This window comes from Coregonus clupeaformis, chromosome 9 (genome assembly GCF_020615455.1).
Source record: "Coregonus clupeaformis isolate EN_2021a chromosome 9, ASM2061545v1, whole genome shotgun sequence".
Lineage (NCBI taxonomy): Eukaryota > Metazoa > Chordata > Actinopteri > Salmoniformes > Salmonidae > Coregonus > Coregonus clupeaformis.
In genome coordinates, this window is record NC_059200.1 from 54427255 (window position 1) to 54499343 (window position 72089).

The 72089-nt window shown below is 42.7% G+C and overlaps 1 protein-coding gene, 1 long non-coding RNA gene and 1 pseudogene across 2 annotated transcripts; 1 reads left to right on the plus strand and 2 right to left on the minus strand.

The window, feature by feature from the left end:
- Positions 1-25801: 25801 nt before the first annotated feature.
- Positions 25802-29355, minus strand: LOC121574255 (annotated as a pseudogene).
- Positions 29356-30696: 1341 nt separating this feature from the next.
- Positions 30697-31770, minus strand: LOC121574464. Its single transcript, XR_006002208.1, has 3 exons — positions 31463-31770; positions 31195-31370; positions 30697-30996 (listed from the first exon to the last, which is right to left on the minus strand). It is a non-coding gene; the product is annotated as an uncharacterized LOC121574464 (long non-coding RNA).
- A 777-nt stretch (positions 31771-32547) lies between these two features.
- Positions 32548-55710, plus strand: LOC121574100 (beta-glucuronidase). The gene is made up of 12 exons (XM_041886700.1): positions 32548-32837; positions 35084-35269; positions 35483-35664; positions 36213-36355; positions 36590-36777; positions 38407-38559; positions 38864-39042; positions 39398-39544; positions 52415-52499; positions 53071-53247; positions 53599-53734; positions 54974-55710. The coding sequence occupies exons 1-12, from the start codon at positions 32625-32627 to the stop codon at positions 55135-55137; spliced, it is 1953 nt and encodes a 650-aa protein (XP_041742634.1). The 5' UTR covers positions 32548-32624; the 3' UTR covers positions 55138-55710.
- The last annotated feature ends 16379 nt before the right edge of the window (positions 55711-72089 follow it).

Sequence of the window (72089 nt, forward strand, 5' to 3'; positions counted from 1 at the left end):
GTCTGGATGGCTAAGGACCACACAATTCAGGAGCTTCTCCTTAAGGCCGGCGAAAGCGGAATCGCAGTCAAGGGTCCAATCCGCAGGTTTGAGCTTTCTGTAGACTCCCGCATTCTGACTGTACTTCCCGGCCTTTCCTCTCCGTTTCTGGCCAGCTGTGAGAGCAAACAGGGGTTTTGCGATGGAGGAGCAATTTGGTATGTAGTGTTGGTAATAAAATACCATCCCCAGGAACGACTTCACTCTGCGAACTGAAGGAGTGCAGCCATCATCTTCCATCAAGTCCCTCTTTGACATTTTGGTGATGACCTCGACCTTCTCTGGGTCAACAGCAACACCGTCACTGTCAACGATGTGTCCGAGAAACTTCACAGATCTCCGCAACAGATGGCATTTTTTGGACTCAACTTTAGATTGTGCTCCCGTAGCCTCTGGAAAACAACCTCTAATCTGCTGAGGGCCTGCTGTTCATTGGGGGCAAATATCAAGAGATCATCTAGGTAGCACAAGAGACTGCTGAAGTTAAGATCGCCAAAGATACTCATCATCATCCTCATGAAGGACGCTGGACTGTTGCAAAGCCCCTGTGGCATTCTGTTATACTCGTGCAGGCCTAATGGTGTTGTGAAGGCGGTATACTTTTTGTCCTCCTCATGCATGGGCAAGTTATAAAATCCAGACGTGAGGTCCATGGTGCTGAAGACAGCATTACCGCCAAGGGCAGCCAAGCAGTCCGATTGATGGGGCAAAGGATGAGCATCCTTGATAGTTCTTGCATTCAGCCATCGAAAGTCTGTGCATATCCGGAGGTCGCCATTTTTCTTCCAAACCATCACGAGTGGAGAAGCATATTCACTCATTGATTTCCGTATGATTTCCTGTTCCTCCATCTCGGTGAGAACTTGGCGCAGCTTTTGATAGTGGGCTGGCGGCACTCTGCGATATGGAAGACGGAAGGGACGGTCGTCAGTGAGGCGGATCCTATGGGCAAAGCCCTTGGCTTCTCCACAGTCAAGATTATGCTTTGAAAATATATCCTGATATTTCTCCAGCAATGTCACAAGTTGGAGCTTGGTGGAGGGGCTCGCTTCACAATGATCAATATCGACATTTCCTAGACCAGACTTCTGCAGTCTGTCTTTCAGGTCACCGTTGTCGTCCTGTTTCACATGAGTCACTCCAACAGAGCCAGCATCACTCTGACAGGAACCCTGGAACAGTGTGAGATCTTCAGCTGCAACACAAGTAGAGACGTCCGCAAGCTTGCTGTTCCTTTTCAGTGTGAGTGGTTTGTCTGAGATATTAGTGACTTTCATGGGAGTCCAGCCATCTCCCCATAGCGGTGTTACCACTCTCCCCACCATAATGCCCCGAGGCACACACCTGGAGGTTGTAGGCTCCACCATAACTGTACTCCCAGGTGACTTGGGTATATTACTTTGGCAGTCTTCCCCACAGCAGGTACTCTTGTTTGGGAAGGAGAGTCACCGCCTGAGTTAGCTTCACTGTCCCTACTTTTCCTGGGACATCTTCACCCCCTCCATCTTGTGAGACTGGTCATCATTTCTAGAAACTGTTCGCCATCTGGAGACCCTTTTGTGTTGCTCGAGATAAGTGTCCAATAACTGTTCTCGTTTTTCAGCTGATGCAGTACACGTTTCAACATGTTGGTGCCTACTATTATGTCGTCTTTCTGACCAGTGATCACCAGAACTGGGACCATGCACTTCACCCCATACAGACTTAGTTCCATGTCATACATGCACTTGGGGCGCACTTGTACTCCTCCACAGCCAACAAGGATGATATGCTGTGAGAGTTCTTGATGTGGGGTCAAGACGCTATCCGATAGTAGTCTCTGCTCTGCCTCTTCACTTATCGTGCAGGCCATTGAGCCTGTATCGAGGAGCCCTTGCAACTGAGCACAGCCATTAACTGTCACCGGTGCGTGAAATAACTCACTGAACGTCTCAACTCTGTGAATATTCTGAACAATTACCGTGCAATTATCAGACATTGCTTTACAGACATTGACATACATCTCCTTCAATTCTTCACTTTCTTCAAGGGTTGAATCTTCAACGCTCACACATCCCCTTTCCGTATGTGAGCTATCTAGTTTAAACTGGCTCCACCTTGCTCAGAGTTAGGTGATGTGTGCGTTAACTGTGGCTGAGCGTTAATTCTTGGCCGGCGTTGTTGGCATTCTCTCTTCCAGTGGCCGGGCTTGTAACAGCCCATACAGAGGTTCGCCTGTCTACAGTGTGCAGTAGTTGAATGTTCGGCAGACTGACAGACTTTACATCTACTCTGAACAATGGCTGCTGGCCCCCTGCTTGGTGGCACGACTGCTGTTGTGTGTGCCGTCTGCTCTAGCACACGGTCCAGCAAGCCAATGAGAGACTGCATGCAGATGCTCTCTGTCTGAGGAGAGGATGGAAGCCCCATTGCCTTTGGGTAACCAGTAAGGTCTGTTGGGTTTTCAGCAGCGACTGTCTCTGTGGTTAATGCCTGAGCATGTGCACCAATGTTCTTTGGCCGATAAGATTTGGCTTGACACATTGTTCTAGCCTCTCTCTGATGTTCAACGAGGTGTTCATGAATCTCATTTGCTGTCCACTTTTCAGCTGTTTTGCACTTTAGGACACTTGCAAGAGCGGGGTCGGGACAGTGTTTCACCAGCATCATTGTGACTTCGTGAGAGGGGTCCTCAATGTTTCGCCCCTGCCTTCTCAGACACTCATCTGCGACATCCACAGCCTTGTTCAAGCGTATCCAATAGTCCATGGGACTTTCTCCAGCCAGAGGAAGTGTGTTATAGAAATCTGCTAAAGGCATAGAGGAGTAGGTTAACTCACTGAAATGTTGTTTCAGAATATCAAAGACGAGCTTGGAGTTCTCAGCTGGCTGCAGCGATGGCATACTGCGCAGGGTAACTTTAACAATGTCTCTAGCCTTTCCCATTAGTCTTGACATTATCTCCTGGGAGTGCTCTTGCGGGTGTACACCCCTCTTATTCAGGTAAACGCTCATAATCTCTTCCCACTCATGCACTGTGTGTTTGTCTGTTCCATCACCCCTGAAGTACGGCGGCTCTTTGACATCTGTCTTCATGACTAACTTTACTCCTGTCATGTTCAAATCAGACTGTCCATATCCTAAGTTCAGGCTAGGCGTAGGAGTGGTTTGGTTATCTGCACTACCAACAGATCTCTGTAATTGGCTAGCAATGTTCTCTCCTATTTCATGAGCTAACTGTGTGATGAGACTCCCTAGGTCTGCAGAACTCACATGTGAACTAGACACTGGCTGACGTGGAGAGTGTTCATCTGTTTGGGTGTGAGTGTATGAAAATGCAGGACAGCCCACTGAACTAACGCTGCTTGCAATGTCTGGAGCATCTCCTAAGCTACGCATGTGTGGTGCGGGGGAATATTCATCAGTGCGTAAGCGTGTGGACGAGAGTACAGGTCTGCCTAGTATACCAGCACCCCTAACCGGCGTGCTCTCCACCATACTCATAAACCTGCCCCTCCCCAGGCTTACCCCTGCAGCATCTCCAACACTAAATGGTGTCTGCGCATCCTTGCCATCAGCCATTTTTTTATTTTTTTTTAAATAGAAAGTTGTAATAGACTATGGTAATGATATGTGAATCACCAAAACATGTGAATATGAAAAAAATTGTACAATGATAGAAGTAGCTGAGGTAAGCAATTAAGAGCTACAATTTACACATTAATGTTTGCCCTTCTACTTGTCAACGTTCCGAAGAGGTTCCTACTTGTCACAGCAACCACCGGCGATCACCCTGGCGATGATCTGAAGCGAAGATATCCGGGTCACGGCACCAATGTAGCCGGCGCGGTCTGCTCGTTGCCGACTACTGCGTTGTGTTCCGGTGCACTGAAGACAACACACTGGCGTACTTGAAGGCACTTTATTGTGTACAACTCTCTCAATCTGTTCAACATCAAAGAGAGAAAATGTTCAAAACTCTACCCTCGACCAGAATCCGCCTAACATAAAAAGAACAACGTGAGCTTCATACAAGAGGATAGAATGATGATTGCTAACTTACAGCTAAACAGAACACGAGGTTAGCTAAGTTAGCAATTTCTCAACTCTCAAAAATGGCTAAATTCACGACACAGCTTGATTAAATGTACGTACACTCATCATATAATATACATACAAGTTACTATGTGCACTGAAACGTTTTAGTTTTAACAGGTATATCAAGTTTATGTCACGCCGAAGTGAATACATACCTCTCCCAGCCGAGTACAATGCAGACTGAGAAAAGCATGACCTCCCTCCGCATATAACCAAACCAACTCTAGAGGGCGCACTTACACAACTAACTCTCCCAATATCTGTAGACTACACGAAATGCTGAACAATACAATATTTTGGTGAAATCAACTCACAAAATAAAATAAAAAATAGAAAATGAACGGTTGCAAAAATCTGTAATTCTTTGACCTGTTACACATACACGCAATGTACAAGCATGAATGATATGCACGCGTAACTAGGCTTACTGCTATCCTAAAATATAGAACACTCCTAAGATATTGCCTAACCTAGATGTTTCATGTGCATGACAGCGAGAATTAAGATTATATAAATAATGAATAGGCAAATGTAAGAAAGCATGTCTTATCCTGTGAGGGGGCAATCTGGGATAAACTAAGACAATTATCCCACCATTCATAAAATGTGAAAACACAACACAAGTTCCAACTGTCCAGCAGCAGAAACCATACATCAAAGGCAGACACTCAGAAGAAAATCACATCCATGGGAATAATCTTTAACTTCCCCAGTTTACTCAAAACCCATCCAGAACAAACTGAAATACACTCAGCACTAATTTATTTCCTCCGTTCATGTAGACTAGAGTATAGAATTTAGAACGTCCACGGTCTCTAACACACTCCAGCCCGGTAGGTGGCGGTAAACCGCCATTAAAATCCAAAGAAGAAGAAGTTGGTTGGGCATTCGACATGGGAATATAATTGGGTTGAAGTTATATGAAGAACATTGTGAAAACAAGTCAAGAGAAAGCCTGATTATTCATGTAACACACTAACATTGTTATACTAGCATACAATACAATAGCATGAATAGAATAATTGTCGCTAGGTCACTAGAATAATTAGCCTACTACTGGTAGAACTAACAGGCTATTTGCATTTCGAAAAGACGCTAATTGAGCATACATTATATGGTGAAAATAATCAATTTAAAGCCAGTGGGTACTATACAACGCTGTACCATGAAATACAACGTTGCAACCAAAAAAAGCTATGAAAAAAAACTTTTCCGAGACTGAAATAGAGGTGCTAATGTCAGAGATTGAGTACAATCAAAAGGTTTTATTTGGCTCGCTCAGTTGTGGCTTGACCAGTAAAAATAAAAACATAGCCACAAAGAGAGGACCATTAAGACAATTAGTTGCTTTAGCAATGGAAGATATACTTCAAATGAGTAGGCAACACTCACCAATAAGCCATCCATCCTCAACAGCTCCCTCCTGTAAGCATAGGCGTAAAGCCCAACATTGCTGTTCTGCAGAATGAACGACTTGTGCGTTAACACCTGGCCACCTTGCCACCACATTCAGCAGCGTCTTTTGCACATCACATAATCACCTGCACATTAATAAGAGTGGAAGCCTTTTCTATTCACAGAGTTGAACTCGTTTTGGGATGGGGCTTTTATGTCGATGTGGGTGCCGTCTATTGCGCTGTTCGTATTTGGGAACCAATTGATAGCAAAGAAACCCCTCTTGACTTTAACCTGTTGTGTGATGGTGTATGGAAATTGTATGTTACAGTTCATTTTGCTGATCATTCCATCCAAAACATTGGCTCATCGAGGGCTGTGAGATGCCGATCCGCAAGCTCCCGCTGAAAAGTGCCAGTTGCCAAAAACCCCTGGGTGGATCGGGGCATTGCATGCATAGGCCTATATAAAGAAAGATAAACTTCTTTCTTTTTTTAGCCCCAGAGAGATATAAATATTTTTATTTATGTCAGATGGCTACTGCGTTTGCTGTACAGATATAGACATACAGAAGGAGGTTAAATCTTATATTTTATATCCGAATATTTTGTATGAACGTGCGCAGGCCTACAGGAGACTTTTGAAGTAGCCTAATCAGATTAAAACATAGTGACTGGTTGTGTTTATTCCACATATAAAAGGTAATACATTTTTTAAGTAAAATTATAAATATTTAGGCTATATTGAAGTGTTAGGTCAGGGTTCTTCAATTCCGGTCCTGGAGGGCCGAAACACCTCTGTTTTTCATCCTCTCCTTCTAATCAGGGGCTAATTCAGACCTGGGACACCAGGTGACTGCAATTAACTACCAGGTAGAAATAAAAAACAGAAGTGTTTCGGCCCTCCAGGACCGGAATTGAAGAACCCTGTGTTAGGTTCTAGGTGCGCAAAGAATAGCTGCTCCGATTGGCGAGAAGGCAGAGCATGTGTTAAGCTTTCCTAAATAACTGGGCCTGCCGGACATTATTTTAGGATGACTTGGGAGAATGATGATCTGCAACAGACAGCGCATTCAGTATCAGAAGTAAAAATACAGCCTTATAAACTGTCGAGAGTAGACCCACAACTGATCCAAATCGAATGAAACATTCAAATCACAGGGCTTTTGCGTCATTATTCAAATTACATTTTCACTGCAGCCTAGAGTAGAATTTTGTACTCGGTTGAAAACAATAATGCAATTATTCATTGCATTGTGGTGTTGTAGGCTAGTCTAGGTAGGATAATTATATTGTCCCTCAACAAGATCAATAGGGGAGCTTTTTGAGCTGTGTGTCACGTCTTCACTGTTCTTTCATGCGCAATGATGCACCTGGCCTCTCCACTGCCCTTCAGCTATTCCTACTTGTGGATTCATATTACAATTGATGCAGCTTTGAATGCGTTTGTGTGTGGTATGATTGCTAGTTAGCCTATTGCAGATCTGAACAAATGATCCACCTACCACTATTGTCACTATGAATGGTGGATAGAGGGCAGGATAGACGTTAGACTCGTAGACTATATTGACCTGTGGTATAGTAAAAGTTAGCCCACGGAAAAGCAGAAGAGGAAATTTGTCTAAGAAATTATATAGTAAAACCAAGGGCCGCAACTTATTATTTATCCAGTAGGCTAAACACACCAAACAGCCTACCCGAGCTCTGAGGTGTCCACGTGGTCCGAAAGCACACCGTAGCCTCATTTTGTATCACATTCCAATGATAAAACTGGGGGGGGGGACAAAAATGTAATTTCAGAATGTCGGGGGGACATGTACACCCTTGGTAAAACCTGCATATAGCGAATGTAAACCAGGGGGAAAAAACGCACTACCCTCCCCTGTGCCCAATAAAAAAAGTACACAACCCTCCCCAGAGCAAAAATAAAAGTTTGACAAGCCTCCCCTATTTTGAACCACCTCTCACCCAGTAAATTGCAATCTGTCCCTTAGAAAAAGGTTATTCGGCTGTCCCCATAGGAGAGCCTTGAAGAACCCTTTTTGATTCCAGGTAGAACCCTTTTGGTTCCAGATATACTGTAATTATTTTGGGTTCCATCTAAAAACCCTTTCCATACATGGAACCCAAAATAGTTATACCTGGAACCCAAAAGGGTTCTACCTGGAACCAAAAAGGGTTCTCCTATGGGGACAGCCGAATAACACTTTTGGAACCCTTTTTTCTAAGAGTGTAGTTGAACAAGTCATTGCATGTAGGCTATTTTTATTTATTTTTTAACTTGAATTGAGACTTGACTTGACTTGCTCTTAGAATGCACGTCTTGGACTTGACTCGAAACTCAACCCGTTCTACTTAGGAATCAACTTAGGACTCAGACCTTGTGACTTGAGACTTGCTTGTGACTCGAATAATAGTGACTTGATCCCACCTCTGCCAATCTGTACTTTCTGCAAAAAAAATTCCACCTGTCTCTAAAAACGCACTCTCTTCAAAATGCAGTGTGCCAAATCTTTCAACAGAGCAAGATCAGTCTATCATTTGATTTTATCGTATCTGAAGATTATGCCTTTGTTAAATGTTTTGGAGGAACAAAGAATGTTGTTTTATGATCTTAGTTCAAATGTAGTGTTGGGAGGGTGATGCCCCAGGGGAGACTGGTGATTGGCCAGAAGAGGGGAGTCACTCCTCTTTTTGCATTGTTTATAAATAGGGGGTAAACGATGAGACGGCAGAACGGCCATAGCAATCTGGGGAGCCGTTCTCCGGACATCGCGAGTCTGTATCCATGCTGTAAACTCGTGATTTTAATAAAAGCCTCTAACACGATGCAGCATAGCGGACTTTTTGTTGACAGCAATGATGACCACCATTCATCATATACGACATAATGGCGCCCAACGTGGGGCTGGTTTTGCGTCTCTTCCTTGTTTCAGTCAACCGCCGGCCTAACTCTCTCTGAAGCATGGCCGAAAAAAAGGGTGAGTGTTCTTACCGCTTCGGAGTTTGTTAGATTGGATATGACTTGTGTACACTGAAGGGATGTTCCATTATGACCTGGCCTCGGTGGTGTTGTTGCTGGTCGACTGGAGTCTGCTAAAATTTATTCCATCAAAAACGGCAGTTAATTGGAATGTAGAGCATTAAACGGTAGGATTTAAGTATTGAACGTGTATAATTCATTGGTAACGGGTGACAATGGATTAGTAGAGAATAAATGTTGGAATACGTATGCATTTTTAGGGCACCGGGGGATCTGGAAAAGCCCTCGAATCGAGGCGATTCTTTAGGAATGGGCCATAAAATCCTTGCAACGCGTTATGTGGTGTATGGTTAATTCTGGGAATTATTAAGCTGGACGAATTATATGCATGTTATATACTCATCGTATGGTTGACGAACTATAATGCTTGGGGTAACCTCTCTATGATTATCCAGAACTTACGGCAACACAAAGTTAGACGGAGATATTGATAATCATGGACAATGATTGGGCCGCGGTGCGGGGTGTTCATTTGTATAGCTAGTAGGCCGCAGTTGGCTAGAGGCTGAAGCTAAGGCTGGATTGTTTTGGGCCACGTGGTACATCGTTGCTCAGGCTAATTTTTGTAAGGCTAAAGTGTGAATCATGCTACGTCATGGTGGCTGAGGTGGATGCTAGTGCTAATGGTGTTTTGTGTCACAGTGTACCTTAGGCTAAGCTAAATGCTAATGCTACCTGCTAATTGTGTTGCGTGCTACATGCTAACGGATATCCTTAGAGATTCCATTGCGATGGATTAAAGTCTTTTAAACTTGTTTATGTGTTTGTAAGTCGAGTTGTATGTTTTGTGAGCGCTGTTGTCACGACCGTCTGAAGGAGGAGACCAATGCGCAGCGTTGCGAGTGAACATGATGATTTTATTAACTTAAAGCAACCACGAAGAAAACAACAAATGACGATCCGTGAAGTTCTATACTGAATACTACTAACAGCAACAAAGAAACAATAACCCACAACACAAAGGAGAAAACACACAGAATATATATGGCTCCCAATCAGAGATAACGAGCCGACAGCTGACACTCGTTACCTCCGATTGGGAGTCATCGACCAATCACCACCTGACACAAACAAAATGAAACTCACCCATCCCCAACACCACCAAATGAAATACACCCAAACACATGAAAATGAACAACCCTGGCTCAATATAAACGTCCATAGAGCCAGAGTGTCACAGTACCCCCCCCTAAAGGTGCGAACTCCGGGCGCACCAACATCAGGACTAGGGGAGGGTCTGGGTGGGCGTCTGTCCATGGTGGCGGCTCTGGCCCCGGTCGTGATCCCCACCCCACCACAGTCACAACCTGCTTCGGTAGCCTCCCAATGACCACCCTCCACCTAACCCCACCTGGACTAAGGGGCAACCCCGGACTAAGGGGCAGCATCGGCCTAAGGGGCAGCACCGGGATAAGGGGCAGCACCGGGCTAAGGGACAGCACCGGACTACGGGGCAGCACCGGACTACGGGGCAGTACCGGACTAAAGGGCAGTACAGGACTCAGGGGCAGCACCGGACTCAGGGGCAGCACCGGACTCAGGGGCAGCACCGGACTCAGGGGCAGCACCGGACTCAGGGGCAGCACCGGACTCAGGGGCAGCACCGGGCTAAAGGGCAGCACCGGACTAAGGGGCAGCACCGGGCTAAGGGGCAGTACCTGACTAGATGGCGGATCCTGGCTGGCTGGCTCTGGCGGATCCTGGCGGGACGGCTCTGGCTGATCCTGGCGGGACGGCTCTGGCGGATCCTGGCGGGACGGCTCTGGCGGATCCTGGCTAGACGGCTCTGGCGGATCCTGGCTTGACGGATCTGGCGGATCCTGGCGGGCTGACGGATCTGGCTGCTCATGGCTGGCTGACGGATCTGGCTGCTCATGGCTGGCTGACGGATCTGGCTGCTCATGGCTGGCTGACGGATCTGGCTGCTCATGGCTGGCTGACGGATCTGGCTGCTCATGGCTGGCTGACGGGTCTGGCTGCTCATGGCTGGCTGACGGATCTGGCTGCTCATGGCTGGCTGACGGATCTGGCTGCTCATGGCTGGCTGACGGATCTGGCTGCTCATGGCTGGCTGACGGATCTGGCTGCTCATGGCTGGCTGACGGATCTGGCTGCTCATGGCTGGCTGACGGATCTGGCTGCTCATGGCTGGCTGACGGGTCTGGCTGATCCCGTCTGGCGGAAGGCTCTGGCTGATCCCGTCTGGCGGAAGGCTCTGGCTGCTCCTGTCTGACGGAAGGCTCTGGCTGCTCCTGTCTGGCGGAAGGCTCTGGCTGATCCTGTCTGGCGGAAGGCTCTGGCTGATCCTGTCTGGCGGAAGGCTCTGGCTGATCCTGTCTGGCCGGAAGGCTCTGGCTGATCCTGTCTGGCGGAGAGCTCTAGCGGCTCCGGTCTGGCGGGACGGCTCTGAAGGCTCATGGCAGACGGGCGGCTTTGTAGGCTCAGTACAGACGGGCAGTTCAGACGGCGTTGGGCAGACGGACAGTTCAGACGGCGTTGGGCAGACGGGCAGTTCAGACGGCGTTGGGCAGACGGGCAGTTCAGGCGCCGTTGGGCAGACGGGCAGTTCAGACGGAGCGGGCAGTTCAGACGGCGTTGGGCAGACGGGCAGTTCAGGCCGGCTGGCGACGCACATCGTGGACCTGGTGCGTGGAGTAGGAACAGGCCGGACCGTACCGGGAACACCCACCACTGGCCTTAACTGGGGATCAAGAACGGACCGGACCAGACTGGGAACACACTTCAGTCTCTCATGCCGTGCCACAACAACTTCCCTCCCTCTACTCGCCAATGGCTCCCGTAATCCGATAGCCCTCTCTCCTTTTCTCCCTGTGGCAGCCTCCTGCTGCCCAGGCGCCCAAGCCATGTGCCCCCCCCCAAAAATGTTTTGGGAGTAACCACGGGCTTCCAGCCTCGACTCCGCGCTTCCTCTTCATACCACCTCCTCTCGGCTGCAGCTGCCTCCAGCTCTTCACGAGGGCGGTGATATTCCTCCTCAGACCACCTCCTCTCGGCTGCAGCTGCCTCCAGCTCTTCACGAGGGCGATGATGTTCCTCCGGTTGTGCCCAAGGACCCTTTCCAGCCCGAATCTCCTCCCATGTCCAAAAGTCCTTAGGAGGCATCCATAACTCCTGTGTCCAGACCCCTTGCTCCTGGACGCGCTGCTTGGTCCTTTTTTGGTGGGTTATTCTGTCACGACCGTCTGAAGGAGGAGACCAATGCGCAGCGTTGCGAGTGAACATGATGATTTTATTAACTTAAAGCAACCACGAAGAAAACAACAAATGACGATCCGTGAAGTTCTATACTGAATACTACTAACAGCAACAAAGAAACAATAACCCACAACACAAAGGAGAAAACACACAGAATATATATGGCTCCCAATCAGAGATAACGAGCCGACAGCTGACACTCGTTACCTCCGATTGGGAGTCATCGACCAATCACCACCTGACACAAACAAAATGAAACTCACCCATCCCCAACACCACCAAATGAAATACACCCAAACACATGAAAATGAACAACCCTGGCTCAATATAAACGTCCATAGAGCCAGAGTGTCACAGCTGTTAAATGTTGTTTGACTAGAAGGGGGAAATGGGAAGTTACAGCTGGCTGTTATTCTTTCTGTTTGGGGAGAGAGAGTAGAGAATCATTCTTTTACGGGGAAAAGGTATTTTTGAATGGTTGTGCGCAGGCGTTTAATTTTGCGACACTACACTACAGGAAGGGGAGTTTATGGCACGAGATTAGGGAACGTTTTGTTTTACGGCACTAAAAAACGACACCACGAGGGGATGCTAAAACTCAAGCATGAGGTTAAAATGATATTTGCGCATGCGTGGGATTTCTGCAAAACAACACATTGGTTAAACTGCAGGGGGAGACAGAGGAACACAGACGACGGAACAAATACGCATAAAGAGACTTTAACACGAATCTTATAAGTTTCAACGGCGGTGGGTTAAGATGAAACTTGTTTTGGGACCTATTGAATTTATAAATTAAATATATGATAATGGATTATAATGGATTGAATTAAATAATTAAATAACGGATTAAAATAATGTTTTTGAGCGATCTATTTAGTTCTGAGTTTAGTCTTAGAGTGAATAATGTAGAACGAATGAATATTGAATGGTTGGAAATACTCAGTGATGGCATTGACTACTAAAAGCTGTTCTTGTGTCTTTGTCCCTTGTCATGAGAGACAGGAGAGAGGGGGAGCGAGGAGATACAGGAAGTGATCACGTGACGCGGCAGAGGATCAAGTCATAAAAAGGTTACTGTTACAAGATATGTGATGTTATGACGATTTTACATAGACTTGGCAAATACTATTTCATTAAAAATTGCATTTTGGATGCTCTGTGTATCACTGGGGTTTAATTACAGTTGGGTTGGGAATCAAGGACTGACATTATTCTTTAAATTTAAGATAATTAGGTGCTTATAGTGCAAGAGCTAATAGAGCAAGGGGTTATGGGAATTGGAGTATTGAAGGGTTGTAAGGTTAGAAGGCTTTGTTTATGGGTATTTTAGTCTGAAGAGGACTAACTTGCATTTACTTGCAGTTGATGGGTTGTGGTAAGATAGCTAACACTAATTGATATTGGTGACATAGGAATTGGGGTTAATTATTCAGGATTGTTAATGGATTTGTTTAGGTTATATTAAGAATTACAGGGGGGAAGCCTATATAACTTATACAGTCTAGAATAACATAGTTCACAATAAAGGAATATAAAAGGGTGTTACAATGGGGAAAAAGATATCAGGACTATGAAAGTCATTACACGGGTTGAAATAGGGGTAATCCTTTAATTAAAGTGTTGCTAGGTTATCCGGCAAGTGAAACAAAAGTTGCCCTTCATTCTCAAACAGAAATTGATAAAATATGTCAGCGATAAGATAGGTTTAAAAAGTAGAGCTTAGGGATGTTTATTCTCAGCTTACAATGATCATCCAGGAGTGATTATTGCATCAGAAATATAGACAAATAATAGATAGGGTACCCGCAGAAACAACGATGAAGATGAATCCAGAAGACGGAAGAAAATGAGATGTCTGGAACGTGAAGGAGAAGAGGATGATGAAGATGAGAGTGATTGATGAGAGGTCATGGGTGGAGGTGACTCTGTGATCAGAGGGAAGTGGCAAGAGAGGAAAGAAGAAATGGATACTAGAGATTTGATCTCTGATGAAAGTTGAAGGTACAAGAGCAAAGAAGAAATGGAGAAGTGGAAGAAGTAACACGACTGGATGAAGACCTCAAGAATTGAAGGAGAAGAATAATACAGTGAGGCCAAAGGAAAGGCCACTGGTAAGAAGATGATATTTCAAGAACAGAACTTAGAAGAGAACCTTTGGAAGAATACTGATAGGTCCACAACGAGAAGAACCGGACGAAGAAAACTCAATCAAATACAACTTATAACTGGTGGTGGAGAAGAAGAAAAGAAGTGTTGGTTATGAAGAATCAGAGTGAACCAAATCAACAATCACTGTTACAGCTTCAACTGGACAATGTCAAGTGCAATTGTACCAGCCAAGGGGGTACCAGGTTATCCATATCCACTGTCAGTTTCTGGACAGACACAGAATTGGAGAAGAAGAAACAGAGGAAGATCAAGGAGCAAGTGAAGATCACCTGTGCTTCAGGTGAACACTAAATATTCTAGAGTGTCTAGAATATCCGGAAGGGGGGTATCAGCTGAGAGCATCGATTAGAGAAGAAGAGAAAATAGCCAACAATTGAAGTAAAAACAACCGACCATTAGAAGTGATAGTGAATAGGAAAAAAACTTATTTGGGTTTAGGCCTAAAGAGGTTAAACATCTCACTATGTAAAATTAATTAGGGTAGGATAGGATTTGATGTAGTAAAACAGTTTAATTACTCTTAGGGAATCAATTGAGCTCTGCTATAAAAGTCAAAGAGGAAGTAAAAGAGACATACTAATATTAGGACAATATACCTATGGCATTGTTGGGAAAGAGATGCATGGTGTAAATTGAAGCGTACAATAAGATGTACACTAGACGACTGACTGTCTGGTAGAATATTTTAAGAAGTAGGGTTTTTTGGGAATCATTTGCTTAAAAGATAATATCATAGGAAGGATGATAATGTATTAGATTGCCTATTAGACAATCTGTCTGGGAAAATAAACTTAATAGGGTGACTGTTATTCTGGGTTACATCCTGACACAAAGAGATTGGAGGTTAGGCTAAAGGTGTTTAGTCGGTTTTGCCAAGTCTGTGTGTAATGAGTCAGAAGCAGGTGGGGAACTTTCCCAATCACATATTCCAAAAATTTGGTGGTAGGGGATTTTGTGAAAATCAGGGGAAAAGGTTTTAAATGTTATGAGAGAAAAGATTAGATTAAAATAAGTTAGGAGTAGATTAGGGTTGGAAGAACTCTGAGACAGTAAGCTAAGTTTCAAAGTTAGTAGTAAGACAGAGAGAGAACAGTGAGGAAGGACATTTTAAAGTTTAGTGGGAAGATATGGTAGGAGTTTAAATCGGTTAGGAGCAGATGCATTGAGAAAGTATGTGTTGCTGAATGATTTGAGGGTGATTGAGTATCTATATTTACAGTTTCCAGCAGGGAGATCAAGGTCATTATAGGTGTATTTTGTGTAATCAAAAGTTTGAAAGTCAGGGATTTAGAGATAGGACTGAGATTTGGGGAAAACGTGACACTAGTGGTGATGGATGGAAGTACAAGGAAAGAGTTCAAAGTCTTAGGGGAAAACTGGGGGAAAACTAGGAGTAAATAAGGACATTAACACTTCAGTCTATTAGAACAACAGGGAGAAGCAATTTAACTCTTTCAACATTGATAGGTATTAAAGTCATAAATATATTGCATTTGATTATAAGGGAACCAATACAGCACCAATTTTAGGGGGAAAACACTTATTAGGGTTTAGGATGGGACGTTTCTCCCATATGTAGAGATAATTATGGAGAATAAGTGTTGTTATCAGGACCAGGAGTAAAAGGAGGTATAGTTTAGAAGAGGGTTAGGAGTGACTGTTCACTTATGTTGCGTAATATTATAGAGAAAGGTTAGGGAGAATATATGTGTACTTATCTAGTGCAAGCATTAGAAGTTGTTCCGGTTAAGAATTATGGGTTAAAGGGCTATGTAATTCGTAAAGTGATGCCTATAATGGAAGATTTGAAATCTGTTCAAGCTTCCGCAGTCACCGAAGGAGTTCAGGAAGAGTAGATTACAGTCACTCCAACAGTAGATAAGACACAGAGGATAATGGGAATGGGAACTTTTGCACTAGAAGTAATTAGGGTTGATACAGCAGCTAAATCAACTACTTTAAGGGTAACTTTGGAAGGGATTAATGATACGATGTAGGGAGTATGACATCGACAACAACTTTTCTGAAATTAATGACTCAGGAGTTTATGTTACGGATGGAGAGGGCTGTCAATGATAGTATGAATAGGATTAAAATAGGAGAGCAGATAGAAACAATATAGATTAATCTGAAATGGAGAATATAGATTCATCATGGAAGCTGCAGGATGGGGTCTTTTGATTTTGATGACAGAGGGGGGGGGTATCTGGTCAGTGCTGCTCGTTCCTCTGTTGTGAAAATTAGAGATAGATTAACTCATTCTGTAAGAATCAGTGAGGAATCTTGAGGGTTGATGTCTGTTGGGGATGCCAGCCCAAGATGTGTTGGACGGTTGCGCAGCCTCTAGCGGGTCTGGGTCAGGGTTATGCTTTGTCATAACTGTGGTATCGGCAACAGTCATTGACAGATAAAATAATGTAGGTGTCAGAACAGTAGGGTTTAAGTGTTCTTGGGTAAATGAATTACCCTATGGGAATTGTTAGATGGAAAGTAAAGTCAGGTAACAGTGGAAACCTGAAGTATTCAGGTGAAACATTGAGGGCTAAAAGTTATTTTTGTTCTAATAAAACATATGAGGTAAAGGGTATGTTTATGGGAATATCATATTGGGATGTTATATGATAACTTTGGATAAGCATGAACATAAGGTTAGAGATGACAAATATAATGTAATTTTTTATATACCAGGTAGTAGAAAAGCAGGATTTTGATGGTTAAATGATTAGCTTTTGACTGACAATGTGTCTATGGGAATTTTAGAGATATTTGGTGGGTTTGTGATGATAGAGTATATTCTTACCCTATGGGGGGATAGGATATTGTTACAGGTCAACGTTTAAGCTTCCATATGAGGTTTCTACTATTATAAGAGGGATAGCACCGGACACAGTTAAATCTAGGGTTAAAAGGATGACATGGCTACATGTCATAGTCTTCAAGCCTACCATTGGAGAATAAGTCTAAGGGAGAAGGGGGGACTTCTTCCATGGTATGGTGTAACATTTGGGAAGATCATATTGATAAATATTAGTTATACTTTGAGTCCAGATAGTTCAGATAATATCACTGGGGTTATAGATGCATTATAAGGGATGTGTTTGGGAGATCTGAGAGGATGCAAGATCAATTAGGCCAGTAGGGGCAGTGATGGGTCAGATTTTAGTTTCAGCTTTGATAACACTGTGTGATGTTTGTACTGACTTTTGAGAAAGTTATGAGATTGAGATAGGTTGGAGAAGTGGTGCCTGGAGACAACACTCAGATGCCGGTGTTGACTGTTCCTGATCTGGATAAAGATGGACAAGTGGAACTGATGGATAAATATCATTTTTTTATGAGTTGATTATTTTTCAAATTATTATTATTATTTTTTTTTCAATAGTAGGGTGATGTTGGTATGATTTATGAATCAAGGGGGGGATAGGTTAATGTGATTCATACATCATTTATAGGTCATTTTTATATTCTTAAATTGATGTTGAGGTTTAATTTGAAAATGTTGTTTTGCAAAAGATACTGTTTGGTCGTTTATTTTTTTGTCATTCCAGAAGCATTTGGGAGAACATGTGGAGATTGGAATACTCAAACAAAGACAATATGAAGGGAGAATATGACTGGAGGAGATGAAACAAGGAGGGTGTGGCTGATTCCATCATCAACAAGTTCATTGGAAGAGGACACTACAGGGAGATGAAGTGTAGTGGACTACATTCCAGTGTTGGCAATGAAATATAGACATGTGTAATACATAATTGTGTCATATTCTTAGGTATTGATTTTAGTAGAATGATGTTTGATGTTATTGAATGCAGATGAGGATCTTAGATGCTTTTGTTTATTTCGATGGGGTTTAGGGACAGAAGGTCTAGGAAGGGAGAGATTCATTGTACGATTCGATGGGTTGACCAGCCGTACAATGGATATGTATTTAATTACATCATAGTTTCAAATGCATTTACATGGTTAATGAGGTTATCTGGAGTACCGACGGTGGTTGCCTGGGGCAGAGGGACCGTGAGAGAATTTTACTGTCTTGATTGATATGGATGGATGGCTGCTGGACAGTTTTTCGCTCTTACACTCCATAGAGATTTCTTCATATGTCATAGTAATGTATTCACACTTCATAAACAGGTATTTCAGAGAAAGGTATTTACACTCTAGAGGAGAATGTGTTTGGTTTAATGTTAAAGATACTCAATGAGATAAATGGTTAATAGTCATAATCTTATTCTGTTTGTTTTCGAGACGTTTATTTCGTCTCGAAAGGGGGGAATATCGTATCTGAAGATTATGCCTTTGTTAAATGTTTTGGAGGAACAAAGAATGTTGTTTTATGATCTTAGTTCAAATGTAGTGTTGGGAGGGTGATGCCCCAGGGGAGACTGGTGATTGGCCAGAAGAGGGGAGTCACTCCTCTTTTTGCATTGTTTATAAATAGGGGGTAAACGATGAGACGGCAGAACGGCCATAGCAATCTGGGGAGCCGTTCTCCGGACATCGCGAGTCTGTATCCATGCTGTAAACTCGTGATTTTAATAAAAGCCTCTAACACGATGCAGCATAACGGACTTTTTGTTGACAGCAATGATGACCACCATTCATCATATACGACAATTTCCCATTATCTTAGTCTTTTATAGTATTTCAACAATGGTTCCACTTTCTCACGTGCCTCTAATTTAACAATTGCATGTACTTTATATGGATTATTATCGTAACAAATGCCCTGTTATGGTGAAATTATATGCCTGTCAAGAAATGTTGCATTTTCAACATATATTTTCCCCATTCTACACTTGACAAGCAGTTCCCTTATTCCACCACTTCGCACAGTGCGTACACATGGTCATGGCTGTGCATACATTTACGCACACTCTCAAGCAAACGCTCATATTAATAAATCTCACACTTTGTGTAGAAATTATCCCACGCATGGTTTACGCATAGATTTGTGCCTATGCATGAGTGATAAATGAGGCCCCAGGTGTGCAAAGCTCTTACAGACTTACCCAAAAAGACTCACAGCTGTAATTGCCGCCAAAGGTGCTTCTACAAAGTATTGACTCGGTGGTGTGAATACTTATGTAAATTGGATATTTCTGTATTTCATTTTCAATAAATGTGCAAAAAATTCCCAAAACATGTTTTTACTTTGTCATTATGGGGTATTGTGTGTAGATGGGTGAGAGACTAAATCAGTCCTGCTTTAAATTACCTGCAGCTTATAAAGGCTTCATAAAGCATTCATAAACACTAAATAAATGTGTTACAAATAGGGCTGTTGCAGTGACAGTATTACCGCCACACCGGGTAAAATTCCACATGACCCTTGAGTCACAGTAATCTCCTTTTATGCACTCTGGACATGCCTTTGTAGTACCCAACTTGCTAACTACCATCAGGTCCTAATGGCCTGGTTGGTACTAAGGGCTCTATTGTCCCTCTAACCACTCTGACTTCAATGCTATCGAAAATCACATCAAACACTTATCATCAAAACAGTAGGCCTATCATACTTTCAAATCTCACCTCGCTGTGATTAACAATTTGAAGAAAGAACTTCAACAGCAGGTCGAAACAGTGTAAAACACGGTTGTTGTGGATGTTGTTTCAAAGCCTAACACAACGAAATGAACAGCGCTTTCTACGGTGATGATTCATTCAAAACACTTATGAGCCCAAGCCTGAAAAAAAAACGGAATTAAAATAATGATTGTGCCATTATACAATACATAGCCTAGCGCATATTACACATGGTAGAAAAACATGAAACAAAACTGATTTAAGATTTCTTTGGGACATAATTGATCTAGCCTATATAAATAAAAAAAATCAGTAATCGCCTTTGAGTGTGGACTGTATTATTATGCATACTGGGGTTACCTTATGCTAAGCTCCAAAACGTCTATCCATGAGTCTGGAAGAGAACGTATGGCTCTAGGCGATGCTGTTGGTTCATTGGTTGTGCAGGGCTGCTTACAGTTAGCCTACAATTAGTGAATTTGTATTTGTATAAAATAATGGCATGGGACTTATAAGGGGGAAGGTGTTACAGGCTTTGTAAACGAAATGAACAAGCCTACAGCCTATGGAATGGAGCATAGCCAGATAACATAGGCCTACAGTTGGCCAACTCATATTCTGTTCTTCTGAAATACATTTTCTTCATATCATAATGTTTCTTTAGACCTGACAAAAATAAATAATGGATTTATTGTGATGGTGTATATTAAATTGATTTATTAGACTTTTTAAATGCAGATGTTCCAATGGTGCACATCAGCGGCTTGTATGTGAGGAGGCCTGGAGATGCTAAACCTGTTTATGTTAATTATGGTCAATTACCGTGAGACCGGCAGACTTTTGCATGACAATAACCGGCTGACAAAATGTAATGACCGCCACAGCCCTTGTTACAAATCATCTATAACCGTATGTGATGCTTTATGAAGGGTTCATAAATGTGGCATAACTGTGTGATATTGTCACACCCTGATCTGTTTCAACTGTCTTTGTGCTTGTCTCCACCCCCCTCCAGGTGTTGCCCATCTTCCCCATTATCCCCTGTGTATTTCTACCTGTGTTCTCTGTTTGTCTGTTTCCAGTTTGTCTTGTCTTGTCAGGTCTTACCAGTGTTCTTTCCTGTCTTCCTGTGTCTCAAGTTCTGTTTCCTAGTTTTTCCCGGTTCTGACGATTCTGCCTGCCCTGACCCCGAGCCTGCCTGCCGTCCTGTACCTGCCTGACTATGATCTGATCACGAACCTCTGCCTGCCCTCGACCTGCCCAATGCCTGCCCTGTGTTTATAATAAATAATCTGAGAACTGTACTATCTGCCTCCTGTTTCTGCATCTGGGTGATATCCTGATATGTGATACAGTGAGGGAAAAAAGTATTTGATCCCCTGCTGATTTTGTACGTTAGCCCACTGACAAAGATATGATCAGTCTATAATTTTAATGGTAGGTTTATTTGAACAGTGAGAGACAGAATAATAACAAAAACAAATCCAGAAAGACGCATGTCAAAAATGTTATAAATTGATTTGCATTTTAATGAGGGAAATAAGTATTTGACCCCTCTGCAAAACATGACTTAGTACTTGGTGGAAAAACCCTTGTTGGCAATCACAGAGGTCAGACTTTTCTTGTAGTTGGCCACCAGGTTTGCACACATCTCAGGAGGGATTTTGTCCCACTCCTCTTTGCAGATCTTCTCCATGTCATTAAGGTTTCGAGGCTGACGTTTGGCAACTCGAACCTTCAGCTCCCTCCACAGATTTTCTATGGGATTAAGGTCTGGATACTGGCTAGGCCACTCCAGGACCGTAATGTGCTTCTTCTTGAGCCACTCCTTTGTTGCCTTGGCCGTGTGTTTTGGGTCATTGTCATGCTGGAATAACCATCCACGACCCATTTTCAATGCCCTGGCTGAGGGAAGGAGGTTCTCACCCAAGATTTGACGGTACATGGCCCCGTCCATCGTCCCTTTGATGCGGTGAAGTTGAAAAGCAGAAAAACACCCCTAAAGCATAATGTTTCCACCTCCATGTTTGATGGTGGGGATGGTATTCTTGGGGTCATAGGCAGCATTCCTCCTCCTCCAAACACGGCGAGTTGAGTTGATGCCAAAGAGCTCGATTTTGGTCTCATCTGACCACAACACTTTCACCCAGTTCTCCTCTGAATCATTCAGATGTTAATTGGCAAACTTCAGACGGGCCTGTATATGTGCTTTCTTGAGCAGGGGGACATTGCGGGCGCTGCAGGATTTCAGTCCTTCCTTCCTCCCGTGTAGTTCTGGGCTGATTCCTCACCATTCGCATGATCATTGCAACTCCACGAGGTGAGATCTTGCATGGAGCCCCAGGCCGAGGGAGATTGACAGTTATTTTGTGTTTCTTCCATTTGCGAATAATCGCACCAACTGTTGTCACCTTCTCACCAAGCTGCTTGGCGATGGTCTTGTAGCCCATTCCAGCCTTGTGTAGGTCTACAGTCTTGTCCCTGACATCCTTGGAGAGCTCTTTGGTCTTGACCATGGTGGAGAGTTTGGAATCTGATTGATTGATTGCTTCTGTGGACTGGTGTCTTTTATACAGGTAACAAGCTGAGATTAGGAGCACTCCCTTTAAGAGTGTGCTCCTAATCTCAGCTCGTTACCTGTATAAAAGACACCTGGGAGCCAGAAATCTTTCTGATTGAGAGGGGGTCAAATACTTATTTCCCTTGTGGTCCTCTGTAGTTCAATTGGTAGAGCATGGCGCTTGTAACGCCAGGGTAGTGGGTTTGATCCCCGGGACCACCCATACGTAAAAATGTATGCACACATGACTGTAAGTCGCTTTGGATAAAAGCTAAATGGCATATTATTTATTTATTAAAATGCAAATCAATTTATAACAGTTCTATTTTGGTTTCATCTGACCATATGACATTCTCCCAATCCTCTTCTGGATCATCCAAATGCACTCTAGCAAACTTCAGACGGGCCTGGACATGTACTGGCTTAAGCAGGGGGACACGTCTGGCACTGTAGGATTTGAGTCCCTGGCGGCGTAGTGTGTTACTGATGGTAGGCTTTGTTACTTTGGTCCCAGCTCTCTGCAGGTCATTCACTAGGTCCCCCCCGTGTGGTTCTGGGATTTTTGCTCACCGTTCTTGTGATCATTTTGACCCCACGGGGTGAGATCTTGCGTGGAGCCCCAGATCGAGGGAGATTATCAGTGATCTTGTATGTCTTCCATTTCCTAATAATTGCTCCCACAGTTGATTTCTTCAAACAAAGCTGCTTACCTATTGCAGATTCAGTCTTCCCAGCCTGGTGCAGGTCTACAATTTTGTTTCTGGTGTCCTTTGACAGCTCTTTGGTCTTGGCCATAGTGGAGTTTGGAGTGTGACTGTTTGAGGTTGTGGACAGGTGTCTTTTATACTGATAACAAGTTCAAACAGGTGCCATTAATACAGATAACGAGTGGAGGACAGAGGAGCCTCTTAAAGACGAAGTTACAGGTCTGTGAGAGCCAGAAATATTGCTTGTTTGTAGGTGACCAAATACTTATTTTCCACCATAATTTGCAAATAAATTCATTAAAAATCCTACAATGTGATTTTCTGGATTTTTTTCTTCTCAATTTGTCTGTCATAGTTGACGTGTACCTATGATGAAAATTACAGGCCTCTCTCATCTTTTTAAGTGGGAGAACTTCCACAATTGGTGGCTGACTAAATACTTTTTCCCCCCACTGTATTTGAGTATATATTTTCATGTGACAACACTGAAGAAATGACACTTTGCTACAATGTAAAGAAGTGAGTGTACAGCTTGTATAACAGTGTACATTTGCTGTCCCCTCTAAATAACTCAACACACAGCCATTAATGTCTAAACCGCTGGCAACAAAAGTGAGTACACCCCTAAGTGAAAATGTAAAAATGTGGCCCAATTAGCCATTTTCCCTCCCCGGTGTCATGTGACTCGTTAGTGTTACAAGGTCTCAGGTGTGAATGGGAAGCAGGTGTGTTAAATTTGGTGTCATCGCTCTCACACTCCCTCATACTGGACACTGGAAGTTCAACATGGCACCTCATGGCAAAGAACTCTCTGAGGATGTGAAAAAAATAATTGTTGCTCTACATAAAGATGGCCTGGGCTATAAGAAGATTGCCAAGACTCTGAAACTGAGCTGCAGCACGGTGGCCAAGACCATACAGCGGTTTAACAGGACAGGTTCCACTCAGAACAGGCCTCGCCATGGTCGACCAAAGAAGTTGAGAGCACGTGCTCAGCGTCATATCCAGAGGTTGTCTTTGGGAAATAGACGTATGAGTTCTGCCAGCACTGCTGCAGAGGTTGAAGGGGTGGGGGGTCAGCCTGTCAGTGCTCAGACCATACGCTGCACACTGCATCAAATTGGACCTCATGGCTGTCGTCCCAGAAGGAAGCCTCTTCTAAAGATGATGCACAAGAAAGCCCGCAAACAGTTTGCTGAAGACAAGCAGACTAAAGACATGGATTACTGGAACCATGTCCTGTGGTCTGATGAGACCAAAATAAACGTATTTGGTTCAGATGGTGTCAAGCGTGTGTGGCGTCAACCAGGTGAGGAGTACAAAGACAAGTGTGTCTTGCCTACAGTCAAGCATGGTGGTGGGAGTGTCATGGTCTGGGGCTGCATGAGTGCTGCCGGCACTGGGGAGCTACAGTTCATTGAGGGAACCATGAATGCCAACATGTACTGTGACATACTGAAGCAGAGCATGATCCCCTCCCTTCGGAGACTGGGCCGCAGGGCAGTATTCCAACATGATAACAACCCCAAACACACCTCCAAGACGACCACTGCCTTGCTAAAGAAGCTGAGGGTAAAGGTGATGGACTGGCCAAGCATGTCTCCAGACCTAAACCCTATTGAGCATCTGTGGGGCATCCTCAAATGGAAGGTGGAGGAGTGCAAGGTCGCTAACATCCACCAGCTCCGTGATGTCGTCATGGAGTAGTGGAAGAGGACTCCAGTGGCAACCTGTGAAGCTCTGGTGAACTCCATGCCCAAGAGGGTTAAGGCAGTGCTGGAAAATGATGGTGGCCACACAAAATATTGACACTTTGGGCCCAATTTGGACATTTTCACTTAGGGGTGTACTCACTTTTGTTGCCAGCGGTGATTAAACCATCTGTGATTTGGTGGGCTATTTATGATAGGGACACATGCAATGTTTGTGATTGAATGTACTTTCATGTTTGTATTGTTACTTTATGCGGCAGCTGTGTGTGTCCAAGACAAATTTCCCTTGGGGACAATAAAGTAAATCTTGAATTACCTTTGGAAACACAATGATAGGCCTACATATTATTCTGATACATCTTGACAAACATTAAGATTTACACCTGACGAAATGTTGTTAAAATGTATCTATGTCCTGATCTATGGTTTTAAATATATTTTTTTACATAATGTTGTCATGTTTATATGTGCAGCTGCCCGGGGACTGCAGATGTAAATTAGCTGTCAGCTAAATCTGGTGCAACGCCTCACTTCTCATATTCTGAGACTCATGTTGTGTTGTACATTGTCCCTGTCAAATAACCTTAATACATATTGCCTATTCAGCTCAAGCTAAACAATCCTGAACCACAGATTTGACATGCAGTACAAGCAATGATAAATTGACTCTCAAATTCAAACATAAATGTTTAGCCTGGCCTGATGGTTTCCCATGTGAACAGGACAATAATGAAAAACAAAATTAAATTATGAGAGGGCATTTTAAATGTGAGATATTCATCTAACAAAGTACAGCCCAAACTGAATGGCATTTGGAGAATACATGAGAAGGTACTGTACTTCTTGAGATGGAGGGGTGTCATGATGATGACTAAACCAGTTGGACATTACAAGCATCTATGCTATGCATGGCAACATGACAATAATGAAAGCTAGAAAGAAATAATGAAAGAGGCCTTTTTACTGTGCGATATTTCTTGCAATTCCATGACTGCTCAAAACTTGTTTTCTCTTGTCCCTCTGCACCAGACATATATAGTGAGCAAAATGTTTCTAACATCGAATCACAGTATCAAAATCCATATAGAAACGGCACCTAAGTATCGTGATATCGTATTGTGAGGTCCCTGACAATGGTATGACTTTTTCCCCCAAAAAATCTGGTTTGTCACAAACTTTATTCACACATACAAATTTTTTAGAAACAACTTCTCTAAAAGATGGCCATTGTTGTGTGTGTGTATGTTTCGTTCCACAAATAGGAAAACATTCCCTAAACATAAAAGGATTTTAAAGAAAAACATACAGTGAGAACAGTCTCCTTCGAACACTTTAAACAGCCAGACGTCTAGCGCTCAATGAGGGATATCATCTATGTGTGAAGTCTTCCTCTCGCCGAGGAGGCCGAAAGCCTTCACTAGATTCTGCCTCTGAATCCTCACCATGTTCTCCTCTACAGAGTCCTTCACTATGAACTGGCCGAGGCGCTGAAAGCAGTCCACACACTGGTCCTCTGTTGCTGGGTTCCAGGCTGGGTCCATGAGGAAGACAAGCGAGGTGGCTGTGAGGTTTAGCCCCACCCCTCTGGCTTTGAGTGACAGCAGCATGATCAATGAGCTGCCGGGTGCATTGCTCGGGAACTCCTGGATCACCTGAGCTTGCCTCTTCTGGCTCAGTGCTGTCCAGAAGCACAAACCTGAAACCCTCCTCCCTGAGTGGGTCCTCCAGTAGAGTGAGGAAGCGTGCGAACAGAGACAACCAGACTCTTGATGCCGTTGTCCTCACTGCGCGGTCTGAGCAGGCTAGACAGAGCCTCCACCTTGGAGCTGCTCATCCAGCTCTGAGAGGTTGCTCTCTTCTTCCTGAGGAAACTCCACCGACTCACTGGCCTTGATCTGGCCTCTGCACAGAGGGCACCGCGCCTGCTCCGTACATATGACCTCTGTGACGCAGAGTCTGCAGTAGACGTGTGCACAGTGTGTGATGACGGGCAGACAGACAGTCCAAACACATAGCACAGCCGCATCAGAGCCACTGCCCAGTGCCAGCCTCAGCCTCTCTATCAGTCATTCTCTCAACTCTCCAGGAGTCACAGCAACCACACCTGCGTGTGTAGAGTTCTTGCCCAGTAGGTCAGGGTGGCATAAGAACTGTCTCAGCCTGACCAGGATAGCCAGAATATCTGCGTAGTTCCTGAGGACGGTCCCCTCTGTAACGTACCTGCTGATGGTGGCGCGTCCCTCTGTGCGTGCCAGCTCGTATTCCTCCCTTTCTGTGTAAGCTCCTCCTCTTCTGAGGCTCCTCTCCGGCAGAGAGACCAGAGGCCGCCCACACACACGGCTGGTCTTCGTACGACGCAGCGCGATACACTTCACCAAAGCCTGCAGGTTCTGAAGGCCGGTCCTGTCCCCCTGTTTGACAGGCCTCTGTATGACTCTGTTCCACCACTCTCTCACATTGAACAGCTTCAGACGCAGAAACGCCACCAGAATCCACAGATCCCTCTGCAATTGAAAAAACAAAACACTAAGTCAGTGTTAATGGAAGGGGATGCAAATAGCCTGGCTAGCCTATATTAATCATGGTATCATGTGATGACAGGTGCTGACCAAAGTCTAATTAATGGTAGGCTAGGCCTTATGTTGCTAGTAGGCCTATGTGTAGCTATCTGTAACATCATTATTCATTCAGCCCTCCCTACTGGGAAATCATAATTTTCATGAAAAAAATGTTTTTGGTATATGTGGGCGCAATTACTATAACTGCATGTGCTTACCTCTGAGGGAAGGAGGTTCTCACCCAAGATTTGACAGTACATGGCCCTGTCTATCATCCCTTTGATGCGGTGAAGTTGTCCTGTCCCCTTAGCAGAAAAACACCCCAAAGCATAATGTTTCCACCTCCATGTTTGACGGTGGGGATGGTGTTCTTGGGGTCATAGGCAGCATTCCTCCTCCTCCAAACACGGCGAGTTGAGTTGATGCCAAAGAGCTTGATTTTGGTCTCATCGTTGTTATTTCATAGTTTTGATTTCTTCAGTATTATTCTACAATGTAAAAAATAGTAAAAATAAAGAAAAACCCTTGAATGAGTAGGTATGTCCAAATTCTTTACTGGTTGTGTATCTGCATGCAGTTCCTGAGAGAGAAGTGGCGGACGGTGGTGTGGGGGGCAGTGTTGCTGGCTGTTCTCCATTCTCTGCGAGGCGCCACCAGATGCAGGTCTAAAAGAGCGTCTGACTTGTCTTACGGAGTTGGAGTCTGCTGCTCCTTTTGGGTGAGGTGGACTGGCCACCCAGAGCAACATCCTTTAACTTCCTGGCGAAGGTGGGGATTGTCTCTTTTTACAGGTGTACATTGTCGTATAGACAGTCCATGCTGAGGGTGGGATGGTGGGTCAGGTGCACGTTAGGCCATAGCACACAGTCCCGAGAGAGGCTGGCATTTACCGTCTGGATGGTGGCAGGGTGGAAATCTCTCCTCTGGAGCGTGGTAGATAATCAAACAATATTTGCAAGGAGGAAGATGGTGGAGGCCCTCTCTATCACTCCCCTTAGAGATGTTGCCAACATCTCCTGCAGGTCATTGGTCCCCGTGTGAATGATGAAAATGTATGCACTCACTAACTGTAAGTCGCTCTGGATAAGAGCGTCTGCTAAATGACTAAAATGTAAATATAAATGATATGGCTGGGGGAGCCAAGCTGGGCCACAGTCAAGAGCCCTCTGTTGTGGGGCACCATTGCCACCTTACTATTTGGAAAAAGTTTATTCTCTAATATAAACGTTCCATTGGAGTCCATCATTAATATAATGTCTGGTTTCTCGTCAGGTCTGTGGAGGATGGCAGTAGTGATAGGAGTTATATGGGGATGGAGGGGGTTAGCTGGGTTGGTGCATTGGTTGGTTGGGTTGGTTGGTGGTTTCTGATTCAGCTGTTGGCTTTGTCCTGGGTTTTTGTGGGACTCTTTGTAGAGTGGATGGTGTTGGCTGAGAAATCCCTGCCTTAGCTCATGTAGCTCCTCCTGCAGGTCCTGCATGTGGCTGGTGTTGACTGTGCTGGACAGTTCCTCTCTAAGTCTGCGCACTTCCATCCTGAGAGCCTGGTTGTCCTCCTCAACATTTTTCATTGCACATTGCAGCACCTGGATCTCCTCCCTATGCTGACGCACCAGGCTGATCTCCTCCTCTATAAGATGCTGTGGTACTGCAGGTGTCACATGTGCGAGTGGCATGTTCAGGGCTGTGTCTGCTGCAGGCAAAGGAGAGAGAGGGACACTGGGGACTATATACTGGTGCACAGAGGGAGTGGAGGCTGTTGTAGATAGTGACAGTGGAGAGGTTTTAAGTTCAGCAAGAAGAGGTTTCATTTGGTAGTGGACAAATTGATCCAGACTGGCCTCCGAACCTTTACATTTTTACATCGAACATTTTAGTCATTTAGCAGACGCTCTTATCCAGAGCGACTTACAGTAGTGAGTGCATACATTTTAATAATGTTTTCATACTGGTCTCCCGTGGGAATCAAACTCACATCCCTGGCCGCCATGCTCTACCAACAGAACTACACAGGACTAAACCTTGAACCATCACAGTGCCGTTAATATAAATAGTAATCTTACATTTTGGGGTGGAATCAATGTACAGTTGCCTCATTGTTCTGTTTTCTGACATTTTAAGTTCATTGTTGGTCTTGTGGAGAGCTGTGTGCCAAGCATTAGGATCATCCATGTAGAACAGAAGGTTTCCTTTTATTTAGTTGTTCACTTTTAGGATGAAGTCTGCCCTTAGAGTCTCTGGGGATTCTCTTAGCAATTTAGTTTAGAATTCATTTTTTTCTGACTCACCTGGAAAATGTTCAGGATACGTGATGGCAAGGTCTCTGAAACAATGCTTAGAGTATGCCTCCATTTTCATCTCCATAGAATGATGTGCATGTGCCTCTTAATGAAAGCACTTATTTAAATAATGCCCCTACAGATAAATGCACTTTTTAAACAATGCACTTTTTTGAATAATACAAATAAAGATATTAAATATGTTTTTCAATGAAACCACACATTACATACAGTGCATTCGGAAACTATTCAGACCCCTTGACTATTTCCACATTTTGTTATGTTACAGCCTTATTTTAAAATTGATTAAATTGTTTTTTTCTTCATCAATCTACACACAATACCCCATAATGACAAAACAAAAATAGGTTTTTAGAAACTTTGGCAAATGTATTAAAAACAAAACTGAAATATCACATTTACATAAGTATTCAGACCCTTTACTCAGTACTTTGTTGAAGCACCTTTGGCAGCAATTACAGCCTCTCGTCTTCTTGGGTATGACGCTACAAGCTTGGCACACCTGTATTTGGGGAGTTTCTCCCATTCTTCTCTGTACATCGTCTCAAGCTCTGTCAGGTTAGATGGGGAGCGTCGCTCCACAGCTATTTTCAGGTCTCTCCAGAGATGTTAGATTAGGTTCAAGTCCGGGCTCTGGCTGGGCCACTCAAGTACAGTGGGGAAAAAAAGTATTTAGTCAGCCACCAATTGTGCAAGTTCTCCCACTTAAAAAGATGAGAGAGGCCTGTAATTTTCATCATAGGTACACGTCAACTATGACAGACAAAATTAGGAGAAAAAATCCAGAAAATCACATTGTAGGATTTTTTATGAATTTATTTGCAAATTATGGTGGAAAATAAGTATTTGGTCAATAACAAAAGTTTCTCAATACTTTGTTATATACCCTTTGTTGGCAATGACACAGGTCAAACGTTTTCTGTAAGTCTTCACAAGGTTTTCACACACTGTTGCTGGTATTTTGGCCCATTCCTCCATGCAGATCTCCTCTAGAGCAGTGATGTTTTGGGGCTGTCGCTGGGCAACACAGACTTTCAACTCCCTCCAAAGATCTTCTATGGGGTTGAGTTCTGGAGACTGGCTAGGCCACTCCAGGACCTTGAAATGCTTCTTACGAAGCCACTCCTTCGTTGCCCGGGCGGTGTGTTTGGGATCATTGTCATGCTGAAAGACCCAGCCACGTTTCATCTTCAATGCCCTTACTGATGGAAGGAGGTTTTCACTCAAAATCTCACGATACATGGCCCCATTCATTCTTTCCTTTACACAGATCAGTCGTCCTGGTCCCTTTGCAGAAAAACAGCCCCAAAGCATGATGTTTCCACCCCCATGCTTCACAGTAGGTATGGTGTTCTTTGGATGCAACTCAGCATTCTTTGTCCTCCAAACACGGCGAGTTGAGTTTTTACCAAAAAGTTATATTTTGGTTTCAAGTAATGAAGTGGGTTACCTTCTGTATTTGTACAAATTATGAGCCTTGTGAAAGCTGTTGCCGCTGACAGGTGAAGTTTGCTGGCCAGATACTTGCCAGCATGTTGCTGACATTTCCATTCATAGGAATGCTCACAGCGAGGCCATGTCTGCATGATGCTGATGAGGGCCCCCTTGCTGGTCTTCTCTATGCTGCATGTTCAGCTGCAAACTGGAGAAACTGCAGCAGGCAATCTTATGAAGTGGTGTTGACTGGGAGGGCCTGTGACAGGGTGATACAATAGAAAGCCAAGTGGTGAATTGCATTTTGTTCTAAAGAAAGGCCAAAGCTTTTTTCTAATGCACTTCACAACCAAATTGACTCTACTAGTTGTATCTGCTTGGCTGGGGAATTGGCCTACTAATTTATCAAGCCGGGTATTTTTTAATACAACTTTTCACATTTCACATAACACATTACCTGTCGTTGTTGATGAAGCAGTCTGTTTTTATCAGGGCAGTAACTCGGATCACCATCAGAGTCCTCATGATTGCGTGTCCTTTTCATAGAAGTCGAGACTGGCAACAACGAAGGAGGTGTCACAAGGGTACTTGTGTCGCATGACACACATTTATTCTGATGTCTTGCCTGACAAGCTGTGAAAATAGCAAGTGAACAGTGAATTAAATCATTTTTGGACGTCGCTAAACCATTGCGATCACATTGCTGGACATGTTATGATACCCACCTTTGCGCCTTCTGGTAGGTCCTGGCCATTCTATGCTTTACAGATGTAGACTTTACTTGCTCCAGATTGGATTCAGGCTGGTGACGCCGTTACACTAAAATACAGTGGTCCTCTCAATCTTAGTTAGCTGGCTAAAGTTAGACTGCATCTAAAGTCAATCTGGTGACATCACAATCATAAAAAAAATGTTTCCTACTAATTACCTGCCTTCTTTTTAAATGTTAACATGTTTCCAAGCCACATCCTAAATAAAGGTAAAATAAAATAATAAAAAAACACTATGTAACCAACTCTGAAATGTTTTGCTAGGGCCCTGGGTTGATTTGAGTTTGTTGCTTCTAGTTAGTACACTGTTGTAGACAGACAAAAGTTAGCTAGTACCACCATAGCTGCATCCAATATTTATTTGTGTCCTAAACATGGGTTGCACTCCGGAGGCTAATGTGACTTTGTCTAAATTACACTAACTTATAGTGTCATAGAAATACGATGACATTGCTAAAGTAGGCTAATAATTAGTAGGAAACAACTTTGCCATATTATGATGTCATCAAATTTACTTTAGAGAGATGGCAATGGTGCCATTACTGTTACCAGCAAAGTTCATCAAAAATAGCTAGCAATGCTAATGTTAGCTAGCTAAAATACAGTGGTCCTCTCAATCTTAGTTAGCTGGCTAAAGTTAGACTGCATCTAAAGTCAATCTGGTGACATCACAATCATAAAAAAATGTTTTCCTACTAATTATCTGCCTTCTTTTTAAATGTTAACATGTTTCCAAGCCAAATCCTAGTTGTATTGAGGTAGGCTAAAGTCAGCCAGCTAGCTAGCTAGCTAACATTAGCTATGCTAGCGATGAAAGTGATATGAGGAGCATCAGTCGTCGCCTGTGTGAGGCTCCGCCTAGTGGCCAGAGCTAAGCATAGCATTATTGTTGATGCATAGGAATGTTACAAAAACATTTTTCTTCTTCACAAATATTTGTGCATTAATGCTTAGAAAAATATAATGGTAAAGAAATAGTTTGAGAATGTTTGCATGTTTTGGGAACATTTGAATCAATCAAAGACTATAATCACGTGACTTATGGCTGGTCGCGTGACGGTCTCTTCCGCAAGCATAAAGCTGTTTGTTGTTAGCAAATGTGGGAACTCCAAAAAAAATGGAGGGGTTTAGACGGCTAGTAAACTATTTTTTATCGCTATCTGCAGTATGGAATGTCGGTCATTTCAAGGACAGTGGAATGCTCTTTCCTCGAGAGTCGTCGTCGCGAGAGATCAAAGAGCTGAATGGGCTATGGAACTTCAGAGCCGACCTCTCGCGCAACAGGAACTTGGGCTTTGAACAAGCATGGTACAAAAGTCGCCTTGCAGAGGTATGTAAACATCCAATTATGTAACATGGATATTGTCATTAATCGTACCCAAAAGCATGTGGTCTACGGGTCCTACTTGTACAGAATAGTTATGTTCTGCTATAAATTCCCTTCAATGAGTGGTCTGTTTGGGAAACTTGAAATTCTAAATGAACGGTCATCCATCTCGGAATGCTAGAGCTCCGACTTTCGGACGTGAATGTCACGATTTGACCTCTTATTATTCCGAGTGCCCAGTTGTTTTGAACGCGGCAATAACATGCGCAGTTTGAGTTACTCCAGAAAGTGACGTTGCTGGCTAGCTCAGGGCTGCTGCCTCTAATTGAGTAACACAAGTTGAAGGGTGACCGGGGTACTGCAGGCTGCCATTAGCACCTAAATTCTCATTCTGATTTTTAGCAACAATTGGTACCATTAGCAACGGTCAACCCGCTCCACTACAGCCCCGTCGATGTGAATGGGTGCGTTTGGCCCTCCTTTTCCTGTAGTCCACGATCAGTTCCTTTGTCATGCTCACATTATTGGAGAGGTTGTTGTCCTGGCACCACACTGCCAGGTCTCTGACCTCCTCCCTATAGGCTGTCTCATCATTGTCGGTGATCAGGCCTACCACTGTTGGGTCATCAGCAAACTTAATGATGGTGTTGGAGTCATGCTTGGCCACGCAGTCATTGGTGAAAAGGGAGTACAGGAGGGGACTAAGCACGCACCCCTGAGGGGCCCCTGTGTTGAGGATCAGCGTGGCAGATGTGGTGTTGCCTACCCTTACCACCTGGGGGGGGCGTCAGGAAGTCCAGGATCCAGTTGCAGAGGGAGGTGTTTAGTCCCAGGGTCCTTAGCTTAGTGAGGCGCTTTGTAGGCACTATGGTGTTGAACGCTGAGCTGTAGTCAATGAACAGCATTCTCACATAGGAGTTCCTTTTGTCAAGGTGGGAAAGGGCAGTGTGGAGTGCGATTGAGATTCCGTCATCTGTGGATCTGTAGGGGCGGTTTGCGAATTGGAGTGGGTCTAGGGTTTCTGGGATGATAGTGTTGATGTGAGCCATGACCAGCCTTTCAAAGCACATGGCTACAGACGTGAGTCATTATCCACCAGGGGTGGTAGTCATTTAGGCAGGTTACCTTCGCTTTCTTGGGCACAGGGACTATGGTGGTCTGCTTGAAACATTTGCATAAATGCACCGGGCCTATTTGCATTTATGAATATATTAACATAAAGGGGTGGAACAGGGCTGCAACCACCAAACACTTACTGTCTAGGCCTACCTGCAATCACCTGCACTATCTTGTCACGTTCTGTTGCATATTTCATCAAGTGTGTGTCAATAGCAGTATACCTTCAGATAGAATATCTACACGCTTGGCTTTAGATTACACCTATTTAAGCATACTTTACATTATTTGTGATATCAGACATAATATCACTATAATCTGAATGTTCATTTTTGGAAGTTGCCTTCATTTCAGCGCATCTAATTTGTAAACATTTCAACTGTATTAAATTATTACTTTTTTAATTCCACAAAAAATGTACACCCATCTTCTTGTGATGCAAGTGTCAAGACATTGCATTAAATCACCGATGGATCTTTAATTAGCGTTCTCTTAGATTCAACAGAGAGCCAAAGTATTCCATTGAGCCCATTTCAGCCATTACAGGGGTAGGTTTGACAGGTCTTTACAAAAATGTCCACAGTCGTAATGTTAAAACGAGAAAGAATGACAGGCACCAGCAAGAGTATGAAAGAGTCGCAGGAGTAAAATGGAAGCAATCAATCCAGAGAGATTTAAGTGACAAGTGAATTTTGCACCCCTCAAACACAGGAAATAGAAGGCTGAAAAAGACAGATCCTCAGGTGGGTGGGGCATGCATGTTGCTAGTACCATGATTGTCGTCCCCAAAAATTATTTACACGAAGATTGACCATAAATATAACAATTTTTCCATCCACTATAATGGGGATCCTGTTTTCCGCTAACAATTCCTGTAGTTTCGCGGTCTGCCTTCCGTGGCTTCAATGAGAGGGGGCAGTTGTTCACCCCTGAAATTGCTTCCGAAAATGGCTACTATGGAATAATTCACATATCGCCGCTTAATTTATAGCTAGTGTTTTAGCCAATGCTTTGTGTAAACTGTCAAAAATTCAGCAACATGATTGTAAAGAGGGCCTGTGTCAAATAGTTTGTTCTCAATTCCTCCCTCTTCACTTTTTCCTCTCGCTCTTTACCTGTATCTGTTTATGTAGAGTGGTCCAGTGATTGACATGCCAGTGCCCGCCAGCTACAATGACATCACCCAGGACCCACGGCTGAGGGATTTCATTGGCTGGGTGTGGTACGAGAGAGAAGTGTTGGTACCCTCAGGATGGGTGTCTGATGTGGGAACAAGAGTTGTGCTGAGAGTTGGGAGTGCACACTACTACTCAGTGGTCGTGAGTATCTCACAAATCTTCTACCACTTTTTTTTCAGCTGAAGTTGCCATTCTGTTTTGCTCATGTGATAGCTGTAACTCCACAACCTCTTCTCACATGAGTTCATCTGCAATGTACATGCACATCCCTCATTGAAAAAGGTATGATGTTGTGTAAAGACTGTCACTCTTGCTACATAGGAATAAGTCTTCTCTCTTTTCCTTCCCTGCCAGTGGGTGAATGGGGTCAAAGTGATGGAGCACGAGGGCGGCCATCTTCCCTTTGAGGCTGAGATAGTTGAGGTCCTCCGTAACAACCCAGGTGGGGCCTGCAGGATCACCATAGCTGTCAACAACACCCTGACTCTCCAAACCTTGCCCCCAGGGACCATCCAACATATAGACGACCCCACCAGGTGATGTGATGAAGAGATTTTACTTCCTTTCAATGGGAGATATATTCAAATGTTTTTAGCATTATCTTAGCGTTTCCCAAACTCGGTCCTGGGGACCCCAAGGGGTGCACATTTAGTTTTTTGCCCTAGCACTACATAGCTGAATCAAATAATCTCAAGTTTGATGATGAGTTGATTATTTGTATCAGCTGTGTAATGCTAGGTCAACAAACAAAATGCCCATCCACATTGTTCTGCCCAAAAGCCACACCCTCTAGCTTTTCCCCCCACAATCAATGCATGTAGAGATTGATAGAGCAGCGGAATTAAATTCAGGATGAGTCGTCAGGCTAGTCCCCAGGACCGAGCCTGGGAAACGTTGCGTTATAATTTTTAAGTTGGGACTAATCTCACATTGCCAGACACACATTTTAAGATTTTCTACAGACCAAACCTAAAATGACAGGTCGAGGCTAACTAGCTTTTGATTCCTTTTCTGATAGGAAATCATGTTTTGGATTACAAGTCGAGGAAAATCTGTGTTGTGTGTCTCTATATATTGTCTACAGGTATCCTGCTGACTATGTTGTGCAAAACACCAACTTTGACTTCTTCAACTATGCTGGTTTGCACCGTCCTGTAGTGTTGTACACCACTCCTAAGGCATATGTGGATGACATCACAGTGGTGACAGCCTTTGCTGACAACATTGGTGAGTGCAAAAGAAAACAACGGATTTTCTCATTTACTTGATCAAGTAATTATTTTGGTCTGTTCATCCATACCCTTCTCACTCTATCCTGCCGACCAAAACCATACTGTACTGACTCGGATATTTCCTTTTCACATTGTCCTTTTCTGCGCGATTCCATCAACTATGGAATAGTGTGAAAATGGCACTAGTGTACTAAGGTGTTGGTCTCTTCTGCTCTGTTATGTGTTCTAGGTCTGCTCTCCTACCAGGTGTCGGTGCTGGGCAGTCCCAACCCCACGGTGACGGTGACTCTCTCGGACAAAGATGGCCGTTGTGTGGCCTCTTCCACTGGACCCTCTGGGGTCCTCAAAGTGACGGACGTCAACCTGTGGTGGCCGTATCTAATGCATGAGAATCCAGGTTATCTGTATTCTATGGGGGTAAGTTGGGCTTCATTCATAGTTGCATTTAATTAGAGGGTCCACTGTTCCTTTATAGTCTGTTTTGTCAAACCTTTTATCAATGCAAACTACATTAAATTATTATACACAGAAAAAAAAGCATTTGCACATGTTAATAAAATACTACCCGTTTTTACTCATGTATCACCCTATCCATGTGATGACTGAGTCACAGCTCACATGAACATAGCCTCAGTTTAACAACTCATCACACCACCCACACATCCACTTCCTGTGTTTTTGTAGCAATGGAGTTCATACTGTAAAAAGCCTTTTGTAACCTTTTCAGAAAGATAGAAATGTATTTTGTACAGCAGATATGATTATCTGGCTGTCATTGTAAATAATTTGTTCTTAATTGACCTGATTGGTTAAATAAATGTAAAATAAATCTGACCCATAGAATTTTGAATTGTGTAAGCTCTTTTCATTACATTTCTATTTGCAACGTCCTGAATCTGAATGTTTCACCTAATTAATTACAGTGCATTCGAAAAGTATTCAGACCCCTTGAGTTTTTCCACATTTTGTTACATTATAGCCTTATTCTAAAATGGATTAAATTGTTTTTTTTCCCCTCATCAATCTACACACAATACCCTATAATGACAAAGGGAAAATACGTTTTCAGAAATGTTTGCACATTTATTACAAAATAATATACAAATATCTTATTTACATAGGTACTCAGTACTTCGTAGAAGCACCTTTTGGCAGTGATTACACCCTAGAGTCTTCTTGGGTATGACGCTACAAGCTTGCCACACCTGTAATTGGGGGGTTTCTCCCATTCTTCTCTGCAGATCCTCTCGAGCTCTGTCTGGTTGGATGGGGAGCGTTGCTGCACAGCTATTTTCAGGTCTCTCCAGAGATGTTAGATCGGGTTCAAGTCTGGGCTCTGGCTGGGCCACTCAAGGACATTCAGAGACTTGTCCCGAAGCCCCTCCTGCATTGTCTTGGCTGTGTGCTTAGGGTCATTGTCCTGTTGGAAAGGGAACCTTCGCCCCAGTCTGAGGTCCTGAGTGCTCTGGAGCAGGTTTTCGTCAAGGATCTCGCTGTACTTTGCTCCGTTCATCTTTCCCTCGATCCTGACTAGTCTCCCAGTCCCTGAAAAATATCACCACTGCATGATTCTGCCACCACCATGCTTCACAGTAGGGATGGTGCCAGGTTTCCTCCAGATGTGACGCTTGGCATTCAGGCCAAAGAGTTCAATCTTGGTTTCATCAGACCAGATAATATTTTCTCATGGTCAGAGTCCTTTAGGTAGCTTTTGGCAAACTCCAAGCGGGCTGTCATGTGCCTTTTTTACTGAGTGGGTTCTGTCTGGCCAATCTACCATAAAGGCCTGATTGGTAGAGTGCTGCAGAGATCGTTGTCCTTCTAGAAGGTTCTCCCTCTACACAGAGGAACTCTGGAACTCGGTCAGAGTTTATTTTTAATAAATGTGCAAAAATGTCGGTTTTTGCTTATTGTGTGTAGATTGAGAAAAAAAAACAATTTAATCCATTTTAGAATAAGGCTGTAATGTCACAAAATATGGAAAAGGTCAAAGTGTCTGAATACTTTCCAAAAGTACTGTACATCCCTCATCTCCTTTGTTTCCAGGTTCATATGACAGCAGGTGGCGAGGGTTCTGTCTATGAGGATGTGTATGCTCTGCCTGTGGGCATCCGCACTGTGCAGGTCACCAACACACAATTCCTCATCAACCACAAACCCTTCTATTTCCATGGAGTCAACAAACATGAGGATGCTGATGTGAGTACTGAGTAGTCCCATTAGAGGGCAGCAAAACTCTGAACCAGATAAGTGGGCAGTGTCTGTCAGTTTTGTATTGTGTATGCAACTGACTTCCAGCAGGTGTTCAGTCATATTTGCCAAGGAATTTAAGCAATAAAGAAGGTTGAAGCGGCATATAAGTTCTTATCATCTGATCAGTTTCTGTGTTTAGAATAAACAATTTTGGGTAGTTATCCAGTTTCATGCGAATGGGACGATCTGTAAGTCAATAGAAATTGGTCTGTGTCAACTGTCTGTTCTCATTGCTTGCTGTGTGTGTCAGATCCGAGGTAAAGGCCTGGACTGGCCCCTGATCGTGAAGGATTTCAACCTGTTGAAGTGGCTTGGGGCCAACTCGTTCAGGACCAGCCACTACCCCTACGCTGAGGAGATATTGCAGATGGCAGACCGCCATGGCATCGTGGTCATTGACGAGTGTCCTGGGGTGGGCATCAAAGACATGTAAGTCATCGCCATAGTGACAGTTGCAGTTTCTGTGACCTTTCTGAAGGGTCAGTTAAAGGTTAAACGGTCACCAGGTGTCTGCAACGTTTGAAGAGAACCTCAAGGTGTTCTTTCGCACAATGAGTGTGCCAGTCATTTTTTTAAGAAACACTTTTATTTAAGCCTGTCCTTTTTTGCTTGCATGTCTAAACCATTAACTACTCAGTTTTTAATGGACTGTTATTAGCAAGTTTATATACAGCATTAAACTTTTTAAAATATGATCAATGCTCAGCCATTACATAATTAATCAAGTCAGGTCTTCTGTGTCTCTGGGACTTCCACTAACCCTATCATGTCTCTTGTCCCCAAGCCGTAGTTTCGGGAACGCCTCCCTGTCGCATCACCTGGCGGTCATGGACGAACTGGTGAGGAGGGACAAGAACCACGCCTCCGTGGTCATGTGGTCTGTAGCCAATGAGCCGGCCGCTGAGATGCCCCCTGCTGAATACTATTTCAAGTAAGAGAATGTTAGCATTAATTCACATTCCATAAATGTGCGTCCTTGTTCCTTAAAATGCACATTCACATCATGGTAGAGTGACGTTCTAGTGAACAAAGACTGTTAGTTACACTGAAACGTAAACTACTTCTTAGTTCTCACATTTCCAAATGAGGTAGCCCTTTACACTCACAGCCCAGCCCGTTTACAGTATGAAAATGGCATATTTGGTCAATAATAAGGACCTAAATTGGAACGCGGTGGCTGTACAGTAACATATTATACATGTCAGCTTTACAGCACTGTATGGGATTCAACTAACAGACATTTTAAATGTGAGCATCACGCACAACCAGAAAAGATGCCCCATCCCTCCCGTTAATTGGGCTAATTTTGCAAAAAACATTGTCTGAGTCAGGAGAATGCTGTAACTCAAGAAGACTCTGTGTTCTGAAAGATGAGACGTTGAGGATTATAATAAACACCTCTTTGATGTCATACAAGCGAACCACACAAATGTGCACTTCACATTCCCATATTATGAAACTCATGTCCTTTACAGTATCAACGTTTTATAATGGCTGTGTTTGATGTACAGTCACAAGGATGACATGGCATCATACCCTGGGTTGTTCTGAACAGAATGTCACGAGTCCCTAGCAACAGATTTGGCCCCGCCCACAAAGGGTATAAAAAAAAAGGAATCTCTCGTTGAAATACATTTATTTTAGTGCTGCGCTAAATGACTTCAATATAATATTTTCAAATAACCATATGTTCTATCTATAACAGAATTTATGCCCGATCTGTGATGCGTTTAGCCAGCAACTCTAATTTTAAGTTACGAAGCCGAGGTGGTAAAATGCTAATTCATTGGAAATAACTGCATTCACACGGGTGTCCCGTGCCACTGTAAAAACAGACAAGTTTCCTGGGTACGTATCTAGTGTGAGTGAGAACATAATGATGGGAATTTAATCTCTTTTTACTGGTTCTTCTCGACTTGTTCAGTAAAAATAAAGAATCTTTCGACTCATTTCGTTCGAGTCAGTAATGCCCAAAGCACGCAGGACCCCCCCTACCGGCGAACGATGAACTGAAAACTCTAAAAAGTCAGGATTCTACAAGCCTCTCGTTCACTTGTCGTTCACCATAAGGGGCTTATTGGAGCTGTCATTTGTGACTGAGACTTGTATAAGTTTGCTTTAAACAATGTACATTTGTTGATTTTGCTAAGCATACAAATACTATTGTATTTTTATTTTGTAATTTTTTTTTAGGGGGTAGATCAGCTTTAATATTGCAGATAGCTTGTAACTTCCATCAATGTAATTGTCTGCATCACTTCCAATCCCCCATGTTTTTTTCTCTCGCATATATGTACAGTGGGGAGAACAAGTATTTGATACACTGCCGATTTAGCAGGTTTTCCTACTTACAAAGCATGTAGAGGTCTGTAATTTTTATCATAGGTACACTTCAACTGTGAGAGACGGAATCTAAAACAAAAATCCAGAAAATCACATTGTATGATTTTTAAGTAATTAATTTGCATTTTATTGCATGACATAAGTATTTGATCACCTACCAACCAGTAAGAATTCCGGCTCTCACAGACCAGTTAGTTTTTCTTTAAGAAGCCCTCCTGTTCTCCACTCATTACCTGTATTAACTGCACCTGTTTGAACTCGTTACCTGTATAAAAGACATCTGTCCACACACTCAATCAAACAGACTCCAACCTCTCCACAATGGCCAAGACCAGAGAGCTGTGTAAGTACATCAGGGATAAAATTGTAGACCTGCACAAGGCTGGGATGGGCTACAGGACAATAGGCAAGCAGCTTGGTGAGAAGGCAACAACTGTTGGCGCAATTATTAGAAAATGGAAGAATTTCAAGATGACGGTCAATCACTCTCGGTCTGGGGCTCCATGCAAGATCTCACCTTGTGGGGCATCAATGATCATGAGGAAGGTGAGGAATCAGCCCAGAACTACACGGCAGGACCTGGTCAATGACCTGAAGAGAGCTGGGACCACAGTCTCAAAGAAAGCCATTAGTAACACACTACGCCGTCATGGATTAAAATCCTGCAACGCACGCAAGGTCCCCCTGCTCAAGCCAGCGCAGGTCCAGGCCCATCTGAAGTTTGCCAATGACCATCTGGATGATCCAGAGGAGGAATGGGAGAAGGTCATGTGGTCTGATGAGACAAAAATATAGCTTTTTGGTCTAAACTCCACTCGCCGTGTTTGGAGGAAGAAGAAGGATGAGTATAACCCCAAGAACACCATCCCAACCGTGAAGCATGGAGGTGGAAACATCATTCTTTGGGGATGCTTTTCTGCAAAGGGGACAGGACGACTGCACCGTATTGAGGGGAGGATGGATGGGGCCATGTATCGCGAGATCTTGGCCAACAACCTCCTTCCCTCAGTAAGAACATTGAAGATGGGTCGTGGCTGGGTCTTCCAGCATGACAACGACCCGAAACACACAGCCAGGGCAACTAAAGAGTGGCTCCGTAAGAAGCATCTCAAGGTCCTGGAGTGGCCTAGCCAGTCTCCAGACCTGAACCCAATAGAAAATCTTTGGAGGGAGCTGAAAGTCTTTATTGCCCAGCGACAGCCCCGAAACCTGAAGGGTCTGTATGGAGGAGTGGGCCAAAATCCCTGCTGCAGTGTGTGCAAACCTGGTCAAGACCTATAGGAAACGTATGATCTCTGTAATTGCAAACAAAAGTTTCTGTACCAAATATTAAGTTCTGCTTTTCTGATGTATCAAATACTTATGTCATGCAATAAAATGCAAATTAATTACTTTAAAATCATACAATGTGATTTTCTGGATTTTTGTTTTAGATTCCGTCTCACAGTTTAAGTGTACCTATGATAAACATTACAGACCTCTACATGCTTTGTAAGTAGGAAAACCTGCAAAATCGGCAGTGTATCAAATACTTGTTCTCCCCACTGTGTGTATATATATATATATATATATATATATATATATATATATATATATATATATATATATAATATGACTACATACAGTGGGGAAAAAACGTATTTAGTCAGCCACCAATTGTGCAAGTTCTCCCACTTAAAAAGATGAGAGGCCTGTAATTTTCATCATAGGTACACGTCAACTATGACAGACAAAATGAGGGAAAAAAATCCAGAAAATCACATTGTAGGATTTTTTATGAATTTATTTGCAAATTATGGTGGAGAATAAGTATTTGGTCATCTACAAACAAGCAAGATTTCTGGCTCTCACAGACCTGTAACTTCTTCTTTAAGAGGCTCCTCTGTCCTCCACTCGTTACCTGTATTAATGGCACCTGTTTGAACTTGTTATCAGTATAAAAGACACCTGTCCACAACCTCAAACAGTCACACTCCAAACTCCACTATGGCCAAGACCAAAGAGCTGTCAAAGGACACCAGAAACAAAATTGTAGACCTACACCAGGCTGGGAAGACTGAATCTGCAATAGGTAAACAGCTTGGTTTGAAGAAATCAACCGTGGGAGCAATTATTAGGAAATGGAAGACATACAAGACCACTGATAATCTCCCTCGATCTGGGGCTCCACGCAAGATCTCACCCCGTGGGGTCAAAATGATCACAAGAACGGTGAGCAAAAATCCCAGAACCACACCTAGTGAATGACCTGCAGAGAGCTGGGACCAAAGTAACAAAGCCTACCATCAGTAACACACTACGCCGCCAGGGACTCAAATCCTGCAGTGCCAGACGTGTCCCCCTGCTTAAGCCAGTACATGTCCAGGCCCGTCTGAAGTTTGCTAGAGTGCATTTGGATGATCCAGAAGAGGATTGGGAGAATGTCATATGGTCAGATGAAACCAAAATATAACTTTTTGGTAAAAACTCAACTCGTCGTGTTTGGAGGACAAAGAATGCTGAGTTGCATCCAAAGAACACCATACCTACTGTGAACCATACCTACTGTGAAGCATGGGGGTGGAAACATCATGCTTTGGGGCTGTTTTTCTGCAAAGGGACCAGGACGACTGATCCGCGTAAAGGAAAGAATGAATGGGGCCATGTATCGTGAGATTTTGAGTGAAAACCTCCTTCCATCAGCAAGGGCATTGACGATTAAACGTGGCTGGGTCTTTCAGCATGACAATGATCCCAAACACACCGCCCAGGCAACGAAGGAGTGGCTTCGTAAGAAGCATTTCAAGGTCCTGGAGTGGCCTAGCCAGTCTCCAGATCTCAACCCCATAGAAAATCTTTGGAGGGAGTTGAAAGTCCGTGTTGCCCAGCGACAGCCCCAAAACATCACTGCTCTAGAGGAGATCTGCATGGCGGAATGGGCCAAAATACCAGCAACAGTGTGTGACAACCTTGTGAAGACTTACAGAAAACTTTTGACCTGTGTCATTGCCAACAAAGGGTATATAACAAAGTATTGAGAAACTTTTGTTATTGACCAAATACTTATTTTCCACCATAATTTGCAAATAAATTCATAAAAAAATCCTACAATGTGATTTTCAGGATTTTTTTTTTTCTCATTTTGTCTGTCATAGTTGACGTGTACCTATGATGAAAATTACAGGCCTCTCATCTTTTTAAGTGGGAGAACTTGCACAATTGGTGGCTGACTAAATACTTTTTTTTCCCCACTGTACGTACAGTGGGGAAAAAAAGTATTTAGTCAGCCACCAATTGTGCAAGTTCTCCCACTTAAAAAGATGAGAGAGGCCTGTAATTTTCATCATAGGTACACGTCAACTATGACAGACAAATTGAGAAAAAATCCAGAAAATCACATTGAAGGATTTTAATGAATTTATTTGCAAATTATGGTGGAAAATAAGTATTTGGTCACCTACAAACAAGCAAGATTTCTGGCTCTCACAGACCTGTAACTTCTTCTTTAAGAGGCTCCTCTGTCCTCCACTTGTTACCTGTATTAATGGCACCTGTTTGAACTTGTTATCAGTATAAAAGACACCTGTCCACAACCTCAAACAGTCACACTCCAAACTCCACTATGGCGAAGACCAAAGAGCTGTCAAAGGACACCAGAAACAAAATTGTAGACCTGCACCAGGCTGGGAAGACTGAATCTGCAATAGGTAAGCAGCTTGGTTTGAAGAAATCAACTGTGGGAGCAATTATTAGGAAATGGAAGACATACAAGACCACTGATAATCTCCCTCAATCTGGGGCTCCACGCAAGATCTCACCCCGTGGGGTCAAAATGATCACAAGAACGGTGAGCAAAAATCCCAGAACCACACGGGGGGACCTAGTGAATGACCTGCAGAGAGCTGGGACCAAAGTAACAAAGCCTACCATCAGTAACACACTACGCCGCCAGGGACTCAAATCCTGCAGTGCAAGACGTGTCCCCCTGCTTAAGCCAGTACATGTCCAGGCCCGTCTGAAGTTTGCTAGAGTGCATTTGGATGATCCAGAAGAGGATTGGGAGAATGTCATATGAAACCAAAATATAACTTTTTGGTAAAAACTCAACTCGTCGTGTTTGGAGGACAAAGAATGCTGAGTTGCATCCAAAGAACACCATACCTACTGTGAAGCATGGGGGTGGAAACATCATGCTTTGGGGCTGTTTTTCTGCAAAGGGACCAGGACGACTGATCCGTGTAAAGGAAAGAATGAATGGGGCCATGTATCGTGAGATTTTGAGTGAAAACCTCCTTCCGTCAGCAAGGGCATTGAAGATGAAACGTGGCTGGGTCTTTCAGCATGACAATGATCCCAAACACACCGCCCGGGCAACGAAGGAGTGGCTCGTACGAAGCATTTCAATGTCCTGGAGTGGCCTAGCCAGTCTCCAGATCTCAACCCCATAGAAAATCTTGGAGGGAGTTGAAAGTCTGTGTTGCCCAGTGACAGCCCCAAAACATCACTGCTCTAGAGGAGATCTGCATGGAGGAATGGGCCAAAATACCAGCAACAGTGTGTGACAACCTTGTGAAGACTTACAGAAAACGTTTGACCTGTGTCATTGCCAACAAAGGGTATATAACAAAGTATTGAGAAACTTTTGTTATTGACCAAATACTTATTTTCCACCATAATTTGCAAATCAATTCATTAAAAATCCTACAATGTGATTTTCTGGATTTTTTTCCCTCATTTTGTCTATCCTAGTTGACTTGTACCTATGATGAAAATTACAGGCCTCTCTCATCTTTTTAAGTGGGAGAACTTGCACAATTGGTGGCTGACTAAATACTTTTTTTCCCCACTGTACATATCCTTTAAAAAAAAATATTTCCCTTTATTACTTTCCAACCCCACTACCCCTTCCCTAATTGGAGGAAACTAGTGAACAACAATGCTTAGTCCTCTACTTCCAGCTTATACATACTATGTTCTGGGATTCTTCAGATAGCATTGAGGAGTACACCACATCAGTCACTGGCTTCATCAATAAGTGCATCGATGACGTCGTCCCCACAGTGACCGTACGTACATACCAGAAGCCATGAATTACAGGCAACATCCGCACTGAGCTAAAGGGTAGAGCTGCCGCTTTCAAGGAGCGGGACTCTAACCCGGACGCTTATAAGAAATCCCGCTATGCCCTCCGACGAACCATCAAACAGGCAAAGAGTCAATACAGGACTAAGATTGAATCGTACTACACTGGCCCTGACGCTCGTCGGATGTGGCAGGGCTTGAAAACTATTACAGACTACAAAGGGAAGCACAGCCGCGAGCTGCCCAGTGACACAAGCCTACCAGTTGAGCTAAATCACTTCTATGTTAGCTTCGAGGCAAGCAACACTGAGGCATGCATGAGAGCATCAGCTGTTCCGGATGACTATGTGATCACGCTCTCCGTAGCCGATGTGAGTAAGACTTTTAAGCAGGTCAACATTCACAAGGCCGCAGGGCCAGACGGATTACCAGGACGTGTACTCCGAGCATGTGCTGACCAACTGGCAAGTGTCTTCACTGACATTTTCAACATGTCCCTGACTGAGTCTGTAATACCAACATGTTTAAAACAGACCACCATAGTCCCTGTGCCCAAGGACACTAGGATAACCTGCCTAAATGACTACCGACCCATAGCACTCACGTCTGTAGCCATGAAGTGCTTTGAAAGACTGATCATGGCTCACATCAACACCATTATCCCAGAAACCCTAGACCCACTCCAATTTGCATACCGACCCAACAGATCCACAGATGATGTAATCTTTATTGCACACCACACTGCCCTTTCCCACCTGGACAAGAGGACCACCTACGTGAGAATGCTATTCATTGACTACAGCTCAGCGTTCAACACCATAGTGCCCTCAAGCGGTACCGGAGCGCCAAGTCTAGGTCCAAAAGGCTTCTCAACAGCTTCTACCCCCAAGCCATAAGACTCCTGAACAGGTAATCATGGCTACCCAGACTATTTGCACTGCCCCCCCCACCCCATCCTGCTCTTTTACGCTGCTGCTACTGTTTATTATTTATGCATAGTCACTTTAACTCTACCCACATGTACAACACTTTTTATTTAACTTTTTTCTTTAAAGAAAACTGCATTGTTTGTTAAGGGCTTGTAAGTAAGCATTTCACTAATGTCTACACCTGTTGTATTTGGCGCATGTGGCAAATAAAATTTGATTTATATACATTTTTTGGACACAGTCAATTTTACAATAATTCTATTGTTTGTTTTTACTCCTGAACTTCCTCTACCATCAACCTCTCCGATCATTTTCATGATGTCCATCCGGTTTGCTTCTATATGCCATGTCTTTCTAACTGTACTCTTTCACAAAAGCTCTCAACCTATATACTTATTATGGACACAGTATGCTTTACATTATTAGTTATCTTGTTGTTGTTAGTTCCATCCTTCAACTCCATTCAACACCACCCATCTATCGCTTAACACCATCCATATTGGATTTCTATTTGCCATATATTTTTCAACTGTACTGTGATGTTTTACAAAAGTTCTGAACCTTTCTATTCTCATTGTTTCTACAGATTGAAAACAAACATTTTTGCTAAAAGTATTATTATATTATTGATCAATTGACTATAACTTTTCAGATCACCCAGTAGTGCTATCTGCAGGTTTAGCTCCAGGTAAATATTGCAATCCTTTAGCTGGACCTGTGTCCAAAAACAAGCTACAAATAATTTAAATTAAACAATTCAAAGTTTTGAATCCGGCGTCGTTTTGCGTATCAGTTCATAAACACTATGCCATGGAATCTGTACGTCAAAAATCTCTTCCCAACTATTTTGCAATCTATATGGGACGGCTGTCAATCCTTTGGTCCTTAAATGAAACTGGTATACTTTTTATTTATCACTATTTTCTTTAACCAATTATGTTCTTTAATGCAGGGCCGACAGACAAGTTCCTTACTTTTTCCCCCTTCCACTTTCCTCTTCCATTTTTGCGGTAATGCTGCAATTTATTTGGTTGTAATTTTGGGTAGAGCAGACATTTCCATATGTTTTTGTTAGCTGCATGTGCGACAACTCCACCAGTCCTACCTATGATATCATTTACGGAGATTATACCTTTTTTTAAACATTTTGTCAAAACAAAAATGGTTTATCAATTAGTATATTTGAGTTTAACTACAATATTTGTTCTGTTGTTTCTGGAGGATTAAATTGAAATTGCAACCAACTTTCTATGGCTTGTTTTAGAAATAGTGATATTTGGGAGATTATTTCCTTTTCAAATAACTGAAAATGAGAGGTTGTAATCTGAATAAAGGGAAAAAGGCCATTCTTGAACATGGGGTGAGACAATTTTACTAATTTACTAGAGAACCAGTTCGGATTTAAGTAGAACTTTTGTATGACTGAAGCTTTTAGTGATAGGTCTAATGCTTTAATATTTAATCATTTCTGTCCTCCGAATTCATATTCATTATATAAATAGGCTCGTTTAAATTTTGTCTGGCTTGCTGTTCCAAATAAAATGGAATATGTTTTTTACTCATAATTTTAAGAAACTGTTTGCTAGGCGTAGGTAAGACTATAAGCAAATAGGTAAACTGGGATAATACTAAAGAGTTAATCAGGGTGATTTTTTTTCCACAAATTGACAGGGATTTACCTTTCCATTGTAGCAAGATCTTATCTATTTTTGCTAACTTTCTATTAAAATGTATTGGAGTGAGATCATTTGGGATATGTATTCCGAGTATATCCACATCACCATCAGACTGTTTTATTGGTAAACTACATGGTAATCTAAAAACATTATTTTTTTGTGATCCAATACGTAATATAGTACATTTATCATAATTTGGTTGTAATCCAGAGGTTAGAAAATGTATCTAGATCCTCTGAGGCTGTGGAGGGATTCAAGTTGTGGATTTAAAAGAACATGAATCATCAGCGTACAATGACACCTTTTGTTTTTAAGCCCTGGATTTCTAATCCCTTGATATTATTGTTGGATCTGATTTTAATAGCTAACATCTCGATGGCCGTAATAAATAGTTATGCCGATAGTGGACAACCTTGTTTCACTCATCTTGACAGTTTAAAACTTTCTGAGAAATAGCCATTATTTACTATTTTATACCTAGGGTTACTATACATGATTTTAACCCTTTTTATAAGAGATTCTCCAAAATATTAAATGCTCAAGGCATTTATATGTATGTGTGTGTGTGTGTGTGTGTGTGTGTGTGTGTGTGATATATACAGTGGGGAGAACAAGTATTTGATACACTGCCGATTTTGTAGGTTTTCCTACTTACAAAGCATGTAGAGGTCTGTAATTTTTATCATAGGTACACTTCAACTGTGAGAGACGGAATCTAAAACAAAAATCCAGAAAATCACATTTGTATGATTTTTAAGTAATTAATTTGCATTTTATTGCATGACATAAGTATTTGATCACCTACCAACCAGTAAGAATTCCAGCTCTCACAGACCTGTTAGTTTTTCTTTAAGAAGCCCTCCTGTTCTCCACTCATTACCTGTATTAACTGCACCTGTTTGAACTCGTTACCTGTATAAAAGACACCTGTCCACACACTCAATCAAACAGACTCCAACCTCTCCACAATGGCCAAGACCAGAGAGCTGTGTAAGGACATCAGGCATACAATTGTAGACCTGCACAAGGCTGGGATGGGCTACAGGACAATAGGCAAGCAGCTTGGTGAGAAGGCAACAACTGTTGGCGCAATTATTAGAAAATGGAAGAAGTTCAAGATGACGGTCAATCACCCTCGTATGGGGCTCCATGCAAGATCTCACCTCGTGGGGCATCAATGATCATGAGGAAGGTGAGGGATCAGCCCAGAACTACACGGCAGGACCTGGTCAATGACCTGAAGAGAGCTGGGACCACAGTCTCAAAGAACCATTAGTAACACACTACGCCGTCATGGATTAAAATCCTGCAGCGCACGCAAGGTCCCCCTGCTCAAGCCAGCGCATGTCCAGGCCCGTCTGAAGTTTGCCAATGACCATCTGGATGATCCAGAGGAGGAATGGGAGAAGGTCATGTGGTCTGATGAGACAAAAATATAGCTTTTTGGTCTAAACTCCACTTGCCGTGTTTGGAGGAAGAAGAAGGATGAGTACAACCCCAAGAACACCATCCCAACTGTGAAGCATGAAGGTGGAAACATCATTCTTTGGGGATGCTTTTCTGCAATACTGCACCGTATTGAGGGGAGGATGGATGGGGCTTTCAAGCAAGCTAGCTAACTATTTTCGAATTAGGCATTTCTTTCATAACCCATCTAGCTAAGGTTGCAAGTTAGCTTTATCTAGCCTACATTATACTTTTTGCCACCTTGGTTGAGCTGTAATGCTAGTAAGCTATGCAGTACCAACCTGCCTAGCTGCCCATCCAAACAGCTAGCTAGCTAAATAGCTATTTCTAGTACAGAAAATACATTCTTCAAGTCAAAGTTGGATATTAGTAGTGCTGCGGTAAAGGATATATTAATACAGCCAGTTAAGATGGCATGATTTAAACCTAAAAATATAGCATGTTCATTTCAAGAAAAACATGTAAGTGGGTTTTCCAATGTTCTGACGTGTTCTCTACCCTGCGTGGTCGTTGCTAAACAATGGGCCTCACGTCATTGGTGACACAAACCTGTCTTCCTCTATTCTGAAGAAAATTTGCGGTGGAACACGCACCTGAATACACGCATGACTCTATTTTATGTGCACCAAAATTACTATCTTATTCTCTGAAGTGCCTTGTGAAAACAGTGTAAGGTTATATTTCATAACTTTGCTAGTCATATTGGCAATAGAATTTTAAATTATGCCCACCTAACCCAGATTGCGATTTATAATAGACTGTTTTTGGATTGCTTAAACAACAATAGTGATGGTGGGGATGCAGGGCTGTGTTCCGAACAAAGTGTGCTTAATCAGATCCTCAACGGCACAGCTAGGAGAGCTCATAAAAGCACCTAATAGTTGAAGACTCTTTTCTTGTATTAGAATTACTTAAACTATGCACACTTTGGAGAGTTGTGTGTGTGTGTGTGTGGCCACTTGGAGACACCAGTTAGACTTCTCACTCAAACCCTTGTGATATTTTTTGTCTTATGTTGCACCTACCCCAAATGTTCCTCATAATAATAATAATAATAATAATAATAATAATAATGTATTATTATTATTATTCTGAATGTATTAGAGTATTTTCATATTTCGTTATCGACAAATGCTGCAAAAAGTACAGAAAATTTAAAATGCACATAAAATCAACAGTGTAATGGTTGAATTCAGTCTTGTCAGGTGAACTGTTTCCTCACCTTTGGTCTAATACTTTACCCATAATCTCCAAAGTGTTCCAATTGCTAACATGGTTTTGCATATGCTTCTCATATTTCTCCTGTTAGAAACGTTTCAATTTGGTCCTATCCATATAGGCCAATTTCCCTGCGTGTAAAGGGTTAATGGTGAAGTCATAAGGGAAGAGAGAAGGCGCATAATGGTTATATTGTAGGCTATGTGTTCTTATTGGGGAGCACTACCTAGAATTACTGAATTCAGCTTTTAGAATGGAGGAGGGAACTAAGCAAGGCTTTGAAGGCTACAATTCCCCAAATATTTCAAGCAGCATTGGTATTTGCTTTACATCTGGAAAAACCAAGTAAACAAACAAAGTCGGTGGTGGGTGCATTATGCATGCTTGTTCATTAGATGGTAGAGAAGTTTATGGGTGAGTCTGAGCATGTCTTGGTAGAATGGCCTGTGGATTGCGTCAGAGTAGTACTTAACAGACTCCCGAGTGGCGCAGTGGTCTAAGGCACTGCATCACAGTGCTAGCTGTGCCACTAGAGATCCTGGTTCGAATCCAGGCTCTGTCGTAGCCGGCCGCGACCGGGAGACCCATGGGGCGGCGCACAATTGGCCCAGGGTAGGGGATGGGATGTAGCTCAGTTGGTAGAGCATGGCGTTTGCATCGCCAGGGTTGTGGGTTCGATTCCCACGGGGGGCCAGTATGATTAAAAATTTAAAAAATATTACAAAATAATGTATGCACTCACTAACTGTAAGTCGCTCTGGATAAGAGCGTCTGCTAAATGACTGAAATGTAAATGTTAACAGAGCATTAACCGGTGTAGCTCAACCACCTCAGGCCAGGGAGTGGCAGACAGACAGGCACACAGCATGAATTTCCTCATACAGTTCCTTGCCATTATAATACTTATTAACTATGTGTTGTGGTCATAGTCAACAAAGAGACTGTGAGTCGTTTTTATACTTGTTAAAATGATTTACTTCTTCCTGGTCCTTTCTCCTGCACTCATATCAGTCTCTCTTTACCCCTACCTCAACCCTCTGATCCCTTACCCCATCTTGGAACAGTAAACAATTGCTCTCTGTTTAATGTTTTTGTTTGTCTTTTCAGAACACTGATAGCTCATACCAAATCTCTGGACCCCACTCGACCTGTCACCTTTATCACAGACAGTAACTTTGCCAGGGACAAAGGGGTGAGACTTCACTGTTTCTCCGTTATGTTTATGAAGGATTCTTTCTTCACAGAACTATTCCTCGCATCCTCTCTCACTTCCTTCTCAAAACGCATTCGAGGAGGGAGAATTTTGGACCTTCTCCTCCAATGTGCTTTGAGAAGAGAGGATGCAAGAAATCGATGAAAGACTGCTTACCGAGGAGGTTTGACTCTGCAGCCACAGTAACTCTCTGCTGCTGATAAGTCTGTAAGATTAATTTTCTACTCAGACTTACCAGACAGTAGTTGATCAGTGGTGTCACATCAGTGGCTAAGCTAAGCACAGCAATTATGTCATTCAAATTCCATTCATTACAATGGGAATTCAATGAAAAAGTATTATGTAACACAGACACCAACATTGTATCTGTAGTTCTAGCCTTTAGGCCTATTTCTTCTTCTCACATTGAAACCTGATTATACCCAGGCTCCATCAACTATGACATTTTAAATGTCATACATTATTTGGAATTCAATGCCATTGAAAATGTATTGACCACTGTTTACCCTGTATTTCTGCTCTCCTCACATTGAACCCTGTCTCTCCCCAGGCTCCCTATGTGGATGTGATCTGTGTTAACAGTTATTTCTCCTGGTACCACGACCCAGGTCACCTGGAGGTCATCCCCTTCCAGCTCAACACCCAGTTTGAGAACTGGTACGGGAAGTACCAGAAACCTATTATCCAGAGTGAATATGGCGCCGACGTGGTTCCAGGGCTACACACAGTGAGTGTTCCAGAACTACTTTGTTGTTGTAGAACCTCTTCCTTATGTCCTCACATGACAGAAACAGACTTAAAAGGACGTAAGGTATAAGGAAAACATGTGTGTATTTGCTGAGATTTCATGGCCTCTGAGGCAAACAATGGTCTGGATACCAATTTTTTTAAATGTGCTTGAACAATTTGTCAATCACCTACCCAGGCTAGAACAGGTTGAAACCTATTAATTGAAAGCTGAGTGGTTGAGCTTGAATGATCAACCCACATCTCTCTTGTAAAATAGACTTTATCTCAATGAGAATTACCTGTAGAAATAAAGGTTAAATGAAAAGCCACATTTTTCTGTTCCCAACAGGATCCTCCCATGATGTTTACTGAGGAGTACCAGAAGATAGTCTTACAGAACTACCATGATGTGTTTGACCAGAAGAGGAAGGAGTATGTCATTGGAGAGTTAATCTGGAACTTTGCTGACTTCATGACAGCACAAAGTAAGGAGGAATCCATAAAAAGCAGAAGTACTGGAATTTATTGAAATTGTCAGACCAACCATTCTTGTTAAATAACATTTGAAGCTGGTTGTCATACCTTTGCTTGTTTAGTTTTGCGTATAGTGAACAGAAATTACTAGGTAAGGGAAAAAGGAGCAGTAGCACAAATGTTTAGTAATGTGATGGTGGAGTAATAGAATGTTGAAAGTAGGCCAGTGCTTGAAAAGCTGCTGGTATTTATGTGAAATGTATTTAAAGCTCCCAGTGTTGGGTAAGTTCAGAGTCAGCAGGAGTGGGCGTGGCACACCAGGAGGGTTCATTCTTACGCTTAGACAGGCCATTCCCACCATGTTGGCATTTATTGGGATGACTCATGTACTGGAGGCAGCTCTGCAGAGTGGTCACTAGCTGACACAGCCACAAAGTCATCAAATCTGATTTTAAACCTAACCCTAACTTTAAGGACACGGCTAACCCTAATGCCTAGCCCTAAACTTAAATGAAGACCAAAAAGCTCATTTTCTGTTTTCATGAATTTTTACTGTATAGCCAATTTTGACTTTGCAGCTGGCCCATCTAGCAGAAACCAATCAGTTATGCTTCCAGGGCAAGACTCATGACAATAAACATCAACCTGCCACTACCCCAGCGCCAAGTCAGACCAGCATTCCAGAACACCATGGTGACACTGCTGGTCTTAAACGTATTACCCACCCACTCCTCACTTTACATGCTGGTCTGGCCCCTATGTGTATACAGGGGAGTGTACATACAGTGAGGGGAAAAAAGTATTTGATCCCCTGCTGATTTTGTACGTTTGCCCACTGACAAAGACATGATCAGTCTATCATTTTAATGGTAGGTTTATTTGAACAGTGAGAGACAGAATAACAACAAAGAAATCCAGAAAAACGCATGTAAAAAATGTTATACATTGATTTGCATTTTAATGAGGGAAATAAGCAGGGGATCAAATACTTTTTTCCCTCACTGTAATGTACTGTTTGAAGCAAGACCTTATCAGATTGTCCTGTGTAGACAATCTGCAAGAGAAAGCAGAAGCTGTCTGGTCCTTTTCCACCTAATACAACAATAGTGTTGAAATTGATAGGGTTGAATTTGGCGAAAGTCATGTACAGATCTATAGGCTTTATCTATACTTTTAGACGGCTGAAACAAGCATACACATTTTGTTCAGGAAATTAACCTTTTCTACTTTCTATCTTCCTCTCTCTGCAGCGGTGACCCGTGTTGTGGGCAACAAGAAGGGCATCTTCAGTCGGCAGAGGCAGCCCAAAGCTGGCGCCTTCCTCCTGAGGGAGAGGTACTGGAGGCTGGCCAATGAGACGGGCCTGCTGCCCATCAGGGCTAGGTACCCCTGCTACCTGGCCACGTACCCCTGATACACCTGGATGGGGGGGACACAGCACCTGGGTCGTATTCATTAGCGCACAATCCCTCACATCGTAACGAAACATTTTAGCTATTGGACAAGTCCAGGTAGTCCTTCTGTTTGTCTGTTTTTGTTCCGTTTGGTGCCTAATGAACACAACCCTGTATGGGGGACAAACCCACTACTCAGACCACCTGCTCAGTGCCTTATGACAACTACAATACTAAGAAGACCACATCAGATTATTACCAGAACCAACCTCACTGGATCTTTTGGCTGAGTATTTGTCTTCCCCTGTTTTTAATTCAGGGATCAACCAATTTTATGCATGAACTTGAATCATGAGGCTGTTCCGTGTCCGTGTAAATGAATGGGAATGTGATGTATGAAAGATCATACATAATAATGTATGAAAGATCATGTATTTTTTCAACTCTTGTCTTTCATGTGTATTCTTCTTAGAATGCTTGCTGGCTCAATGTTAAGACTTCACCCCTTGCCTTTTTTCAGATTTTGTTGTGTTACAGCCTGAATTTAAAATGGATTAAATATAGTTTTTATGTCACTGGCCTACACACAATAACCCATAATGTCAAAGTGGAATTATGTCTTTTGACATTTTTACAAATTAATAACAAATGAAAAGCTGAAATGTCTTGAGTCAATAAGTATTCAACCCCTTTGTTATGGCATGCCTAAATAAGTTCAGGAGTAAAAATGTTCTTATCAAGTCACATAATAAGTTGCATGGACTCACTTTGTGTGCAATAATTGTTTAACATGAGGTAGTCTTTCAAAAATCATCTCTGTACCACACACATACAATTATCTGTAAGGTCCCTCAGTCAAGCAGTGAATTTCAAACTGATTCAACCACAAAGACCAGGGAGGTTTTCCAATGCCTCGCAAAGAAGGGCCCCTATGGTAATGGTAAAAAAGGAAAAGGCAGACATTGAATATCCCTTTTAGCATGGTGAAATTATTAATTACACTTTGGATGGTCTATCAATACACCAGTCACTACAAAGATACAGGCGTCCTTCCTAACTCTGTTGCCGGGGAGGAAGGAAACCGCTCAGAGATTTCACCATGAGGCCAATGGTGACTTTAAAACAGTTGTGATACTGTGATAGGAGAAAACTGAGGATCAACATTGTAATCACTCCACAATACTAACCTAATTGACAGAGTGAAAAGGAAGCCTGCACAGAATACAAAATATTACAAAACCCTGTATCCTGTTTGCAACAAGACCCTAAAGTAATACTGCAAAAAAAGGCAAAGCAATTAACTTTTGGTCCTGAATAGAAAGTGGTTTGTTTGGGACAAATCCAATGCAACATATTGAGTACACTCTCCATATTGTCAAGCAATAGTGGTGGCTGCATCGTGTTATGGGTATGCTTGTAATCGTTATGGACTGGGGAGTTTTTCAGGATAAAAAAGAAATGGAATGGAGCTAAGCACAGGCAACTCCAATACAACACATTACTGAGTACCACTCTTCATATTTTAAAGCACAGTGGTGGCTGCATCATGTTATGGGTATGCTTGTAATCGTTAAGGACTGGGGAGTTTTTCAGGATAAAAAATAAATGTATTGGAGTTAAGAGCAGGCAAGAGGAAAACCTGGTTCAGTCTGCTTTCCACCAGACACTGGGAAATGAATTCACCTTTCAGCAGGACAATAACCTTAAACAAAAACCCACATCTACACTGGGGTTGCTTACAAAGAAGAGTGAATGTTTCTGAGTGGCCAAGTTAGAGTTTTTACTTTAATCTGCTTGAAAATCTATGGCAAGACCTGAAAATGGTTGTGTAGCAATGATCAACAACCAATTTGAGAGTTTGAAAAATTTTGAAAAGAATAATGGGGAAATGTTGCGAAATCCAGGTGTGGTAATCTCTTACATTTACCCAGTAAGACACTGCTGTAATCGCTGCCAAAGGTGATTCTAACAAGTATTGACTCAGGGTTGAATACTTATCTAATCAAGAAATGTGTTTTATTTTTTATGTATATATATATTTTTAACAAATGTTAGATTTTTTCTTTCACTTTGACAGGAGTATATTGTGTAGATCATTGACAGAAAATTACACATCCATTTGAATCCCACTTTGTAACACAACAAAATGTGGAAAAAGTCCAGGGGTGTGAATACTTTCTGAAGACACTGTATATATTTATAACCATGATTTTATATAGAAACTAAGAATCATATACTGTGCACTAATTTAACAATCTATGCACTGTCGTCTAATAAAACATCCTAATTCTCATCAGAATCATCAGTATATTTGAAGTGGATGACTCTCTTGGATGACAGGTTTGTTTTGGTTTTGGAGTTCAGCATGCCAGGTACTGTGCTATCCTTTGTTAACAACCAGTTCAAGTCAGTCTTTGTTTTCGGCGCATTCCAATCATCCCAAACATTCCGCCTGGTGTCAATCAGTTCCTAATTTAGGCCTAGATTCAATCCGCACCCTGGATATACGCTAGAATGGCAATGTTCCTGCGTTGCTAGACTGCATTCACGGTAAATGCTGCATACAGTTCCTAGTGAAAGTCTACAACCGTTTGCAAAGTTGTCACATTATGCTGCTTTAAATGAAGATCCAACAATGGATTCAATTGTGATTTTCCCCCACTGATCTATACCACCTACTCCAAACTTTCAAAATAAAAAATATTCATACATTTTCTAAAATTTAAGAACAAAAAAAACTAAGATTTACTGATTGCGTAGGTCTTCACACTCCTGAGTTAATACTTGGTGGAAGCACTTTTGGTAGTGTTATGATGAGTTTCTCTGGCATCAAGTAATTCAGTATGCAAGAGAATAGTTAAACACTTAAATTAGCACCAGTGGCCCCCAAGCTATCTTGGCACACATCCCTTCTGGCACCCACCAGTGACAGAAATAAATACATGGAATGTCCTCATCCTCCCAATCCCATGCAGCTCATAAGATCAAAGACATTAACAAATACTGTATAAAAAGACATATCAATCCCTCATTTTCTTTCTTTTTGTTGTTGCAAGTAGAATTCCACCAATATAACATTACTTAAACCAAACAATTCACACCACTCCACTTCCACAATAATATATTCTCCCATAGTGGTATATATTCTTGGAGTCTAACTATTCCATTTAACTGAGAATTCATCCCTCCTCTACATTCTCTATATTTGAATCCAACCAGATTTGCAAATATTTAATCAACAAAGGTATAAATTCTCAGTCAGCCGGATCATGCACGATCAAACATCACAAACCTCTATTGATTTGGCCTGAGTAAAAGATTATTACATGACTAACACTGTATATATATTTTCTGTTGTATTTTTTGACTTTATGTTTTTTTACCCCATATGTAACTCTGTGTTGTTGTTTTTATCGCACTGCTTTGCTTTATCTTGGCCAGGTCGCAGTTGTAAATGAGAACTTGTTCTAAACTGGCTTACCTGGTTAAATAAAGGTTAAATAAAAAAATTAAAATAAAAACTAATATATATTCACGCTAAATATCTATGTAGTCAAAACCTTACTGACATATAAGGAAAAATCCCACATACACCATCCATATTTTTAAAATGACACCCCTGTATACATCATTTTCAAAAATACCCATCTTCTTAGACATTCTAACACGTGTATTATCGACACAGCTAACCAACCCCTTCCTTCACCGGCACTCAATCTTCTGGCGTCTGTTCATTATGTTCTTCAGACAGCTTCATAGTTCAAAATGAATTGCCCATGATAATGTCCCAACTTGAATGTCTCATCCAAGTCACCACCATCCCTACACCCCATTCTGTCTTGTCCATTTGCCAACCAGTATACCAACAACATAAGAAATGTTGTATTTGAACAGATCTCTCTCCATCCTCACTCCCCGTGGACTCCCGTCACACTCCCGCGAGACAAGCATGAGAGGGGGCGGCAGGTAGCTTAGTGGGTAAGAGCGTTGTGCCAGTAACCGAAAGGTCGCTGGTTCTAATCCCCGAGCCGACTAGGTGAAAAATCTGTTGATGTGCCCTTAAGCAAGGCACTTAACCCTAATTGCTCCTGTAAGTCGCTCTGGATAAGAGCGTCTGCTAAATGACTAAAATGTACAAATGTAAATAAAAGATAGTTGATAGCTTCGATTGGATGTTGTACACTGGTTGCAGGTAGAAGTGGTGCTGTACAGGAACGTCTTCAACGCCTCTGATGTTCATGTTTAGAGGTTGTTGTTTTTTAGGTTCACACCATTCTAGGCCGAATTATCCCTGCTATGCATCAAGACACCATCTGTATTTACCTCAAGAGAAAACAGAACATAACAGTTTAGTTGAGTTCATTTCTAATCCAAGAAATCCATATAAGCATTGAATATATGACAAAATATACTCCCCTTATCACCCTATCAACTACACCGCAGATTCACAGGATCGGGAAGTTTAGACCTCAATTTCTGTTAGGGAAAGTCAGGTGATTCTTGAACTTCTGGAAGATCTTGAAGTTCTTGGATGTTCTTGGAGGTCTGTCCCTCCGCTGAGGGAATCAGCCAGAGCACGTAGCTTATCAGTAGCATTCCCATTGCCATCGTCTCCCATCACCTGATTCTGGTCAGCTCCAGCGTCCTCAGCTCCCTCATCTCTAGGTCGTCGGTATCCTCATAGTACTCTGTTGCAGTGGTTTACCAGGTCGATCTCCCCTCTATCCGTACATCCGTTGGTGTAGCCTGGGTGATGATGTATGGCCCCTTTAGCTCTGAACCTTCTTCCGTCACTAGGGTCTCGGATCATGCAGTCCTTCTCCAACATCGTTTTGTGGAGTGTGTCCTTCTGGCAGCGTACCAATAGGGAAGTTGAGAGTCACTGCTGCATAGACACACAGACACAGACAGACACAAAAGAAAACAATGCTCCGCAGTGGCGGTGCCATCTTCCTCCTCTTGGTTTGGAACACTCCTACAGCGGGACACATGGATGCAGGTATCTCTCTCTGCTACTTTCCCCTCCATCGAGGTAGCCAGCAACACCTAGTACTGACCTCCCCACCTAGGGTTTGTCCATCTCTTACTTCTGTAATCCTTTACCGCCAGTCTCCAGGGTGCAGACAATGCTCAGATTCTCCTGCTAGGTTGGGCAGAGAAACCTTCACCCGTGGGAAGAAAGTCTTAAGACATTGTTAGGTGAGACACGGTATGCTACTATACCCTGTCTTTTTATCAGTCAGGAGCAGCCTTAAGATTAGGAAGTGGCCAATCTTGCAGCTTGTTATAGGTCACTAGTTTCATAGACAGGCCTCCTCTACACCCTGCCTCCTACCACAAATACACTTGCACATAAAACATTTCATCTAACCCATAACACATTAATTACTTCTGCTCATATTTACCAAAAAGCCCCATGCGACCAGTACTTCCTCCCTTTTTGGACACATTACTCACATCGTGATTCATGCATTCAAAAAACAAAACAACAACATTGCCTGTTAAACCAAAATAATAAATGAAATTAAAATGACAACCTTTGATAATACCTTAACTTAATTTTATCCCATAAGGTAATTCAAGGAATAGTAAAATTGATTAGCGACAGGCGACTAGCTCTCTCACTCTGTCCTTGTTATGGTCCGAATCATATACAGTGGGGAGAACAAGTATTTGATACACTGCCGATTTTGCAGGTTTTTCTACTTACAAAGCATGTAGAGGTCTGTAATTTTTATCATAGGTACACTTCAACTGTGAGAGACTGAATCTAAAACAAAAATCCAGAAAATCACATTGTATGATTTTTAAGTAATTAATTTGCATTTTATTGCATGACATAGGTATTTGATACATCAGAAAAGCAGAACTTAATATTTGGTACAGAAACCTTTGTTTGCAATTACAGAGATCATACGTTTCCTGTAGGTCTTGACCAGGTTTGCACACACTGCAGCAGGGATTTTGGCCCACTCCTCCATACAGACCTTCTCCAGATCCTTCAGGTTTCGGGGCTGTCGCTGGGCAATACGGACTTTCAGCTCCCTCCAAAGATTTTCTATTGGGTTCAGGTCTGGAGACTGGCTAGGCCACTCCAGGACCTTGAGATGCTTCTTACGGAGCCACTCCTTACTTGCCCTGGCAGTGTGTTTCGGGTCGTTGTCATGCTGGAAGACCCAGCCACGACCCATCTTCAATGCTCTTACTGAGGGAAGGAGGTTGTTGGCGAAGATCTCGCGATACATGGCCCCATCCATCCTCCCCTCAATACGGTGCAGTCGTCCTGTCCCCTTTGCAGAAAAGCATCCCCAAAGAATGATGTTTACACCTCCATGCTTCACGGTTGGGATGGTGTTCTTGGGGTTGTACTCATCCTTCTTCTTTCTCCAAACACGGCGAGTGGAGTTTAGACCAAAAAGCTATATTTTTGTCTCATCAGACCACATGACCTTCTCCCATTCCTCCTCTGGATCATCCAGATGGTAATCGGCAAACTTCAGACGGGCCTGGGCATGCGCTGGCTTGAGCAGGGGGACCTTGCGTGCACTTTAATCCATGACGGCGTAGTGTGTTACTAATGGTTTTCTTTGAGACAGTGGTCCCAGCTCTCTTCAGGTCATTGACCAGGTCCTGCCGTGTTGTTCTGGGCTGATCCCTCATCTTCCTCATGATCATTGATGCCCCACGAGGTGAGATCTTGCATGGATCTCCAGACCGAGGGTGATTGACCGTCATCTTGAACTTCTTCCATTTTCTAATAATTGCGCCAACAGTTGTTGCCTTCTCACCAAGCTGCTTGCCTATTGTCCTGTAGCCCATCCCATCCTTGTGCAGGTCTACAATTTTATCCCTGATGTCCTTACACAGCTCTCTGGTCTTGGCCATTGTGGAGAGGTTGGAGTCTGTTTGATTGAGTGTGTGGACAGGTGTCTTTTATACAGGTAATGAGTTCAAACAGATGCAGTTAATACAGGTAATGAGTGGAGAAAAGGAGGGCTTCTTAAAGAAAAACTAACAGGTCTGTGAGAGCCGGAATTCGTACTGGTTGGTAGGTGATCAAATACTTATGTCATGCAATAAAATGCAAATTAATTACTTAAAAATCATACAATGTGATTTTCTGGATAAAAATTACAGACCTCTACATGCTTTGTAAGTAGGAAAACCTGCAAAATCGGCTGTGTATCAAATACTCCCCACTGCATAGGACTATTGCCAAATTCTAAACTTCTTCATAATTATCAGTATTATAAATGATCCTCAACTCAGTATAATAAATTATCTTAAATTCCTCATCCTATGTCTCTCGGTTTTCCAGTGTGGGTGATCAAATCACACTAGAAAGTCAGGACAGAGGTCAGAAGTGTTTCATTTTACAGTAGAATAATCATTAACAACAGTCAAAACATTTCATAAATTTTGTATCCCAAATGTAAATACAGTAAGTCCTCATTACATTTCTTCTCAAAAGAAATCACGTGTTTACCCAAAACTCACTCATAAAACAAAAACTTCAGAAAATGCCCCTTTAAGACGTATCATCTCTAACCCCTTAAAACCCCCTAAAATCAAAATCAAAACCCTATATAACCATTATAATAGGTGGGTTGTGTGTGGTTATTTGAAAAACCATATTGGAAAACAACAAACAAAAATGGCCAGGCCTTATTTAATTTGGTAGCTCCCTCTTATACCTCTCCCCAAGACCATATACACGGGAACATCTGTAAAAGATAATGTAAGCCCTTCTCTCCTGGAAAAGAAAGTTTACAAATTGTTAACATTTACTCTTAATCATCAACAAGCATGGCGACGATAATTCCACTGTCTTCCCTTAACTCATTAATCGTTTGTTTGAAATTAATTCCTTGTGACTACTCCAGAAGAAGATGACATAAACTCTCTCAAAAGATGAAAACCACTCAAGGTTCTTTGAGTTTACAATTATTATTTTTAATTGATTACCCTTTAGACTTCATTCTCTGTAATTTTCACATTGATTATTCAACTACAAAATCGGCTCCATTTTTATCCCATATCAAATTATCATGGTATTGTTACTGGATCACTTTCCAACGACATAGTAAATATCTGTTTCCCCTTAGATTGTTCCTGTCACCCCTCTAAATGTAATATTTTAGACATTCGCAAATATAATCAATTACTACGCGTAAAGAATCAGTGATATTTGATCCCAAGCGTCTATTAAAAAGTTGTTTGAGATGTGATCTCCTACGTCTTCCTTAACATACCTACTGTAGGGTACTTCCACCAATCCTATAAGAAATAATCCTACTCAAAACACATCAGATAATACCACGTTTCATTTACTTGACTACACCTTCTAATATAAACCTATAACCCCTTTCTGGTAATGTAATCATTGCAACTTGTTGTATTAAAATATAAACCTATTGTTGAATAAATCCAGAATTTACAAAAAATTTGTACTTCCCCATCAGCATAGTAGTAAAAACGACCTCCCATTGTTCAACATACCAGAAACAGATTATCGTTTTTAGAATTAACTGTCTACATAACTCACAGGTGTTACGCAAAGTAAAGAATTGAATAATAATAATTGTCAAAGTACATTTCCTATTCAACTATTCAGATCTCTGCTTCACATTACCCCCTGCGTCCTTTACATCCCGATATAGCCCAGCGAGCATGACTCTCTTTCACCCGCTGACTAAATCATGGCATTAGTAAATTCTATCCACAAACCACCAATACCTACTAACATATTTGCATTCTAATTACTAGAAGGCATTATTTTAATACCAGTCTACTCAAACAATCCAATTCGACATTTCTCATTTCCCAATTAACCTACTATTATTTTAACCCAGGAAACCCTCTACAATCTCTATTATCCTCTACCTCTGTCTTTCCATCTAACGTTACTTTAGCAGGTGACAAATTATTGTTACGTTATAGTCAAAACAAACAAAACATCTATTCACAGGGATGCCACTTTAATTACTATGTTATCCTATGCCGCCATGTGTTGGTAGGACAGTCCCTTTCACATAATCTAATCAATGCAACCAGTGATTCGGGTCAACAGCATCAATGTAACAGTTTTGCTTCCGTCCCTACATGGGCTTGAACCAGGGACCCTCTGCACACATCAACAACAGTCACCCTCGAAGCACCGTTACCCATCGCTCCACAAAAGCCGCGTCCCTTGCAGAGCAAGGCAAACAACTACTTCAAGGTCTCAGAGCGAGTTACATCACCAATCGAAACGCTACTAGTTGGCACCGATAAGTAGCTAGCCATTTCACACCGGCTACACTCACCCCCCTTTGACTTCCTCCTTTTCCGCAGCAACCAGTGATCCCAATACACCAAACTTAACCCATTATGTCACTTACAGCTCTGTCACGTTCAGCGAGCCCCAGTTGCTAACAGCTGCAGACCAACACCTGGAAACTCTCCAGACAAAAATGTAACCCATTCTCAAACAGCGTTCTGCATTTACCTCTATCGTAGGGTTAGAAAACTAACTTGACAACTTTCACAATCCTAGGTTGCGGTTGTAGCTTCATGCTTTGGTTCAGTGTCTCTGTTACGATATTGGGTCAGTAATATTTCTGTAGTGATCTCAGCTAAAAGTTTCTAGTTTCCTTTCTAAATCATGTCCAATCAATTGAATTGACCACAGCTGGACTCCAATCCAGTTGTAGAAACATCTCAAGGATAATCAATGGAAACAGGATGCACCTTAGCTCAATTTTGAGTCTCATAGCAAAGGGTCTGAATATTTATGTAAATAAGGTATTTCTGTTTTTATTTTTTTATACATTTGACGTTTGGCAACTCTTACCTTCAGCTCCCTCCACAGATGTTCAATGGGATTAAGGTCTGGAGACTGGCTAGGCCACTCCAGGACCTTAATGTGTTTCTTCTTGAGCCACTCCTTTGTTGCCTTGGCCGTGTGTTTTGGGTCATTGTCATGCTGGAATACCCATCCACGACTCATTTTCAATGCCCTGGCTGAGGGAAGGAGGTTCTCACCCAATATTTGACGGTACATGGCCCCGTCCATCGTCCCTTTGATGCGGTGAAGTTGTCCTGGATCCTCCCGTGTAGTTCGGGCTGATTCCTCACCGTTCTCATGATCATTGCAACTCCACGAGGTGAGATCTTGCATGGAGCCCCAGGCCAAGGGAGATTGACAGTTCTTTTGTGTTTCTTCCATTTGCGAATAAGCGCACCAACTGTTGTCACCTTCTCACCAAGCTGCTTGGCGATGGTCTTGTAGCCCATTCCAGCCTTGTGTAGGTCTACAATCTTGTCCCTGACATCCTTGGAGAGCTCTTTGGTCTTGGCCATGGTGGAGAGTTTGGAATCTGATTGTTTGATTGCTTCTGTGGACAGGTGTCTTTTATACAGGTAACAAGCTGAGATTAGGAGCACTCCCTTTAAGAGTGTGCTCCTAATCTCAGCTCGTTACCTGTATAAAAGACACCTGGGAGCCATAAATCTTTCTGATTGAGAGGGAGTCAAATACTTATTTCCCTCATTAAAATGCAAATCAATTTATAACATTTTTGACATGCGTTTTTCTGGATCTGGTTGTTATTCTGTCTCTCACCGTTCAAATAAACCTACCAATTATAGACTGATCATTTCTTTGTCAGTGGGCAAACGTACAAAATCAGCAGGGGATCAAATACTTTTTTCCCTCACTGTAACGATAGCTAAGACAGATGTTGCCTGGGAGGATACTGGTGTTTGGCTGAAGTCTGTGCTGCAGGTTACTGACTGGTAACTCAGAGCGGATGGATCTAAATTCTCCCCAAGCACACATACATTATGTGTGCCATTCTTTTGGACTGCACCTGTTCAACGAGGCGTCCATGGCCTTGATGTGAAACCAACTAAACAGATGGTTTCTGTTGAGACTGAGTCACCATTGTTGGCAGGTCTCCCAGACTCATTGTGGGCTAAAGATACGTTTGACATTGGGTGAATGAAGGGGGTGGAACCGCTCAAAGTCACACCAAAAGGCACACACAGAACCAGCCGATTTCAGTATCCAGTATTCTATCTGCTGTGCCAGCGTCGGCAAAATGGTTTTCAGTTATTGATTTGGCAAATGCTTTTTTCAGCATTCCCGTTGCACCAGAATCACAGTTCTGGTTCACGTTTAAATTTTTAAACAAGCACTTGACTTGGACCGTTTGCCCCCAAGGTTATATGGAATCGTCTGCTGTGTTTTCGGCCGCTTTGGTGCAAAAATTATAGGGTTCCATACCCCCTGCTGGGAGTACATGAATACAGTATGTCGACGATCTGTTACTGTGTTCTGAAACCCAACAAGCATGCGAAGTCGACACCAGAGCTCTGTTAGTGTTCCTTGCTGAAAATGGCCACAAAGTCTCAAAGAAAAAGCTGCAGCTTATCTCTCAATCAGTTAAATATCTGGGACATGACATTACACCAAATGGTAGAAAATTGGGTCTGCAATTTTATCTTAACTACAGCCTGGAGGCGCTTGACAAATTAAAACAACTGCTAACCACTTCTCCTTGTTTAGGTTTGCCAGATCACGCTAAACCGTTTAATCTGTATGTATGCGAGAAAAATGGTTTCATTACATTTTTACATTTTAGTCATTTAGCAGACGCTCTTATCCAGAGCGACTTAGTTAGTGAGTGCATACATTTTTTCATACTGGCCCTCCGTGGGAATCGAATCCACAACCCTGGCGTTGCAAATGCTCTACCAACTGAGCTACACGGGTCCTCACTCAGAACCATGGTGGGAGGCAGCGGCCTGTTGCTTACTACTCTAAGAGACTTGACAGTGTGGTAAGAGGATTGGTATGTTGCCTTAGAGCTGTATGCTACAGAGGCTGTGTTAGCCTGTGCTGACATTGTTGCAATGTCCCCTTTAACCGTCCAAATTCCTCATGCCATTCATGCTCACCGTTCTGCCAACTGATAATGATGGGGAACCTCACGATTGTGCTGTCCTTGTGGATCAGGTCTGTATGCCTCGCCCTGACCTATCTGATGTACCTTTAATGAATGCTGATTTGGAACTGTTTGTTGATGGCTCTGCCCAAAAATCACCTCAAGGCGAACCATTAGTGTCTAATGCAGTAACTACGGCTGCCACTACGTTAGAAAGTACTAAACTTCCACCCCATCAGTCAGCTCAGGCTGCAGAACTGTTTGCTCTTACTAGAGTATGCATTTTGGCTAAGGATAAAACTGTAACAATTTATACTGACAGCAGGTACGCATTTGGTTGTGCACTCTGGAAGTAAAGCTTCCACCTTATCTGGTAAGACAATTTCGCATTCTAAACTTTGTTGGAGGCTATTTTGTTGCATTTACATTAAAATTTGAGTCTTTAGCAGACACTCTTATCCAGAGCGACTTACAGTTAGTGAATATATTTTTTTTATACTGGCCCCCCGTGGGAATCGAACCCACAACCCTGGTGTTGCAAACATCATGCTCTATCAACTGAGCTACATCCCTGCCGGCCATTCCCTCCCCTACCCTGGACGACACTGGGCCAATTGTGCGCCGCCCATGAGTCTCCCGGTCGCAGCCGGCTGCGACAGAGCCTGGATTCGAACCAGGATCTCTAGTGGCACAGTTAGCACTGCGATGCAGTGCCTTAGACCACTGCGCCTACCTCCATTTCTGTTTGCAAGTGTCAAGCTCATACTAATGCCTCTGACCCTGTTTCTAAAGGAAATGCTGTTGCTGATATAGCTGCTAAGGCAGCCGCAACGTCAACTGTCTCCCCAAAACTCCAGATTATTTCACTTCCTGTCTCTGCTAAAAACATATTTTCATTACAGGATGTTTCTGATCTGCAATCAGGTGCAGGGCCTGGGGAGGTGAGACAGTGGAGGAAGAAGTATTCTTTTGACACACAGAGGAACTTATGGTTGGGGCCAAATGGTCTTCCCGTTTTACCCAGATCTTGCTTTCCGTATGTGGCTAAATTGGCAGACGGCCAAGACCATGTGTCCAAGGGGGGAGTTGTAGAAATTGTACATAATTTTTGGTTTGCTCCTGGATTTTCTGTTTTTGCGGAGCAATTTTGTGCTAAATATGTGATTTGTATGACTAACAATGCAGGCAAAGGCATTCCAATGCCTATGTCAGCCCACCCAAGGCCTGAAGGACCTTTTGAGCACATAATGATGGACTTAATTGTGCTTACTCCATGCCAGGGGTGTAAGTACTGCCTGGTTGTGGTTGATGCTTTCTCCAAATGGATAGAGGCATTTCCTTGTAAGCATGCCACAGCAATGGCTGTAACAAAAAACCTACTAAGGGAAATCATTCCTAGGTGGGGTCTGCCGTCCAAATTAACATCAGACAACAGCTCTCATTTTGTAAATAGTGTTATTCAGAACATCCCTGAAAGTTTGCAGATTGACCTGCGAACACATTGTAGTCATCCGGCCAGTGGGGGTCTCGTAGAGAGAGCCAACCAAACGCTGAAAATGTAATTTACTAAACTAATGGCTGAGACCGGGTTGCCATGGGTAACAGTAATGCCTCTGGTTCTGATGTACATGCGTGGATGTGTGCATCGTACCACTGGTTTAGCACCTCATGAAATACTCACAGGAAGACCCATGATAATGTTAAACACCCCATTCCTACAGAACAGGTTGACACTTGCTGCACTTAACCTTTTCATACGTGAGTTCCAAATATCTTTTTTTTATGCACGTGATGTCAGAATGCGCTTACTGTTCCAAAATGTGATTGTTATGCAACAGGACAGTTAATCCGCGTCTCCAGTCAGAACAGGACCTGCACACACGTGTTCACATTTGTTTCATTACCGTCTGGTGCCTGCATCACATTCATTGTTGTTTTCATTACTACATGATAATAACTTTGGAAATGTGTGCGTTTCTATCAAAGTAAGTGCCTCATTACGTTATAATAGTTTCTGTATGTCGGGTTATGTCGTTTCTACTGTAGCTCACTGTATGTATGGAGTATAATATATTTGTGTGTATTCCTTATAACCGCAGACACGCGAGGTAACGTTACTAATTTCATAACCTTTATGGGGTTATATTAAATCGTGCTTATGTAGCTAGCTACATTATTCTATCAGCTCTGTAAAACAATGCTAATTGGGTCAGATAAGTATTAGCTTGTGTTGTCTTTTGAAGCTACCCTGACCTCATGACCATGATTTTTTTCATTTGGCCTGTTTAGCATAGCTCTGTTCTGCCCTGCCCTGCCCCCTTGTGGAGCTCAACAGTTACTGTTTCTTACTGTTATAACTCATATTTGTGTTTTGTCAATTTTATAGAAGTGTTATTATGTTACTTCTTTGTAATATTGTTTTATTGCTATGTCCTGATATTGTATTCTAATTACTAATAATTCCTCTTTCAGACACCACACACACACACATTTTTGAACATAACTTGCCAACAACATAACTGGAACTGGACATCTTTCGAGCTGAAGATTGAGGACAGCTTTTGTATGCTAGCGTACACTCCTTGACAGTTTTACTGGATGAAAACACTGCAAGAAAACACATAGGCCAATATGTAATAGTCGTCTATTTTATTGAAGTATTGGTGGTGGTTGAACAACAACAACAAACTTGTTTTACGACAGGAAAAACCCCCGGAATATGCATAACCCATATTTCAGTTACTGTGCTGCTCTTAACAATGTTCTGAAGTCTATTTTCCCCAGGGTAAAAACAGCTTTGCCTGAACCAAAGGGAGGACAGCTCCACAAATTGCAGCCAGGAGATTGGGATTGGACCTCTGCAGAAAGACTGGTCCATTCCAGGTGCTCCTGACGACCCAGACAGCGGTGAAGGTTGCAGAGAGGTCTAAGTGGGTTCACACCAGCCACTGCAGGAAGGTGCCCCACAACCCAGGCGACGATGTATCAGCCGATTAATCGTCGTAGCGACCCCAGTGGCCATGGGAGGACCAGGACCGGACTCTACGCATTATGTTTGTTGCTTTCGTGGTCAGTCTTCTCATTGCAGCTGTTGTATGGGTACTGGGAGGAGCAGAACATCACAGAGCGAGAAGTGGCCACAATGCAACTGAAGTATACAACACCAGCATAGTCCCACGGCGGGACTTAAACAACAGCCGCTCCAGCTCGAGCCAACCGCAGGCTCAGGACGGAAGTCCAGCAAACAATAGCCTCCCCATTGCTAGAAGAAGCAGGAGGTCGATGCATCAACTTGACGAGCATCACAGCCGAAATCACGAGGGAAACACTTGGTGGTCACTGCTTAATCATACAGTAAAAACTGAATTGATGGTAGAAAACACCTCCTGCTATGTATGTAGTCTTTTCCCACACTCAGCGATCTCACCATTCCTCCAGTATTCAGTGGAGGCCAGCATTATTGACACTATGTGCACTGGAGGCACTCTTATCAAATGAAACTTCATAGGGTAAAACTTCACAGGGTACAAATGCCTTAATGGTGATTTGTCATCGACAAAGAAAATGCGAGGCGGATTTGACTGCACACATCGGTGCGGCAAAATTATTTTCGAACCCAGACATCGTGTACCAGAACCTATTCTAATCCAACCCCGGCGAACCCCATTCCGAACCTGCCATTGTCACAACCCAAGTAATATCTCCATTCCACAATTCAATGAGTCCTATCTGGGAATGTCAACATGTGTTAATTACAGTGTCTTCCCAATAGGATGAAAATTTATAAATGGAACATGCGCTCATAGCATTCCCGTTAAACTGAATGTGGGGTACACCACTATTCAGACACGTTTACCAATCATTATTGGATCTGTGGTGATAAGGCATATCTTTATTTGCCGACAAATTGGACAGGATGCTGTGTTTTTGGTAAATTGAATATCTCCATCGTTGTAATACATAAAACCAACTCCTCCATTCCAAGCAGGTTAAGACGGGTTAAAAAGAGCCTTTCACAATTAAATTATGTTCCAATTGAATTAAGACGATCCCTTGACACTTGAAACGTTTTGGTGCGGGTTCATTCCTTGGTGTGGGGCTGCAGAGAATGCACATGAATTAGATTGATTAGGATATAATTTAGAATCATTGGTACATTTAACCACTTCAGGATTCTCTATAAAAAAAAATGGAATTGCAAGCCGCTTGCCTCATGGCTATACAAAAAAGGGTAGCACTTGACATGTTGCTAGCACGGGAGGGGGGAGTGTGCCAAATGATAGGTGACCATTACTGTACATTCATACCCCAGGGTGAGGGTAACTTGACTATTGTAGTGGAACATCTGAAAGAGCTCAGTGGTAATCTCGCGAACGAACACCAACCGGACAACGATTGGAATCCATTTGGATGGGTTCAGTCATTGTTTGGTGTTTGGGGAGCGACTATTTTCCATTGGTGGATGTATGTGTTGGTCATTTTTATTGCTCTTATGCTTGTTGTTTTGTGCATTAATAAACAATGTACCAAAGTGGCTGACGCTGTCCTTACTATGCCACTGCTTATAACTGAAGTTGAGGCATCAGAGCCTTACCTCCCAGATTTGTTTTCCATGCCTGATTACATGTCTGATGAAGACGATGCTAATCCAGAGCATTGGAATGAGAATGTCGAGCTGATGGCACACCAGGTCTGCAGGCCATGCCCACAGCGAGGCTTCTGTAAGTGGTGCTCTAAGGAGCTTCATGAGGGTCATTACCACTATGCTGAACCCTGGCAGTGTGGACAGTGTCAACGTGATGATTGTCCTCTTTGTACAGATTAAGAGTGTACTCCTATTTAATTGTTTAGTGATTCCCTTAAGAATGTTTTACACCATGTGAAGGTGAATAATTTCTTTCCAACTCTCTCTTTCCCCTCCTTGCCTCTTCTGACCTCACCCTTTCCCAATCCCCTCCAACTCACAAGGCAGGCAATACGCTTGATCTCATCTTTACTAGAGACTGCTCACCTACTAATCTCACTGCAACCTGCAAGGTCTCTGA

Bases quoted from the DNA above. Each gene is read 5' to 3' on its own strand.
- LOC121574100 (XM_041886700.1), top strand. From the start codon at position 32,625: ATGGAGGGGTTTAGACGGCTAGTAAACTATTTTTTATCGCTATCTGCA. The intron at 35,665-36,212 runs GTGATGTGATGA...TATTGTCTACAG, and splicing joins CATATAGACGACCCCACCAG to GTATCCTGCTGACTATGTTG. The intron at 52,500-53,070 runs GTGAGACTTCAC...GTCTCTCCCCAG, and splicing joins ACTTTGCCAGGGACAAAGGG to GCTCCCTATGTGGATGTGAT.